This window comes from Anser cygnoides, chromosome 7 (assembly GCF_040182565.1).
Source record: "Anser cygnoides isolate HZ-2024a breed goose chromosome 7, Taihu_goose_T2T_genome, whole genome shotgun sequence".
Taxonomy (NCBI): Eukaryota; Metazoa; Chordata; class Aves; order Anseriformes; family Anatidae; genus Anser; species Anser cygnoides.
Genome location: NC_089879.1, coordinates 9,388,285 through 9,460,373, shown reverse-complemented (window position 1 = coordinate 9,460,373; position 72,089 = coordinate 9,388,285). Strand labels below are relative to the sequence as shown.

Sequence of the window (72,089 nt, the reverse complement as noted above, 5' to 3'; positions counted from 1 at the left end):
AGGTTTAAATTTCCAGGAGGAAACTGCATTTGGAATATTTAAAAAAAGAAAAAAAAAAAAGAAAAAAAGAAAAAAAGCAGCAGATAAATAGGTCAAGCCCATATGAGCACTATCCTGTGTTCAGCATCCTCAGTGCTGCTTGGCTGCCACCAAGTTGAAGACCATCTCCTTGTCATATTTTCAGCATATGTATGATGTATAGCTGGATTTGGTATCAGATATGTCTGAATGCTCAAAAACAAGGTTGTGTTTGGACAGCATCATGGGAGTAGGCACTTTAATATGCTTACTCGATTCTGTATTAAACCTCTGGAACATGACAGAAATCAGCCAATGTACCACACTCAAGAACACAGCCTATTACCAGCAAGGAGTTAAGATGTCCTACTACTGCAGGGGATTCTCTTGTAGTTAAAACACTGTAAAAGTGTCCTCAATTCCAGGCTTTACCACAACTTTCCAAGCAAAGTGAGGCAAGTTGCTTCACAACTTTGTGCTGTTTTGGTAAAATTGGGGTCTTACATCCTTATCTCTCCATTGCTTCTTGCTCTGGAGACCAGGGGAGCAGAGGCTTCTCTTATAAAAACTAGGAGAAAGGAATGATCTGTATTGAGACTGATAGTTATTGCCATAATACAAACAGTAAGTACTAAAGCCTCATGAAAAATGCTACTGTGTTCAGTTGCAATAAATTAGCACTAGTTATTGAAATGTTAGGAAGGTTTTTCTTTGCACTGCAGTGATTAAAGCAGATAAATAAGAAGCTGGACAATTTTTGTGTGTGGCTACTGTGTCTTAGGGCTGCCTCTAATAGCCCCAGTGATCTTTCCTTCGTTGTTAATGGGTATTTAATTGGGATTTATTTCCATGGAATTTTTGTACCTTCAGATCATTACAGCACGGAGGGAATTTTATAGCCATGGGGATCAACATGGTCTCTCTAGAGGTTCTGTTTGATGAATGAAGTTGGAAAGAGTTGACATATAGTTAGAGACCATTGCCATTTAGAAACACAGGAGTGAGAGGAATCCTTTTCAAAAGGATCCTCTTTGTCCTATGCTGTGTGCCAGTTGTGACTTAAAAAAAAAAAAAAAAAAAGTACAATGAATGCATCTAATCTTTTCTTCTGTTGTTAACTGATCTTTCCTCAAAATCCTATATTTCTTTATTTCAGAACACTGAAACTAAATGGAACCACCCAGCTGTGGAGGAGATAGCTATTGCATTTTGCCCCTATCTTTCCACAGCTTATATGAGAAAACACTGATCACAGAGAAGAGGAGTAGCTTGGAAATGGCAGCACTGCCATGTGATTCAGGAGATGTGAAATCAATTCTTCCCATGCCACAGACTTCCTGTATGACCTTGGCAAGTCACCTGTTTCTCAGAACAGGAGAAAAAAATCCATGCTTTTTCTATTTTACTTGGTAGAAGATCAAGTCAATATTTAAGACTCTGGATGAATGACGTGTGCTATGAAATAGCAAAGGCACGATAACTATAATTTATCTTGTCCCTTGGTTTCTGCAATAGAAATACTGAAATATACCTGAAATACTCACTGCATTTCACCAAAATTAACCTGTGTGTATGGGCTATTGCCAGCTATGCACAAGTTTGGTGTCTGTAATATTTTAAAACATTTGAAATTAATACTGCAGCCTTTATGAAAAGTCTGCATCTTGGTAGTGCAGTGTTTCCCATCTCATTTAGCCTTCAGCTGTCAATTGTTAGTAGAATTGAACCAGCTTGCCTGGGTCAACATCTTTTCTCTTGGTCCCTTCCCATCTTCAGAGGGCTTTCCACCTGGTTTCTCTAGTGGTTCCTGTCTTGTTTGTGTGTGCGTGCTTGAACATTTGCAAAGCTTACAGGAAAGACCCTCTTGTCATGAGCAACCACTTTGAAGCATCCCCCTGCTTCTCAGCACCTTGCTTGACATGTAGCTAATTTTATTTATTTATTTATTTATTTATTTATTTATTTATTTATTTATTTATTTTATGGTCCTATGGGTGAGCACTCAAGACAGATTTCATTTCTTTTAATTGCTCCCAACCTACACCACTCCCTGCAATTGGGCCTGAGGAAAGGCATTTAAGGCAGCAATCTCCAGGCCTTTAAAATTACCCATTCCTAAAGGGTAATATTTTCATATTAAACTGTGGGTTCTATGCACAGGTGTTGTGGCATTTGGAAGCCCACCACCTGGTGTGAATTTTGCTATGGCAGGATGGGGTCCCAAGGCACTGTCTGCACTTATATTTTAATTCTCAAAATGTCAATGCATTATTATGGGCCTGGAAATGAATGTGCTCACTGCAGCCTCTTTTCTTACTCTTGATATCTACAGTATTTCCTTGCTTTTCCTCAGCTTTTATGTGAGATCCCCTCAGGTCTCCTCCCCTTCAGTGCATCTTCCACTGGGACCTGCATTCCAAAAGCCTTCAAAAGCCACCGTGCCTCCCCAAGCAGATCTAACCCCCAAACCTCAACTGTACTCCAGGCCATCTTAATTCTAAACTACCATGAGGGGAATCAACCTGATTTGGCATTTCCTCCTTAGGCACAAAACATGGTCCCACATCCATCGATACAAAGTGTGCTTTAGGAACACCATAGTCTTGGCAAGGAACCGGCTCCATCTACCATGGATACCCAAGGACCAGTTTTACCTGAAAATCCTTCCTTGGGGGGCAAAACAGGACCACAGCCTGGCAAATGGTGTCCATGCCAAGGCATGGGACAGTCACCAAGAAATTTGATTCCGGGTGCCAGCTGGTAGGAAACCTGGAAACTACCTCTTTCTTTCTCAAAGATCCAAATGATAGCTATGTGCAAATTGCAATGGCGGGTACGTTATATATAGATGCCACTTCACAACCTGGTTTTGGTGCATATCCATTGCTTACAGACCGAGTATCAGCAAAACAGCCTCCCCTGCAAAACTGGATCCTCCCAGCAGCTCTGGGATAAAGAGACAAGATAAAATATGGGCTAGGTCACAGGTGGCTGAATTAGGTCTGCGTGAAGCTAAGAGCAGTCACTCAGGAAGGCTGCAGGAAGCAGAGAAACCCACGGATTCACCAGTCCCAGCCTTGTGTCTTAACCACCACCAGATTCATCTGTTCTCTTGATCTGGCTTCCCACAGTTGGGAAGATCAGCTGGAAAGGTTTGTAAGTCACCTGTTTCTTGGTTTGTGGGGTGCAATTCATGTACTGGAAGAATCATTCACAATACTTGATGCTTAGCCCAAGAAGACAAACTCTTCTCATGAGGGAAGTCTTCATTCTTACTCCTGGGGCTGAGAAGAAGATAAAAGGGAGAAGGACACTCCATCTCCCTTCCCTGGTGCAGATTGGAAAGGATGCAGAAAGCCATCTAGTCAGGTGAATGAAAAACATAAGCTGCACAGGCAGAGATACAAGGAAGAAAGGTTTAAGTGTTTCTTTGCTTAAAATTGTGTTCGTGTTTGTGGGATAAAATGGATTTTTAAAGAATCTGTTTACAATTGGATGAATTATATAAGTATCCATTATGTAATTGAATAATAGCATAATCCTCCATAATGACAGGCAGAAGCCTTCTAATGTTTGGGACAGGACTGCTATTTTCTTCTTACTTGGATATCTTTCAGATCCATTGTTATGCAGTTCTTTACATGATACTTCCTTTCTTCCCTCTTTGAAATTCATCCATGCTAACTGGCTGTATTTACTCTATTATTATGCTTCCTTGAAAATGCCTCTCCTTTATTACTTATGTCTTGATAGCATTCCAAGCATGCCATGCTGTGATGCTCTTTTTTTCTTGCTATTGCAAGTTTAAGGCTCTTGATCCAGTCTTGTCCCTCTACACCTGTTAGAGCTCAGTCCGAAAAAGGGATAAAACTTTCTCCATGCAAGGTGAAACAAAGGTCTTTAAAGGACAAAAAAGAACTTTGCTGGGGCTGGTTATAGGCTTAGAATGTACTTTTCCCTTCAGTTGTTTGAAAGGACAAGAAGGCAGCTCACATGAGTAAGCATTTTTTAGTTCAGTTCCTGAATCAAATACTCCATTGGTTTTAATATCATTTAATGCAAAACCAGTTATGTTTTTCATTTGAATGTTTCTGCTGGAAATTTTGCTGTTAGTGTGGGTTTTCTTGTTTCTTTTTGTTGTTTTTTGTTCCTTGGTAATATGGCATAATGTTCAGATAAAAAAAAAAAAATCAGTGAATTAGCAATATGTTTAGTGCTAAAGGCGTTTTTCATCTGCCTTTCAAACACCAGTATACGGAGTTCATCTGTAGAAGGGCAGTCTTGTGGATGGGCATTATGGGGGGGGGGGGGGGGATGCTTCTCTTTTCAAAATTATGAAAAAACATCTCATTTTATGAAAAAACCACAACCCCCTTGGGAAGTAGAGAGGCTTTCATTTCAAAACTGAACTGCTTCTGTCCACTTTTCTTGGAAAATCTTCAAGGAGTCTCCAGATTTTGAATGTTGATGTTTGCAATCTCCTGTAAAAGAAAATACCCCTACCCCCAATCTTTTCAAACACTGAATTATATACACATTTGAATATTCACGTTTTGGTGAATTGCTGACCACAATGACATTTCTGTGCCCTGCAAGAAATTACGAGCCTTTTCCCAACTTCTGTATCACAAAGCCACGTTAAACATTTTCTCACAGCACTCGTTAATAGCACAAGCAGGTTTATTCCATGATTGGGGATTTGTTTAGCCATAGGCTAAATTAGATTGGCCACATGTGGTGTTCAGAGTGCCACAGTGGGGTCCGTGTAACACTCCCTACAAGTAATAACACGCTGCTGAAAAACAAGCGAGGGAGAAGAGGGGAGGTTTGGCAGAGTAGATAATTTTGCAGTTTAGCTGGGTTTCTGGTGGCGGTGGTGGTGGTTGTTGTTGTTTTGAGTTGTGTGTACTACGTTTGAAGAGAAAGCTAGAACTGGTTGGAGCCTTAATAAGAAATAAAAAAAATTGGAGGTGAAAGGGCTCACTGATAAAAGAGCTGCTTTCATTTACTGCTCCAGGCATCTGCTGTAAAGGAGCCAAAGCGAATGTGCAAGCATCAGAGACAGTCACAGGAGGGAGGAGGCAACAGTCAGAGCTGTGAGTAACTGTACATAAACATAATTTAAATCAAAACAGCTGAATAACAATTTAGGACATAAAAGGAAAGAGAAAAGGTGGAATGAAGTAAAGAAAAACAAACCCCACAAATCGACCACAGTCAAACGAGTGAGGAACGCAGAGGAGCAGCAAATGGAAGACAAAAAATCAAGCAAAGCTATCAGGGTCCAGTGGTTCATTCCTGTGGTACCGTGTGGTTCCCAGCTCATTTACTCAATAAGGTCTCATGCTTTCGAGGCCAAGAGGAGCCCTGAAGTACCAAATCTCTCCTTCAGGCTTCTCGTCTTCAAACACGGGGCTCTTTGCAGCTCAGCCCCTCCGCACTCACCTCTTTATTCTGCTTTCTGTGCCACCCCCTAGCCCTTCTGCTCCCAGGAGCACAGCGCTGCCCACAGCAAAGTCCCAGCGCACTAGCACTCGTCATCTCACCATCTTATGTCACTGCTGTTGTCTCTTTCTGTGTTTGCACAGCTCTTTACAAAGGGGTTTTCATCCACAATTAAGTCTCCTAAGTCCTAACACAACAGCAGTTGATGCTCTGCAGCCACTGGGACCTTTGTGTCTTCTGCCGTTTCTCAATCCCACCCAGTGTCACTGGCTGGTGTCCTTACAAACAAGTAAGTACAAATCTGGATTTCTAATCCTATTAAGTATTTGGCCTCGGTGCTACCATGTGGCAATGAGTGCCACTGATGACTCAGTTTTAAATGTGTTTTCCTGACATTCTTATTAAATGGGGAGAGCAAGAAGAGCATTGCCAGGTCGATGTGGCTAATGGAGAATGTTGTTGATGGGCTTCACAAAGACTAATTGCCCACTCCTTCGAATACAAAAGATTTTGTTGCGATGGAACAAAGACCTATCTTTGTTCAGTGGCTGAAGAAGAATGGCAAGAGCAGAAGAAAACAGTAGGATAAAAAGTGTCTCAAGCAGAGGCTGTTACCCCATACTTCTGAGGATGTTATTAAAAGCTCCACAGTAGACTTTTTGGGAAATGCGTCCCTGACCCCAGTGCTGAAGCCTCCTTTGTGCCTAGAAGAATGAGGGTTTAAACCCTTTCCAAAATTCTTTTTTTTTTTTTTTCTTTTTGCCTCTCATTAGTGCAAACTTAGCTTTGTTTGCATGTTGGGCATGTTTCATTTCTCAGGTTCAAAATATGAGAAAATGCTAAGAAACAGAACAATCCTCCCTTCTTTAGGAAAGACACAGTTATTTCCCTCACTGCTCTGTATGTTCAATTAGTCCGTAAAAGTTCCTCTCAGCTAATTTGATGTACCATTTTTCTGGCTTTACCAGCATCTGAACCATCTGATGTGTGTGTGAGCATATAGCGGATTGAGGATGGGTGGCAGTACTTTTTCTACAGCAGAAATGTGTGTATTTCTTCATGCATACATAATTAAAAATGGTTGAAAGTGACTTTGATTAAGCTTCCTCAAGAACTCAAACCAATGTTAATCATATTTCAGGAGAGACCATACAACAATATTTTCAGCCAGAAAAGGAGGCTGCTTGTCTTGTGGCTGGAAATCGGCTTGGGACTGGAAACATTTTGCAGTCTTTGCTTCAGCTTGTACTAACAAGTGACCACTGTCAGGCAGTCACTAGGATAAATAATGCATAATAGCAAGGACGGAGAGAAATGAAGAGTCACAGAAAAGGGAGGAGAATATTGTTTCATCTCAGATTTGAAATGAAACAGAGGCCAAAACCAGCAGGGTGGGAAGTCTGTTCCAGATGGCAGGAGCTGCAGAAGCTATTGCACCAACAGTAGCCAGCTTGTAGGAAGAGGCAGAGAGAAATAAGCGTGTTTCATCCAACAAAGTATCAGGTAATGTAAGAGGGGGACTAGCCAGTGCCAGAGCTCTGACTGATGCTTCCTGAAGGGGATAGTCCTGCAATAATTGGGAGGGTCACTGTGACTCAGAAACCACGCGCTGCAGGGGAGACGGGGGTGGTAAGGGGGTTAACACTTTTTTCCTAGATGCAGCACTGAGTCATAAAGCCTTTTCCTTTTCTTTTCTTTCTTTTTTTTTTTTTTTCCTTGGCTCTTCTGTTAAGCAAAAATGATCTGGCATGTTCTTTTTCCAGAAGATTTTGAAGAGGACATTTTGGAGAGGCATTTCACAGAGCCCAGCAGACACGGCAGGCAGCTCCCCTTCTCCCAGGCTAGGCTCCCCGTGCCCCCCCTGTCCACAGAATGCCACGGTCCTGCCCCCAGACTGATGGGACCTGAATAAAACAAAGCAGAAGAGACAAGGTTGATCATCGGCATCCCTTTGTATGGAAGGGGGGCACAAAGAATGTGCAGCCTGGCATTCAGACATGGGGCTGTTCTGTCCCTCCTGTGTCCCACTGAACAGAGCTCACTCTTGGTACCCACTAGTCAAGGGGTCAAATTTTTAAAGGAAATCAGAAATTTCTTCTTAGTACTTATATAAAAATATTATTTTGAACAAAAACAACAACAACAAAATTGCTTTAGCTTGTTATATCCCCCCTTGTTTCTTCTGTTCTTGTACAGAAGATGCCAAGAGTAGTAGAGAAGCTCCCACACATCCCACTGGCTGCCAGCACAGAGGAAGTGGAGGACTTCTCGTGGTCCTTGTTGCAGATGTTTGAAATGCAACAAACTAGAGGTTTTCCAAGGTCCACACTCCCAGACGGGACCCAGCTGGCACTACTCAGGCTCTCAGCAGAGCCTGGCATTTCGTAAGGATGGTCATCAACCTGAAGCTTATGGATGAGCACTGCGCAAGTAGGGCTGATGTGGAGAGACCGTGCTCACATTTGACTTAGGGTAAGGTTTGGGCTTGGAACTCACAACTCAGGAGTTGCCATTCGATGATTTCAAATGCAAGATGTCAAAATCCTTCGTGTTCAGAAAGCTCCTCACCAATACTTTGCCATGTTTCTGTCTTAAAAACCAGCTTGAATGTTGGAACCAAACCAGTTAAGTCATTTGGGGTTTGCTGATTTGACTGACTTCACATAATTTTAAAGTAACTTGGATATAAACACTAGTTTTTAAAGATGCCAGGTCTAAACAGTTGGTTTCGAAACTGAACAATAAACACACTTATTAACTTGCCACAGAAGATACACACATTGAGTCTGCGTTAGTTATTTGGCAACATCATGAATGCTTTCTTCAGACTGATTTTGTGACTAAACACTCCCTACAATAGCAAACGATCCTTCTGAGAAAAAGTATCTTTTAGGACTTTGGGGTTCGTATTGCTCACATTCTTCCCTGAAATTCTGTTCAGCTTTTGCTCAAAATTTTTCATTGGGAAAAAAAAAAGTCTTTTTGGATGATGCTGAGGTACTACAAGGTTCTGCTAAACTCTTTCTTTTATTTTTTTTTTAATCTGAAAATCATTCTGATTTTTAATTCAGAACTCAAATCACTCGATGAAAAATCTAAGTTTTGACACATTCAAACAGCTTTAATCAGTGTGAGATGATACTTTTGGACTAATCAGTGAATTGAAAGTATCATTTTTCTTATGCCCAACAGGAAGAAATAGAACAAAAGCTCAAAATGTTCAATGACCTGAAAAAATCTATTTTGTGCCAGCTCTGTTGATCGAGCTTTAAATCCAGGGCTGGCAGTAGGAGGACCCTGAAGGAGCCTCACCCCATTGAACTGAATGGACCACTGTGTTCTTAAGGGGCCAGTAGTTTTCCAAGCAGATTTTTTGTACGTCACCCCCAATTTAGAAAGCAAGCAAACACGCAGCTGATATCAATTTTTGACCAAATTGTCTGTAGGAAAGAAGCAGAAACCTCGCTGCTCTTGATCAGATATCTTTTCAAGGCCACAGTGTATTTTTCAATAGTTGGGTTGTGTTGAGTTTAGTGCTGCCATCTCAGGGAAATCTGAGAGGAACAAGGTTATTTTTAAAAAAATTAGAAACAGCAAGCACTATATTTCAGCAAAATGTGACGATAAACAAACAGCAAAAGTCTAAAGATAAATCACAGTTGCTGAAGGGACCTCCAAGACTTTACAAGCCTTTCTACTTACTATTTACCTCCTCAGCTCTACCTTCTTTTGCCAGAAATGATATTTTGCTGATTTATTTATTTTTACTATTGTGGGCAGGAGGTCTATAAATTGATCTTTATAAGTCCTGGTAGAGTATCTATATTATATCCTGTAGGTATTTCTAGGTTTGTATATAACACCAGTGCAGTCTACCATGGCAGGCAAACCACCCTGAAACCTAACATTCATGCCACTGGGCTTCTAATCACTGAATGAGTGACAAATCTTTGAAGAGAAATAGTACTGATGACACCAGGCGACACAGTGAAATGGGCCCCTAAGCAGAGCTTTGCACGCCAGGGCTGGGTGCACTCTCTCTTTTTTGAATCATTGCTAACCTGAGAGAAATATTCATTCTTCTTGTTGCCTCAGAACGAATGAGAAACATCAAACCAGAACAGCAATTCAATTCAGGTGGGGGAAAAAAAAAAAAAAAAAAGTTCTATTTCAGCTGCTGTTGTTGTTTTTAACCCTTCAGAAATTTAATTCAGAAATTTAATTTGATTTCTAAATTAAACGCTCTTTCAGAATGAAAAATCCAAACATTAATTTCACAAAAGTCAAAGGGAAAAGCACTAAACATTCATTTCTATTTTGACCTAGGATGATCTGCTGAACCTAGCAGTGATTCATGAACACCTTTGTTTGGCTTGGAACAGAGCTGTTCCCAGCACGCTGGGCAGAGCGGCGGCGGGGATGTTGAAATGTCAGCTTGTGCTCAGCCCGATGCTCTCCGTGCCATCTCACGCTCACCAGTGAATGGTGATTGATGGCATGCATCAGGTGTCAGGGGACACAAGGCGTCATGGGTGAGTATTCAGTGACAAGCGCATGGCCGGGGTGTTTTGCTGGTGTGGCGGCCCCAGGGCATTCCTGTGCAGTCACCAACCACAGCACCTGTTGTGAGGTCCTTCCTTGGCTCGTGAGGAACCTCCTTGGCTCTCCTTCATCCCTGATGGTGCCAGTGAGCTCCTGCTGGGCTCCAGGAGCTCCAGTTCTATCATACACAGAGGAGCCATGGCAATGCAAGACTCCTCTGTCTTCTGACTCTCCTCATCCTGCAGCACCACTCTCCTCACCTGCTCAAGAGCAACTCTCTTGCAAGTGGGCTTCTGACATTTGTCACACATAAAACATGAGCAGAAACATTCAAGAGGTGCAAATTTTGCTGTGACCGACTCTTCTAGGATGAAACTCGAGACATAGAGGTGGCTCTATCTACCTGTCAGCCTCCACCCCCTGCCATGCATTTTTTACTGTTGACTCTCCTATTTTTTGTCATGCTTTCTGCTTGTTGTCTGAGATGAGATGAAAGATTTTTAATAGTGACGGCATACAGCTCTAGAGACAAAAGGGCCTATTCTTTTCTTATCTTGGATGTGTTAAAAACACTATACCTTCATCCTGCTACGTTCAAAAGGAGACAAAAAGTGAAACGAAGTGAACTATTTTTCAGCACCATTAATAAAACAACCCCAAATGATATAAAATAGCCTTGCTTTCCAGCCCCTTGTTTCACATGACAAACACTGTACCCATGAGCTTTGGCTTCTCTCATGAAGAGAGAGAAAACCTTCAGAACTTTTTCTGGGCTCTCAAACTTCCAGCGTGGTTCGTAGGGGCTGTAATTTAGCCCCAGGCATTTGAGAATCTACTTTGTGTGTTTTGGCAATGACATGAAAATGCAGAGAGAACTGTACATCTTGCAGTTGTATGCTGAGCTAGGCGATCTGAGGGGCCTGTCTATAATAGAGGAATCATCTTTTCTTCAATGAAGTGCTACTATTGTTGTGATCTTCAATAAAGGATATAATGGACGCATTCATGTGGTGGCTGTTGTTTGTGTGTCATTCTTTCAGCGTACAGCTAAGCGCACAAGAGTCTTTTAAACTCTTCTCTACTCAGATCCAGTAGTGCTAGTATTTTGTGCCAAACTAGGTTGGTTTTCCCCCTGCAAGCTTTTTTTCCTATTATTTTTGGATAAAGCCAATTGACCATGAAATACCTCTTTTTTGCAAAATGATATCTCCAAGCGCTCACTGTGGGATCACGGGTCAAAACAGCAGTGTAATGCACGTTTGTGTGGAGGTGCTATTGGTTTAAATATCCCTCTTTCTAGAAGTAGTCAGTTTGGCCCCTTGTAGGCACTATAAGAAGCTGATATTCATTTTGGGGTCAGAAGTAGTATTCAAAGCTTCGTTTGCTTCTGGGTGCCATAATCATATCAATAGCCCTTTTTTGTATAAGTCCGAACTGAAGCTTTCAAGTGAGTAAACAGCATCCCCAGGACTTAATAGGGTGACCTGAATAAAGTTATTTCCTTCTGTTTGATTACAGCATGGGGCAGGGGAGAGATTTTCAAAGACAAAAGGCAACAGTTGTGTCTGCAAAGACAGAAATTTGCATAAATCCACAGAGTAATGGCACGAGCAAAGAACATTTCAGCATGCAACTGTGTGTGTGTGCACTTAACTTACCACAGATGCAATCACAAATGTGTGGTCAGATAGCTGGCTCCGAAGTAGGGTCCAGGCTGTGAAAAAGGGTGCTGAGCAAGGGTGTAGCCAGCAGCTGGATGAGCACAGAATGAGGCTCTCATGGGCCATGAGATGATGCTAATTTTTCAACCATACAACAAGACTTTTAAAGGAGGGGTAGGGGAGGAAATGTTACCTTGAATGTACTCTAAAGAATTTAGTTGAATCAATAGGCCTACATTTAAATAAGTTTAGATGTAATTATCCGTTACAAATCTGGTTTTCTGCCTTGTTAGCCGGAGATCCTAGGCACTTTCATTTAAAATTTGTACCAATCTCAACCTCATTTAACTACACAGTGTGAACAGTTTAGGGGAAGAGAAAAAAAAAAAAAACAAGGAAAAAAAAACACAAAACCTTCCAACATCTTTTCTTTTTAGGTGAGTTGAAAAGGATGAGCACCTAGCAAGGTTTTTTCTCAAGTCACTTTTTAAAGATTGTTATTATCTTTTCATATTAAAGTTAACATTACCATATGCTGTTGAGCTTTTGTTGATGGCGATGCTTAAACTGGGATGTTGTTTCCTTTGGAGATTCTTACTGCCAGTCATTAATTTACATTTTTTTGAAATCGTACAGCGAGTGCTTTGTTGATGCCTGTTTTCATTTTGTTTCTCTCTCTTTTCAGGTCACACATGAGGAGTTTTTTCAAACAGCAAGTTAAGGAGATGGAATGAAATCAGTGACATCTGCCACTCACACTCTCTCCCACCATCCTGTTTACCCATAGCCCCCCTTTTTTCCTTTTCTTTTTCTAATGCTCACGGTTTTCATCCCATTCAATAGCCACCCCCAATTCCACTCCTGACCCCCCAGTTTCTCCAGTAATTACTCTGGGGAATGCATTTGAATCTGAATCTCTCTCCTCCATTCTTTGGTCCTTTTTGCCTGTTGATTTGGGGATGTCTTAATGTTCCCATTTGAGCTGAGTTGTCTCCCTTCATAAACTTCAGTCGTGTCCATTTTTATTTAGTCTCAGAGGAAATCAAAGATCATGTCATGAAAATGATGTGTCCAGCATTTAACATGATCCCATGCTGATTGTCACAGGCTTCTAGGAATTGTCATACTCTGTGTTTCTCCCTTCCCTATTGTGGTTGACCATCTCCATAACAATTTAAATAAATGAAATCTAATTAAAAAGAAAAAGAACAAAACTGCCTCCCCACTCCCTCTTTAAAAGCTGAATGAATAACATTGAATCCTCTCCAGTAGAAAATTTATGAGGCTGAGAGTTAGGGTCCTGATCCTGAAATCTTTACTCATGCACTAATCCTCACACACTTGATTTATCCTTTCAGCTTCAGTTCACACAATGACTCATAAAAATAAGTGATGTAGGATCGGTCAGAAACTTCAGAAACTTGAAATGACACAGTTTTCCCAGTGTTTTCTTTCATTATTATGATTTTTAACTACTGCCTATGCAGGCAGAGAAAATATATTCTGCATAGAGATCTTTCCTCAATCCTTACTCCGACAAGTAAAGAGAGTAGGAAGAGATGGATTTGATGTGACAAGCACACAGCTATACCTTTTAGATTTCTTCAGCAATAGAATTCTCTGCCTTGTATCGGATTGGGACTATTGCCAAATAGGACCATCCTATCATGCATCCCTGTGAGAGCATGGAAGTTCCCTACCACAATGCTTTAAACTATCTATTTAGGACAAGCTGCTTTAACAACAAAACAGCAACAACAACAAAAGAGGAAGAGAAAAGGAAACCTGGATGCTTATTTGCTAGTATTGCAAACTGTTTGCAATAAAGATCACTACCAAGACGGAAACAAAGGAAATTTGAGACTATAGTAAAGCCTGATCTGTTTAATATATGCCCCTAAAACTTAATGTGCACAGTTAGGATCAAGTTAAGTGAAGTGCTCAGTCGCTAAAACTTGGATCGAAGCAATCCTGCTGTAAAGCTTCTTTCCTGATGTCATTTTGAAGTGAGAAGAGGAAAGAAGAGAAACAAATTGACACGTACTGTGATAAATTCCTGTAATGGATTAGAAACAGTGCATTGCTGACACTGAAGTCAGAAGAACAGAACAGTTTGGGAAATGGTTCAGAGATGCTGGCTCTGGTTATTTCTTCCAGTGGAGTAATAAGAATGCTGGAAATTTGCCTTGTGTGTGTGTGATCTGGACTCAAGTCCCTCTGGAAATGCATTAAAAAAAAAAGGGAGGTCTCGTTGCTAAAGGGTATTGTTTGGAAAATTACACAAAACAACAACCAGCAGAAGAAATGGCTTTTGTACATGATGGGAAATATCAGGAATGGATAAAGTTATTCATACTAGGCTGAATTCTCATGTCTTTCTTCCTATCTGAAACTTAATAAGAAGTAAAGGGAACTTAGGATTTGTCCTGCTGCTGCCTCCCAGGTATTCGGCTCAGAAGGTCCCATCGGGACTTTATGAAGGCCAGCTCTGAGGACCGCTGGAGGGGTGGAAGATTGCTTGTTGACTGCTCAGAATCACATTTACCCTTTCTTCTTCCTCTACTGTTTTGGGTAGTAAATTTTGGTACACTTAGGAGGTTACCCTCCGACATCTGGGAATCATTTTCACACCAAATGATGGAAAGACAACCCTCAATTACACCACCGAATCCCTCCCCACTGTTGAAAACAGCAGGTCCACATGTGTGCACCCCACTTGCTGCACGATCAGGGGCAAACTACCAAGAGGCTCCCCTTCTTTGCTGCCAGCCCACGTGAGGGAATCTAACTTCCCTGGACTCTCTGTCCCCTGAGCAGCTCCTGTCCTGCAGGAACATGCATTTTTGTGCCCCCTTCCCTGCTTGCCGAACTTGGGAGGAGATTTGTGGAGGCTCTACCTCTCCTGCTGTCTGGTTGCTGCTTCCTTGCCCTCCCCAGAGCATCATCTCCCCTCTGCGAGGGGATCGAAAAGAGCTGTTGCCTCTGTTGGATTGAAATACAGGCATTGTGCCCCAAATGAGCAGTGTGTTTCAAAACAGGAGGAAGCAACGGGAAAGAGGAAGAGAGGGCTTTTCCAGAGATATGTCTGGCTGGTGGCTCTTAATGGAGGTGTAAAACTATACAAGTGTGAAATATTATTATTATTTATGAACTACCCTGCACCCTGTCTGACACTGCCTGAGATATCATTTTACTGGCACATGAAAAGCAGCGCAATTCTTTGGCTTCTTTCCCTGCTGCAAGTGTACCCACAGCCTCAATGGGGTGTCCAGGGACCTGATGCCAGCACAGGGATCTGACTGACCAAAATGTGCAATGAAAAGCCAGTGGTGTGTCCTGAACAGGGTGAGCATGCAAAGCAGTGTTCCTGGCGAGGGATTTTTAGGCTGGTTCATAACCAGGGAGAATTTGACGTGTGAGACACACACACAATAATGGTGGAGCAGGAGATACCATCACTGGAAAAGCAATGCATAGTTTCATGCAATAACAGACACCCCCGTAAAATAATCCTCTGGGCAATTTGAACCTTGTGCTACCACATAACTCTACATAACCACCAAAATGGGGCAGAAGGGAAGGGGAAGAATCTCAGGCAGAACATGAATCTACACTCAGAATAGGAGAATATCCAAGGAAAAGCAGGACCATGGTGAGGGGACCTTGTGGGGCAAGGGAGGAGGGGAATGAGAAAACTCTGGGCTGCTCTTGCTTTTTTATTATCTGCATGCATGTATTCAGCACGCTGAGGTTGAACTATGGGAAACTGGAGGACTTGGACAACCTGTGAGTTAGTCACAGGGGGTTTCCAACAGGCAGCAGAAATTTCAGACCTAGAAGGTGTTATTTAGGGGCCAGAGGCACAGGCTCTCTGGCAGAGACAGCCGAGGGGCTGACCAGCAGCCCCCTCCCACCCGTGGCTTCTGTGTATGGGAAGGGGTCGCCAGCTCCCCGCTGACCTGGGAACAGTTTGCCTTAGATCTGGTGTCTCCAGCAGCAGTGACTTAAGAAGTGACTTTTAGTGGAGAAACAGCTCTAATGATCCTTGCTCTCCCCACTTTGGCAGTATAGAGGAGCTGTCATCAGGATTCATCGAACCTACTATTGTCCTCCCCCTCCCGCTTCAAAATGCTAAGATTTCCTGCTGCTTTCCTGTGAGCTAAATACCAGGGATTTAGGATGAGCAGAGCAGCAAATCATCTGCTGGCTCTTGCTTCCTTTCTCTCCCTGTAAGCAGCGTTTCCTCCACCAGTGATTTATGTTTGGTTCCGCAGGAAAAGGAGCTGCCAGGGGAGGGTTCAGCCTTTGACACTGCAGTCACCAGAGGCCTGCAGCTGAGCTCGTGCCTTGCAAGAGCAGTTGCATGGATGCCCAAAGCAACCAAGCCTACCTCCCTGCCCTCACTCCCAGCCCATTTCTCAAGGACTTCGTTGTTTTGTGCCCACTGGTTGTCCTGATGGATGTGATGGAAAGCCCTGAATGTCTCTCATCTTTGCGTCCCTCTCCCCAAGCCTGTTCCTGACCATAATGTCTGTGAGTGTCCAAGGCACTGCCACCACATCATGGTGCCAACAGAGGTTCAAAGTTCCTAAAACCAAACCCTTTGCCTTTGGCTGCAGTGGCTGAGTGCAGAACCTGGGAGCTCTGAGATTTCTTGCAGACTCTGCCATTGCTTCCAACCCTCACCATGCTGAAGTACTTCTTATGCTGAGCTTCCTAACTGTCTGAAAAATCCTTTGAGATCTTCAAACAGAATACCATGTTGCTCTTAAGTGAATGTGGCCTCCCAAAGGGAACGCAGTGAGCTCGGGCTGTATCCCGTGGTTTCAAGGGGAGCCCCTAGAATTTGGGAGTGGTAGTTGGATTTTCCATTAGTGATGGCTAATGACCTTGCTACCAAATAAGCAGTTCTGATTTGCCCATCCAAGCAGATAACCACATCATTACATATGTTGATCATGATCTTTTATTTTGATGAGGTGATGCAAATATTCACATATGCCCAGCCAGCAGGCAGTTTGCTACTGTATCGGCCCAAGTGTTGGGTGGAGCAGGTAGATGATCAGCAGGGGTGGACCACCTGCAGCTCTAGATTTTCATGCAGGACTTTTGTGTCCCACCCTGAGGCTTTGCAGGTGACCTGCAAGGGACTGTGCTTGCCCAGATTTTTGTTGAGGGATGAGGGCTTTGAGATGATGCAAAGCAGCTGCTGCCAGCCTCACTTGCTCTACAGCATTCTCTGCGAGCACCAGCTCCTGCCTTTGGGGCCATCTACCCCCAAGAAGCACCATCTCCCTTTGGTTCCCCCCAGGCTGTAGGATGTACCCCACTGCCTTGGCTGTATAGTGTAGGATTGCTGAGTAAGCAACTCAAACTGGCTTTTGTTCGTTTTTGTAATGTCTCTCCCCCACATGCCACAGTGGTCAGGAAAAGACCCCATTGACTAGCTCAGCTTTCCTTGGACTTGAATGTTTTCAGCCAAGTATTTCACCTAACATAGCTCTGTGTAGGGTACGCAGATACTTCTGCTTGTCTGCTCCGACAGGTGGTCTTGAAAAAAAAATATGTTTCCTAGCTGAACTTTTATTCTGACTTGGGAAAAAAAAAAAAGAAAGAAAAAGAAAAAAAAAAAAAAAAAAAGTCTTAACTTGACTCTCCTAGGGTCTGTTTTATTTCAATAGGGAAACAACTTACTAATTAGGGTAAGACTCTTTAAGAAAATATGTTTTCTATTCCACTGATAGTCAGTTACAAGCGATAACACTGTTAAATGTAGTGCCTAATAAATCTAGAAAAACTACCCAATAAATGTAAGTAATAACAATGATTAACAATAAATTAAATGCAGAGAACTAGGAATGTACCACATTATTTTTAACTAGTCTGGTCCATCGGGTTCTTATTATTCAGTTTGTCCTCCACACCTGGAGTTTATTAGAGTGTAATACAAACTAAACAGTCCCTCAGAGAGGCCATTGGAAGGGCTTAGTATAAAACAATATACAAGTTTAATAGTGGTAACTGACCTTTTTTTCTTTTGCAAAAACGTATCTTGGTAACTTGATGCATAAGGAAATGTAGTGCTTTTTTACATAATCCTAATGGGTAATTTTATTTTTTGTTTAATTCAGATTATTTTTATTCACAAGACAGCAAGACCTATGACCAGCAGTCAGTGATCTCCAGTTCTTCTAGATATAAAATAGTTGCTCAAGAGTGTTTTTCTTTCTTCACCGTTTAAAGATCAAGCAAGAAAAAGGGTTAATGCTGTATGCTCTTCAAATGGTGATAGCATATAGTTAGAAATGGCTAAACTACACCACATTCATGCCTGGCAAAAGGTTTCAAGCAGCTTAAAGTTCAGGGTTGTTCAGACTCAAGTGGCTTTTGTTTGGCACAGTGCAGAGATAAGGTTCATTTGCTGCAATATGAGTCCGGGCCTGACCTTTAAACACCTCTGAAGTTGGACTAGGGGCTTTGGCTCAAATCAGTGTAAGTTTTCTTTTTAAATATATACATATGAGTAACAACCTAATATTCACAGTGATGCATATTGTTTGGAGCTGGGATTTTTAGTTAGTTTTTCAGGTTTTCAGTCCAAAATGTCGGAAAATTATCATAGTCTTTTTCTTTCTCTCTTCTTCCTCTTCCTTCCCATTTCTCTTTTGAAACCACAAGCTATGGGCAATAGTAAATCTGCAAGACAAAAGATTCTTTTCTAATTTATTTCCCTGGATTTCCATTGTTACACTTATGCCATCTAATGGACTACAGTGATTTCCTGTCCTGTTCCTACTTTTTCAGATAAAATACAGTTTAATCTTTCTGAGGATTTTAACTGTTTTAAAACTTAAAAATTGCTATAGATGATACATTTTCCCTACACAATGACCTGAAATATTCTGTGCTCCGTGTATTTAGTATTGCACTATCACTGCACACATACCCGTGCGTTGTTTCAGACTAAAAATCCCTTTGTTTGGATGCCTTTATATTATGCTCTGAAACAGAATGGCTTGCAGACATTGACACTGCAAATTAGCCTATTTAAAAAAAAAAAACAAAAAACACCTCTGAGACAATTAAGGAAAATGTTAAATTTGGCGCTGTTCGGAGGTGCAAATAAGTCAACTAACATATGGAATTTGGAGCAGGGACAGAAATATTTCTTTATAGTCTACATTATCTTCAGACCTACTCATCTTGGAGGATTGGCTCCAATTCTTACTCACTCAAACAGTGATGCCAAAAACCACATACAGTTTGCTCACTGTAAGCCTTCATTTTATAATCAAAACCATTTTTATTTTGATTCACTCCCCCTTCAATTCAAGGGATGAGAAACTATTCCTTGGTTCTGCAAAGCTCATTTTTGCTTCAAACACAGACTTGTTTCATTGCTTGATCAAATGACCAGGAAAACACTACAAAAAATAACTAATATTTTTGGTACAAATAAAAGACAGGCACAATGGACTATGATTTTTCAGGTGGGGTTTTGTTTTGTTTTTCCTAAGTATCTCTGGCAGGAAAAAAGCCCTCAGAAGGAATAATTTTTCTGGATCCTTTTGCAAATGCAGCCAGGAAAAATGGAATTTGCTGTTGCACCAAGAGGATTTAACTTAATGGATTATAAATCCATTGGCCAATAAAGTTGGATCCATGACTCCAGTTCTCTGTATGCAATCTGCTCCATATTCCTAAAAAGTTACAATGTGATGCGAGGCATTGGCTTTGCGGAGGGTTTTGGGTTGTCCCAGCTGCGGGGTGGGCAGGGGCTCCCAGCCGTGGACACGGCCACCGCTGCTTTTGGCCAGCCGGCACAAGGGTCCCCCGGGGGCCAGGTGGCAGCACGTAGCCACCTCTTGCAGCAATGTCCAGCCCATCGGTGTCCTCGGGACTGCTGCTTCCACCAGGACGCCTGCTGTGGGCCTTGCTGGTGTTAATGAAAAATTCACCAAAACCAGGAGAAACTTGAAGGTTCCTCGTTGCTTTTGTTGTCACTTCACCTACCAGTAGGGAAAACGTGCTGGTTTTGTAGTACATGGATCTGCTCTCATTTACACTGATGTACCTTTATTCAAAAAGGAAATCCTGGGTTACTCCGACTTAAGGTTTGCCCCTGGGAGCCATCCCGAGTTGTTTTAACAAAGCTGTGCTCTCCAGGCTATCATTTACATAACCGGATGTCTGTCCTGCTTGATCTGTGCCCTCATCAATATGTTTAGTGCGAGAGCTATTTGATTTGAGTTAGTCTGCTTTCTTTGGAATCATGGATTGATCCCGCATAAAAATTTCTGGGGAAATCAGGCAGTTCTTGTGTAGTGCTTGATTTCCACTGCACTGCAGCCCCCTAAAAACTGCAGTCTGAAGAGGAAAGGTACAGAGGCTGAGAATCAAAGAAGGCTTCCACAATAAGCTGAGACTCGAATAAAAATGCATAGACATAGGTAATGATGGCTTGGAGAGGAACTGTTCTTTTGCAATTGAATGTATTGAGCATCCAAACAAACAGTAGATTGTTTTTGGATTTCTGATTTTTTTTTTTTCCACATAACATATCTTTTGGGAGTCAAAGCCCTATACATAATTAAGGAAGTTTCTTTTTTAACCAGATGCATTGTGATGTGTGCTCTCTAAACAAAATAAATAACCATTACAATATGAGAACCGCAGGAGCATTTTATCCCTCCCCCTCTCCCTCCGCTTTGAATTTTCTCTGTGGAAAATCAGACGCCATACCCACTGCCTCCTAAGAGCAGACTGTGATCTTGCAGTCTCCTGCATCCCGGGAGCCGGGGTGCTGGCAGGCAGGCAGCAGAGAAGCCCAGCTCTGGGAGGAACAAAGAGCGCACGGAGGCAGGAGGGTGGGCTGGGGACTGGGAAGCCCGAGCATCCCCGGGTGCCCTCCTCCCCGGTCCGTGTGTTGGCACGGGAATGATTTCTCCTTATTGATTCCTGCCCTCTCTCACGTGCATGTCTCGTGGGGATGTTTTTGCTCTGCTCGTGTTTATGCTTTTCTTTGGGGATCTCTTGGAGAAAAGTGAGAGCCAGGAGGGATATGTAGTTATTGTGTGACTGGGTTGGCATTTAGGAGGCATAAGCATGAGAGAATCTGTCTCACAGGCACAGCCCTGCCCAGGTCGAGGACCTCTGGTGCCCTAAGTACTCTTTGAAATCACTGGCTCTCAAAAAGTGATTTAATGGTGCAAGCAACAGGCTGTGATAAAGACGCAGGGTGGCAGGTCCCACACTAGTAAGGAGAAACAGAAGTGCTACTATGACACTGGCTGTGCAGGACTGATTCTAGCCATGCTTATGGGAAAAGGGGCTAGCTGTGCAGTTCTGTTGCTGTGCTCCGGCACAATCTGTGGGTCTGAGGAATAAATATGACATTTTAGAGAGAGATGAAAAGCCTGGAAACAAATTGCTGCTGATACAAATGAACAAAAAACCTACACAGGTTGAACGGGGACTGCCTAGAGGCAAAGCATTTCTGAAAATCAAGCTATTTGCTCAGGCGTTTTGGAAAATCCTGCTGTCCTTCATGTGTCAGAGGTTGGGAGAAGGCGGGTGGCTAAGGAATGCAGGGCCCCCGGGATTCCCTTCTCCGTGTAGGCAATGTCGAATTGTATTTTTTTTTTCCTGAGGTATTTACATGGAGAGTTCCTACCCCATGTTTAAGGAAGAAAAATCCACAAAAAGTTTAAATTCACCCTGGGGCAAAGACTCTGCTCTTGGACTTGCCAGACGTCTGGCTCCCATCCAGGCAGTCTGACTAGCAGGCCAGGCTTTTAGGGAAGAAAGCAACCCTTGGGAGCGAGCAGGTAGGCGGGCTGCTCACAGCCTCTCCTGTGGGGCATGGGGTGGCAGGGACAGACGGATATTTGCGGCTGCACCAGGAAGGCACTTCTGCCAGAGCCTCAGCACGGGTGCAGTGCTCTGGTAGCTGGGGTGGCTGGTGGCCACCAGGGAGCAGTCCATGGGATGGAGAGAGGAAGGTCCATTTCCTTCCATGGCATTCATTTATCAAGATTAATTTTTCATGTCAGGAGTTCTCCGCCCTCACCGAGCGGGATGTCTGCATCCTACCACGCTGACCCAACGCCTTCATCCTTCTCTTTGGCTGCGAACAGTGAGATGCCCAGCTGCAGCTAGACAAGATGTGCAGAGACATTTCACATTCACAAGACCTGGGGAGATGCGGTGTCAGGAAAGAGTGGCAGTGTCAGGCCTTCGGTGTTTCCCATCCCCAGTCTGGTCCCTTGGTTTTCTGGTGGTCTCAGCTGGACCAGAGAGCTCCAGAGCCCCCTCAGCTATAGCAGACTTGCTGGTGATGCCCCTTATCCTTTTTCTGAATGACATTATTTCAGCATCTGGGCTACAGACCCTCTCTGGAAGCTGTGTCCAAGGCCAGTGCTGTGGGGCTGGCATGATCTGCTAGGAAATACTTGGAACCTTCCAGCTTTGAAGCAATGAGGAGGTGAAGGCACATCTCTTCCAACCTTTTTTCCCCACACTTTTTCATAAAAGTGTCAGGGTGACATCAGGGCCAGCGTGAGCCAATCTGCTCATTTGTGCCAAGCCAGGAGACTCTCAACTCTACCACCTTTGAGGCTTTTTGAGGGACAGAGAGATCCTCAGATGAAATCCTATAGTTCAAGATGATTATTGTTATAGCTAATGGGAAAGCAGTTTATATGAAACACTCTGTTCTCTCTTTGTCCCGCACTTCTACGGGACATGCTGGATAACTGGTACCATAAAAGTGTGCTTTTGGCAGGATTCAGACAGCAATAAAGTTATGCACTTTAGATTGCAGCTAGAAGAGAGAAGGGGAGAAAGAAAATTCCTTTGAAAATTATAATTTCAACATGATAAAGTTGGCTGAAGAAGTGCAGCAACAGATAAAAATCAGCTTTGGTAAAAGGCTGTGACCATTCAATAAAACAATGAAACACTGAAATGTGCAGAAAGTGTTTTACCATGAATTAAAAGTGCAGAGAGTCCATCAGTGAGCAGCAGTTAGCTAATGAGAAAAGCAGATGCATGCATTTAGGAAATGTAAAGAAAATGTAAACCTTGTAAATTTTTATGTATTGCCCCTTGCACCAAAATATGAAAACCAGTTTAAAAAAAAAAAAAAAAAAAAAGTAACCTAAAACAACAAAAAAAACCCACCACGTATGTTCATAAAAGAACTAGGAGAGCTAGCAAAAAGATAAACAAAAAATCTTTAAAAAAAAAAAAAGAAGAAGAAGAAGAAGAAGAAAAAGAAACTATTGATATATTGAGAAGAGAAATAGTGAGACATAGAAAAATACTCATTTTTGATTCTCCTGAACATATTTTTTTATTCCCCAGTTATAAAACAGATTTTTTCCAGCTCCTTTTGGCAAGCTCAATCTGCTGGAAATATTGAATAATGGATATGTTCTATAGGTACATCCTCAGAAGGACACCTAGACATGATGAAGACAGTTTTATCAACTGTCTATTGAAGTCTACAGGTAAATGTTTGCCCTAGAGCCACCCAAAAATCCAGAGTGGCCTCTGGAAGAGTAAAAATCTAGGGTCCTAGATTTTCATAGCTTGTTCATCATTTTAAGAAAATTCCCTTGGAAGGTACAATGCTAGAAAATCCAATCTACAAATATGCCTTCAGGATAGACAAGAGAGTGCTTTTAAATCTAAGTCAGCAGTTGGCTAGACCGATTTAAAAGAAAAATACGTGCGCTGTGTGGAAGCAATATTAATACAATCCAGCTTATGAACGTCTTGGTCTGTGAGGTAATTTTGCAGGATATTAACTTTTTGAAAAATCCATCAAATTCTTTCCTTCTTAGTGGTGATTATTAGCACCACTGCTACCCATTTTTGGGAAACCAAACTTCTCTCTCCTTGGCGCAGGTGAGAACCTCCTTGAGGTGGGCACACCGATGTGCTCAGCAGAGCATGAACACCATCTGAGCTCAGGCACTGGCTCGAGCACTGGTGCGCAATGTGCTTGAATGTTTGACTGGGTGAAACGGTTTGAAACATGCCTGGCCAAACTCAGCGTCAGCCCCTTTCTGTCAGGATCTCCCTGACACTAAAGCACATTCATCTCTGAGGTGCCGTCAGGAGGGATCCCATGGAGGTTGGCTCGAAGGAACTGCAGGACTGGCCGATGGACCCCCAGTTTTGCCAGCTGTGCAGAGTGCCTTCAAACAGCCCCTTCGCCATAAAATAGCTATCACCCCCAGCTCATGCAGACATGCTCGGCCCTGCCAGGTTCCCCGCAGGGGCCTTAAGACATGCAGAGCTCTCAGCCCCTCCTGACCAACCTCCAGGTCTTCCCGGGGTGCTGGGGGCTGCTGGCTGGGCAGCTCTCCGGGAGAGGATTGGGTTCTCTGGTTGTCTTGCAGGAACCACTTAATAGTCCCAGGATTGCAGAGATCTCAACTGAAAAAGCAGGGGGCTAGCGTGATCGAGACCACTTTTAATTTGAAGCAGGCATCTGTAAATCACATAACTCTGTGGATGTCAAATCTGGCCTAGAGGACATACATCTACCTCCCTTTCTATATAATATACAGTAGCAGTTAACTGTAATGAGTGGTAATATAACTCAAGTGCCAAAGGGATTAGACATAGAGGGTTCTGCATAAAACACGATACTCAGGGTTTCTCCCTTCTTTTTCTTTTTCTTCTTCTTCTTCTTCTTCTTTCTCTTTTTTTTTTTTAATTTATTATTTTTTTATTTTAATGTGGAGGGCTGGGGCGTTTACATTTAATCCTGTTGTTGTATATAAATTGCATTATTTTCAGTCTATAAAATTTATATTCCTCTTCAATTAGATTACAGCTGGACCAAAAAGAGGGGATTCTGCTCTGCGAATGCCATTCCAGTTCCGACACAACACAGGCAATTGTCACCTCCTTCTTTCCTTCCCCCCCTGCCCCCTGTGTCTTTCCTTAACTTGGCTGTGCTGTAGCACTTGATCAATTGCAACAGCACTAAAAAAAAAAAAAAAGTTAGTCATACATGATCAGCAAAATGGCCCAAATGATGTCATCCATCAAGATGGACATCGCAATTTGCCAACTATTTTCTCATAAATCAAATCATAGTCCCTCAAGGAAGAAGAGCAGCTCATGAAGAGCCAACATGGCAGCAGTTATCGGCAGACTGAGAGAAATGCTCCCTCAAGTATACAGTAATTATTTTTACTCGATGGGAAATAAAGAGGGGAGAGATGGTAGTGTAGAACTGGAGAGTGTCTGCCTCACTTCATTACTATTCCCTAGGCAAGGGGCGCAACATATGCTTTTCATTGTGAAGCCAATAATTTTGAATCTTGGGACAGGTGAAAACTTAAATGACATTTGCAAACCTTGATTTATTTCCCTGCTTAACTCTGGAACATGCTTTAGATTTAGCTCTATAAGTTTCCATAGATTAGTGGCCAGTGTCACTGTATTTGCAGTGACCTTTAGCAAGTCTTTCCCTTTCTGTATCAGTTAATTAAATATTTTGTGTACTAATAATGCCTTACTGAAACCATCCCTGCTTTCTTTTTGTGTACATGTATGAAACAACAGGGGATAGCATGAACATTTTAATTTTTTATTGAGATTCTCTCTTGCATGTTTTTTCCTCTCTTCCCTTCTCTCTCCCTGCTTTTCCCCTCCCATGTGCGATTTTACTTGCTGGAAATCTCATTAAAAGTTATTTATGAGCTGCTAGTGATCCCGTAAGGATTACACCTAATTCAGCCTGTAAAGCTTTTGAGTTACATTGCTTCCCAGGAATAGTCCCTACAGCAAGAAGGACCACCTTTCCCATTGTTTGACTTTTGTTATCATTAGTATAAATACTTCATGAGAGGTTCCTTGCAATTGCAGAATGGATCACTGACAGGACTTAGGCATGAAGTGCCATTTGGTGTGTTAAGATTTTGCTTCCTAATTCTTTGGTTCATCCCATTTTACAGGTGGGGAAACTAATGATTCATAAAGGTGACATCATTTGTGCAAGACTCACAGAAAGTGTCAAGAAAAGACTGTGTTTCCTTGAAAACAGCCAGAGGTTAATAATATTAGGGTCTAGAGTTGTATTTGCTAATCAAATTAAATCTGCTAGTGAAACATCAGAGGAGCCACAGATCCAAGAAAAACATTCTTCATCTCTCTAAAAGTGAAGACTTTCCTCCTTTCTTAGCCTCTAATTTTACTGGCAGGCTGTATTTTTTTTGAATTATTTCAGAGTGACAGTGAAAATGTGACTAATATGTTCAGAATATCACATACAGCATCAGATATCTTTTTTTTTTTTTTTTTTTTCCCCCTGAAGACTTGGGACTTGATGCTTCTTTGTCTTAGTTCATTTTACCACTTGGGTTACTATCATTATAAGAATAAAAAGAAAATGAATATTGGCTTCTTATTTTCCTCCAGTAGGTGGATAAGATAAGGAAAAAGAAGAAGTTAAATGACCTGCCCAGTGTCAAAATTATCAGCATTAGTAAAATAAATGAGAATGAATATTGTTTCCCACAAGACCACACAGCCACCTCATTGTGCTGAGATGCTGGAAAGGGAACATGCAGCAATGAGAGCAGAAGAGCTTTCCTAGGGATTAGGGTCTGGCCACAGAGGCATCAGAGCATTTGGGCATCTGATTCACTTCATTGTGAATAAGCATCTGCTAAACTTCAGCATTTACAGCTCTCCAGCCAAACTGGGCTGGTTTATAGTTCTAGAGACTGCAAGCACAGTAAGAGATGGTCTCTGCTCCAATGAGAGAGGAAGCAGGAGCAAAAGGGGAGTGTTATCCTCTTCCTTTACAGATTTCAAGTGAAGAGGCTATAAATACCCTAACTAAGGTAAGTGAAGTTGTCTGCCATGGAGCTGAGAACTGAACCTCTGTCTCAAATCCAAGTCCTGACCTGTAGCCACATAAAGCCTGTCCTTCCTCCTACCTCTGCTAATTGGTTTACCCTGACCACCTGGTGAACATCAAAACCCTCCCCAGGTCAGCTGTTCAATAAAGGGAGAAATTTCAAGGCGGGGGAAATAGCTCACTTGGGATGTAGCAGGTTTTGTTTCATCAGCTGTCAGGCAGAACTGCTGCTTTTGTTTGAAGGAGGGGTGAAGAAAGGAAGTAAGCGAGATGAAATCCATGTTATTTCCCAACTGGTCAGGGCAAAGTAGGAGGCAGACAAAGACTGAGATGACCTGGTCCATTCACCTTGCTTTTGAGGGTGGTCCTCTGCTCATCACCACTGTGCAGTCCTGGGGCTCCTCTCCTTGTTCTTACCCAGCTGATGTCCAGGAATTACTGCAAGACACAGAGAACGGTGTGTAACACCTTAAACAAACAAACAACAGTGACGATGAACACCAAAAAACACAGAAAACCTTTGTTTTGCTCAAGGCAGTAAGGAAGACGAGGAGGGGAGAAGACAGAAAGTAGACCCTTAATTGGCGATTCGCAATCCAGTTGGTAGAAGCCATGAAACAATGCTATAAAAAGTCTCTCTAGGGAATTGCTAATAAAAGAATAAATATTTTAAAACATGTCTTGTGCTTAATTAATTGTATAACTCAAGAACAAAGACTACATTTCTTCAAAGTTCTCAGTTTTCCCTCTCATGTAGTACAAAATCAGCACTGAGACTCGTAGTTCACTCTTACTGGAGTACCACTTGGCGCCATTCCACTTGTAATTGGATTTCCAACTTTTCAAAATAATTTACCTTAAAAAAAAATAATGTTTATTTTCCTCTAGGCTACCAGGAGCTAATAAAAAGAGAATATTTCCCCCGTTCTCTCCAAATTGCTGCGAAATCACATACATTTGATTAAGCAAACAAGCAAAATGATTAACTGCATCTTTGCAAAAGCCACTGAGCAGTGCATGTGACTGGCTTTACGATCCAGGTTTGAGGGCAGCAAAATGTTGTTTGTTCTCACCAGGGGAGAGGCTGCCTTGTCTAGTGGTTGAGGCAGGACACTGGGAACTCCTCCCCCCAGGTTCTCTGCAGCTCTTGTCTTTGATTTGCCACAGGAAGCTCACTTTGGCATCGACTTTGCAAGCCTTTAAGCAGCTAGGGAGAAGGGGCTGTCAGGTGAGACCTGGAATGACTAAATGGTGATGGTCTCAGGCTGAGGAAGGAGACATGGGAGATGCCGGGGTGAGCTTTGGTGTCTCCCTACCAGGAATTACATAATGGGACACATTAGATCGATGCTGATAGCTATGGTGGTCCCCACTGCCATGGTAGCTAAGGTCTTAAGTTTTTGATTATAGGGAAATCTGCATGGCAAGCTGCCTCTTTCCATAAACATAGCAGGCTGTGTAACTGCAGCTCTGCTCTACCTCTCCGAGTAACAAATAGCGACTGGCAGAAAATAACAGTCTTTATTTCTGGAAAGTGACTGATTTTTACCTATTCCTCCATTGCTTCCTTGAGCAGGCACCGGAGACTGCAGCTGAAGCACATGAAAGCCACCTCACTCTGTCTCTGAGCATCACATTTCGCCTGCCGTGCCGGATACACAGCGAACAGCTTCACCTGCCTCGGGACCAGCCACCAGCAAACTGACATAGCCACCAGCACTGCTAGGAAGTCATAATGCTCAGACAAGGGAAACGGTTTGTAAGGCTAAAGAGGAATTGTCACCTGTGCAAGCCGCCTACCAAGGGCAGCGTCAAGCAGAAACAAATAAAAATCCGCCACTGCTGCAGAAACAGTGCTATTAAAACAGGGATGACATTTTGTTTGGGTTAATGCATTTTCTCCTTGTGGTTTCGAGGACCTGTCAAACAAACATATCACTTTGGGTTATCTGGTGTGACATAAACATTTCACCTCAAGGGAACGTTATTACCAGTTGTACCAACAACACATTTTTGAGGCCATAGTGGAGACGTGGTTGGCTCCACAGCAGACTAGATGTCCTTCTTGGTTCTGGGCATATCTACAGGAGAGTGAGAGTAAATGCTCCTGCTGCAAAAGCTCGGCCTAGAGCCTGCCACTTACCCCAGGAGCCGCTGCTCCAGCTGGGTCTGTGGGCTCCCAGCAGTCAGGCAGAAGCCCAAAGTCCTTGAATTACGTCCAGATACAATTACCAGCTGGAAAAAAAGTGAGCGTGCCAAGAATATACAGAGGTGTGGAAGCTACTAAAAAAAGGGGGAAAAGGATCAAAAAGGGAAAAAGTTCTCTTTCTGAAAAAAGAGAAAAAAAAAAAAAAAAGCAGCTAAGAGGTTTTCATGTGAATAACACCCGCTAGTTCTGCGTGCTACAGACGTCTCTCCCAGCTTCCTGAGAGTCCTGCATGGCCTGCAGCACATTTCCTGGTTCTGGTCCAGTCAAGTTCCAAGCGAGTCAGGCTGAAATCTGCTTAAAATTTCCCTTTTCTCATTTCCTATGGCTCCACAAGAGTCTGCTCTCCACAAGATATCTTCAGTAATTCCAGTCCCTCCTGCCTACCCCACGCATGCTCTGCTCAAATTAATGCAAGCACTGGGGGAGGCAGTAAGAGGAGAAAATTTCCTTCAGTATCCGTAATTCATCTCCTTTTTAGCCAAGTGAAACACAAATGATAATCCCCTACATTTCGTTTATAAAATGGGTTTCCACAGCTATGGAAAGCTGAAGTTGCTATTGTTGTTGCTTTTCATCTCATTTCCACCAGGTCTTCAGTCTCTCCTGCCGACTTGACACCCTAAAACGAATGTGTAATTTGATTGCAGTCAGGCTAGTCATGGATAAGAACTTCCTCCCGGTGCTATGATTTCTTTGCATTTATGTTCCTAACGTTTATTTGCCAATTTTTTTATTCAGTGCCATGTTCTACTCCAACTACTCTTAGTTTTCTGCCTATTATCACTCCTAAACTTCTTTTATCTCTCTTGGCTTCTTCTTTCCATTAAATATTACTAGCACTGGAATATTTTTCTTTCAGATCTTGCATTTCTTCTACTTGAATCTAATTGTGCTGTGGTTTTAATATTTGGCTTGACAGGAACACAATTTCCTCAGTTCGCAGGATGAAATTGGTTTTGTTTTATTGATAACTCAGTTCTTTTCTACTATCAAATAATTGTTGTGCTTTCTTGTTTGGTACAACTGCTCAACCACTTTGCATTGGCAATAATTAACAGTGAGAAAGTACTCGTAAATGAAGTGGAAAAATAGTGGTTAAAAAGTCACCTTGCCAATCAATTCTCAAGAAAAAAAATAAATAAATGTAAGTTTGTACCTATATTCACATTAATTAAGGTGTGTTAAAGACAAAAGTCAAATAAGCAATGGTTTAGTTTCTTTAGCTTTCAAAAATGCATTTATTTATTTATTTATTAATATAGATGGTTCTAGCCTTAAACAATCCTTTTGGTCAAACTTCAAATTTTCAGGGGGCAGAAGAAAAAACTCAGGGTTATAAACACAGTTTCTGTACACAAGTGTACACCTATCCACATACACACGTATATTTACTCTGGGCATAGTTTTCTGAGCATCTGTTGCAGTGCAACAGGGCCAATTACGCTCTGGTTCTGCCTGGGCGGACAGGGGCTGCGCACAGTATGTTTTTCCAGCAGCCGTGCCAGTTAGCACGCAGGATTCCTCTGCTTTTCTCCTACCTCTGTTTGTTTTTTATCAAGCTGAACAACAATTGTATTCAGCTGCTGTTTTGCATGTAAAATAATCTTTGCACGGATGACTGCAGGTCAGTCTTTTCCTTTTGCCATAATTTTAATGTTACGTGGTAAGCGTGCATTTCATCACCCCAGCATGTTCTGCTCTCTGAAATATTTTCCACTCACCAAGGGTGGAGGACGCAAGCCTTGCTGTCACTGTGTGCCATGTTTAGGATGTCACTAATGCTCCCCTCTCTTTGCAAAGAGGCTTTTTTGGGGGCGGGTGGGTTCAGCTCAATCCTGGGGGACCTGCTGTGGCCATCAGGTTGTGAAGAGGTGCCCTCGTGTTCAGGCATTAGATGTTCGCGTGTTGGGATGCAGCAGCTACAGGCATCACCCCAGGCCTCATCCCAGAGGATCTGAGCTTTGTGCATTCTCACAAGTGATGGCAAGGCAGTCACAGATCTGGGTATTTTGGGTGGAAGGACACAACACTGTAATACTCACATGTGTGTGTCCGCATCTCTGAAGGGACAGCAAGCAAAGAGCAGGTGGGCGATGTGGCAAAGGAAAATGGGAATTTTCAGGTGGGAAACCATTCCTCAGGGGCTTCTGTGCCCACACCAGCTCCAGCGCTGGCTGAGGGACACTTGGAGACAGCCATTGCCACCTCTGCTTACTGCAGAGGGTCGCTGAGTTTGAGTCCAGGCCAAGGTTACCGCACCCCTCACGCCTCCTTCACAGGCAGAGGAAGAGACTCACGTGTGGAAAGAACAGCAGAGTTCTGAAAAAAAAATATGTCTAGGGCAGTGGAAACCTCTTAATTCATTTATTTGCATGACTAATCAGCTGTGCTTTCCACTCGCTCCCCACGCAGCTAAGCTTATACTATTTATTTTCCACATCGCCGCGTTTAAATTCGAGTGTGGGAGAGGAGAATGTGGGCCCTTTCATTTGTTCAGCACATTTATAAAAGGCACAGGAATGAACATGTGGCATCCGAGGAACACCTGGCAGTGCAAGCAGGGAGAGCCAGCTGTTGCCTGTGCGATCGGAATTACAAATTCACACCGCCCAGCCTCTTCCTACCATGCCCGCGCCGCTCAGGGAAGCGGGGAAGTTAGCTCTGGGTGCATGGGCTGGAGAAGAATCAGCCAAAGACGATGCTGGTGCTATCTGCTAAAAAAAGAAATCTCCTTGACTTTTCCTGTAAGAAGCGGTGGTTTTTAGACCAGCTGTGCCTGCAGCTCCCGGTTGCTACAGAATTCTGTCTGCGCCAGACGAGTCTTTCCTGCAGGGCATGCGACTTTCAACAACTTTGCGCTTCCAAGTTGAACCCTCTTCGTTCCTGCCTTCCCTCCAGCTGATCCACGTGGAATCCTTCTTGCTTGAGTTCATAGGTCTCTCTTCTTCTCCTCTGGCTTGTTTAGCTGCTGAGTTATTGAAGACCATGGGTAATAAAAGATGCCTGTGTTACCTTCCCCTTGCACAACCGGTACTTGAAGGCATCGGTCAGGAATCCTGTGCATTAAAAAAAAATAGGGAAGCTGCAGACCAAAGGCAGCTTGAACATACAGATTGTACCTAAATGAAAATAGAGTCAGAGCCACCACTTGAGAATGTGCAAGTCAATAAAGTTTTATAAAAGAAGCCCATAAAGCTGCCGTGGAAGTTTAACCATTGCGGAGAGCTGAGTGAGTGCAACTCACTGGAGCTGGAAGAGGACCTTGAGCAGTGTTCCTTTTATCTCCCACGCCAGGATCCTTTATTTAAAACACATGGAGGAAGCTAAGGTTTGTGCTGAGGGACTGTGGTTAAAAAAAAAAAAGCAAAAAAAAAAAAAGCTCACATGCACACACATACACACACACGTATGAACCCAAACAGATGTGAAGAAATTAAGACAGACTGACAGACAGGGTTGCACTCGTGGCAAATCACACTTCAAGAAGCGAAGGACAGAGGGGCCTGGCTCCCTGGTGGCGGCTGATGGACACGAGCACTTGAGCAGTTCACAGCTGGTCGGCTGTCCCCGTCGTGAGACTTGCAGGGCGCTCTCAGCCAGCCACCAGGCTCACCGGTCAGGGGTCGTGACCCGGTGATTTACCAAAGCGTGATCAACTCACACGAATTATCGGCGTAAGAGAGCCCTGACAGCTTCAATATGATGAGCAATGAGAGCAATCGTCTGCGACGTGTGAGGCCGGGGACAGCATCGCTCCGTGCTGCAGCAGTGGTGGCGGTGGCAGTGTCCCCACAGCCAGTGCCACCTTCCTCTCCCTGTGGCCGGGGACAAACCAGGCCCAGGGTAACGTGGGGCAGAGCATCTTCTCAGGGCAGGTGCAACCAAGCAGGTTAAAAAGTGTTTGAAGGGATGGATATATTTTTTTTTTCCTCTCTGCTGTTGCACTCAGGGCTTGTGTGAAGAGATGTTGATGAATGGGGGCTTTAAATGAGATGGGATGCACTGGGGAATTCAGAGCTAGGAAAATCCTGGAGCTGGTGGTGTTTGTGTGGTTTAATCAAACGGACGAACCAGCCTCTTCGAGTCATCTTTGGGGGCCGTTGTCAAAATGTGTGGTTTTTTTTCCCCCCCCCCTTTTTTTTTTTTCCTAGCTTCATTCACATAGGAAAAAATTTGCCTGGGGTGAGATGGGAAAATTATAGCTGCTGGGCATTTTGCCTTGATCCATCAATTCCCCTTAATGGTCCGTGCGATTCAGATGGGGACAGAGGCAGCCGAAAGGATGCATCCCTTCAGCGGGGTCTGCTGAGGGGCCAGGGAAGGTGAGTGTGAGTGTGTGTGAGTGTGTGTATGGGCGTGTGTGTGTGAGCGTGTGCATGGGCAGGGGGCGGAGGGGAGCCCCTCGGATGCTGACCCTCCGTGTGAGTGCTGTCCTGGCTGTGGCACAGCCACGGAGCCACCCAGGCTGCAACAAATGCACAGACCAGGAGCATCGCCACCACTTCACTGGGTGTTTTATTCACAGTGGGCACAGTCTGGCACAGTCTGCCAGCCTGCTGCTGTGTTTATTTGAGTCCGTTTGTTCTGCTTTTGGGAAAGAGAGGCTCAAAATAAGTGTAATGCCAACTAGTTTTAATTTCTTACTAAAAAAACTTCAGAACATTTATTTCACAGCCACCACATTGACCACGATGTATGAGCTAGCAGAGATGAAAAGTCATTTTTTTTCATCTGTCTTTACTATAATAACCTTTTTAATATATCTTCTATATATATGAAAAGGGCAGAAAAAGACGATGTTCTAAAATATATATGTCTAACCTTGGGTTTAAACCAAACAAAATAGTATTTAAAGAAACATTGAATAAATTATTTATTACCCTGGTCAATGGTTGCAGAAATGCAGTTTATATAAACACATTACAATCCCAGCCATTCTAAGTACTGGGTTTAGAAAAAACACAAACCTCTTAATGCAATTTTAATAAACCTTAAAAAAAATAAAAAATAATAAAAAAAAATCATGCTCTTGTTTCAAGCTGAATAGTTTGCTGTTTCTGAATAATAATCATTCAAGACTTAAATCTAACCACAAGAGTTTAGTGCACAGATGAAATATACTTGCTGGAAAACCCTTAAGAAATAGATGTTTGATTCAGGATCTGAGTCAGTAAAACAAGATGTGATGGTTTAGTGGGACTGGTGCTAAATAATAGAAAATGAGGACAACCAATCTAGAGAGAAGAGGTGTGACTTTTAGGAGGATTAATTAATAAATTAATAGCTGTGTGCACGGATGGAGTGCAAACAAGTCAACAGCAGATCATTATTCCCTTACATGAATATGATGAGCAGAGCCCTCCAAATGGAAGCTGAGCTGTTTGTGCTGTCATAACGGCAGCGTGTGAGTGGATGGATGGACGGATGGACAGACGGATGGACAGACGGATGGATGGATGGATGGATGGATGGATGGATGGATGGATGGATGGATGGGGAGAGAAAGATACGTGTGCAGGGTGAGCAGGCAAACACACATGCATGCAGGCACACACACATTTATATAAAGCGGATTCTTCAAATGTATCTTTTATTGCTCTCCAAGGGTCAGACTGTAATACTCCAGCATTTAATCGTATTTTTGCCTCACATAAAATCTTATTGTGTTTTAGTGAGTGAGTCATGGTATATGAAATCGTACTAGATTCAGCTATGCTACATCAGGAATAGTTAAAGATCACTCCTCTTCCACACAGCATTTTTATTGCTGGAGGTAGTCATGGCTTGTTCTAAAATAAATTAAACAACCCTTTTGTCAAAAACTGCTGATTTCTTGCCATCAAGGCTTTCTACGGAAAATGTTTATGGTTTTGCATTTTTAATTAAATAGTTTTTTTAATTGTTGGAACATAAGTTTCAAAACAAAAAAAATCCAGCTTTTCAGTTCAAAACAAGATTGTTTGAAATGTACGTTAATTAGCATACAAAAATAACAATCTGAATACCAAAATGAAATGTCTTGGAATGATCAAAACATAAACAGGTTTCCACAGCCCTGAAGTGATATAATTTTTTTTTTTTTTTTTGCTTTACAGAAGTTTTCAGGCTTTTCATTATTTGTCAAAAAGTGCAAAAAAAAATATTTTTAAATACACAGGAGATTAGGGGAACAATATTTTGCCCAATTTGAGAGTACTGCTCATAATAAGTAAGAGTATCAGAGTCTGACCAGAATAAATGAATAAATGCATTAAAAATAATACATCAAAGCAATCTGGTTGTGAGCAAGAAAGCAGTTCCAATTTAAGGGTCAGCAATTTTGACACAGATATACAAATATTCATGTGTGTATTAAAATAAAATGGCAGGATATATAAATCTATACACACATGCACATCCACTCCCTCTAATCACTTTATTTGATTTTCTATTTGACATTATCTTTTCCATGCTAACGTGCTGCAGAATTTTCACGTCAAAACTTCATAGATAAAACAATCACCACGAAAACCTGGATTAATGATTAACTCTGAATCAAGAGTTATAAGCACTCATCAAGGTAATAGATGATACAACTTAGCCATTTCCTTTCTCTTTTCAGTTTTTCAAAAGGGGCAAGGGAGCATGAAGAATAAAGCCAGGCATCCTTATTTGGTTGAAATAATAGCCAGTATACCAGAACTTCAGACAAATCCTTCTTGCTTTCTTTCAGTGGCCTTAACCATTTTGATCTCATTTCATCATTGAATGGACCCCTTAACAGAGAGTGACCCCATATTTTAGGACTGAAAACATACACCTTGTTAGTGTGAGTTTATTTTTTTGTTGTTTGAAAAGTGGGCAAATGTAGTCAAAGCTCTCACAAAACATCACAAGAGGCCCTTTCTTCTTTCATGGCACATTGAACATGTAAAGTAATCATTGTTTACAATACAGAGGCAGATAGCAAAGACGTGTTTGTTGTCTCATGCTGTATCTAATTATGCATTAGATTTTGATTTCGGTTGCTTTGCCTTCCCATGTTATTTTAATTTTGAATGATGATCACTGAAGGAAAAAAAAAAAAAAAAAGGAAAAAGAAGAGAGGGGGATGTGTCAGTGAGGCAGCATCACCCCGTGCAGAGCAGGCGCAGGCTGGACCCGATCACTGCACTTGGCAAATTGGAGGAGTCAGGGACAGCTGTGAGCACGATGAAGGGCTGCTAGGGCTGGCCTGGGGAGAAAGATTAAAAGGCTAAAATATGGATGGAGTGGGCAAATGAGGAAGCAACCCCCTCCCCATGCACCCAAAGGAGGGGAGTCCTTTACTACAAGCCCCAGGGACTGCATGATGGAGGATCCTGAGCAGAAAGGAGGCACCAGGCGCAAGTGTGATCTCGGGAGCTTCTGGGTTTAGCTGTGAGACACTGCACATGGAATGGCCTCCCCCAGGATATTGAAACGGGGCTGGGCTGAGCTCTGGGAGCAATCCTGGAAATGCCCAGGGCACAGGGGCACACCATTTCCACTCCTGCCATTTGTTTTTCTCTCCCTCCTTGTCAGTTCATTGCTTATTTACTCAAAATGTTGAAGCTTCCTAATGTTATAATCCTAATGCCTTTCATCTGCTCTGAAGGGCTTTCACACCCGGCCAGGGAGCTCCCAGCCTCCCAGCCCCACCAGTTCTGCTCTCCATGCCAAGGCAAGGATCACAGCCACTTGAGATAACTGGGGGGAAATTCGGTGTTGGGTGGTGCGAGCAGTGCTAACCCACCCCCTGCCTTCCCTCTTGTCCAGGAAAGATCTAGCCCAAGCAGTGATGAAGTTTAAAGGTGGGTCCCCATGCCCAGCTCCCACACTGACTTTTGTCTGACCGATAGACAAGAGCGTGCCATGGGTTTTCCTGGAAATGGAGCACTCGCAGTCCTGCCAAGGATGCTGCTAGGCACAGCCAGCAGTGACGGTGATATGTTTAAATATGCGGTGACGTGGGTAGTCTTAGGATACAGACAGACACTAGAACTGGGTTCAGCTGGGCAGGACAAGGGTAAAAATGGATCCTTTTTGTGTTAAAAAAAAAAAGGCCTGAAAAAGTTGGAACGTTACAGATTTTTTTTCTCTAAAAACTTCCAACTTTCTTCAACCATCTCTTGTGAGCATATTAAATGAAGAGGATTAGCATAAGAAATCCTGCTCAATGCAAAACTTGTTAATATTGAACAAAAACTGACAATTAGCCAGGAATGAAAAGGCAAAATATAACTACAGAGAAAAAAAGCAGTTAAAAATTAATTGAAATTACCCCCAAAATAAGGACATTCACTGATGTAAAACCCAAATATTTTGAGATAGTGGAGAGATCAGACATCTGTGCACAGATGCCAATAAACAGATAGAAAAATAAATGAGAGTTGTGTGTGAGTGAGCCAAGGGCCTTGATTCGAAAAATGTCAGAGGAAAGACTCATACAGATGTCAGCAGACGGTGGATCAGGCCCCAAGCCCTACGTGGACGTAACGGAATATTACAAATCACTCCTGGGATCACGTTTCATCCATGTCATCTAATTACAGATAAAACTACAGAGCATTTAATATCTTGTTAATTTAAGTACCTGGGGCCATATCATGACATCAATTTTTAAGTAGATGTCCCCATTGATATCAAAGACGAGTTCACACAATACAGCCCACACAGCTGAACGTGAAGGGACGACGAAGACAAAGAGAGGGAGAGAAGATGTGACAAAATATTGCTTTTTATTACACTCCCTTTCTCAAGCTCCTTCCTTTTTCAATTATCGGCTTGGTTGTCTGCACATTTTGTTAGCTGGTCCCCCAGTGTGATTTCTGTGCTACCAGGGACGATGCTGAACCGTGCTCACACAAGGAGGATCCTCAAGTTCAGTTATATGTCCCCTTACCAGAAAGGAGGTTTTCAGTTGCAGAAGGGTTATCACGTTTCTCTTTCAAGCTGTCAGAGGCTGTCAGAAAGATTACAGATTTTAACATTTGTTCTGTTTTGTCTGGTTTTGTTTCTAATCCTGACTAGAAAAATGAGAGGAAATGCAGATACTGACATTAGATGTGTCAGGGAATATTTTACAGTTTTCTTGACAAAAAGAAGGTACATTATGAAAACAATTTTTTAAAATCAGTTTTTAAATATTTTAAAAATATCTTTCCCAATTTTTTCAGAATGATCTGAAATTATATGTAACAAAAATAATGTTTTTTGTTTATTTTTAGAGTCAGAACATTTCAAACAACTAGGATTTTAATTTTTGTCACTTCTGCTTTCTTTTCTTTGTGGCTCCCCAGCAGTACAGACTTATACTGTGATGATAATGGTTACAGTTTTCCCCTCATCTTCCATTTGTACTAGTTTCAATTGTGCACCCAGAAAAATAAATTTCTTTTAAAAAGTTGTAAAAATGTCAAGATAAGGAAAACAAAATATGACAAAGTGTCGCTTTTGGAAAGTTTACATTTCTCTTCATAATCAAGTTTTAAGAAAATGGGAAGAAAGAGATTATGGAGGGATTAAATTATTTTTTGCATGTTTTTTGCAATTTTTCTCCAACTTCTGCTAGTAACATTGTGATAATGACAGGACAGGTGCTCAGATCATGTAAATGTGTTACCTTGGATTTCAGTGGAGCTTTTCACACTCCTACCAATGGAAGACCTGTTTGTACACTATTTATTGTAATACTGATACTGCCCACTGCACCTGAGACACTCTTTCAAGATTTTTTGAGATGGTTACCCTTATCTTTGCCCTTAAAAAATGCTCATGAATACACATTAGATTGTGACCGTGAGTTCCCCCGCTGAGTTCAGTGACCGCAGACATGAAATTAAACCCAGGTTGACATACCTTGCTAATAAACCTTAAAATCAATACAAACACATATATTTGATTCAACTTCCATTTTACCTGGAATCAGACACTGAAATACGTTGTATAAGGCTGAGAATGTTATAAGAGATGGAACTTGGTTTTTGTCAAAAAACACAAAAAACTTTTTTGTTGTTAAGCTCTTTACTTCAGAAGGACAAAATGAAGAAAGTTCAGTTAGGTGTACCACGCGTCCTATTCTTGAAGAATCTCTACCTAAGGACTTGCGGAGGTTACGGTACTGTGTGCTGAAACACCCTTTCTCTCCAAATTGGAATTTATTCCAGGGCCTTCATTAAAGTTTGAGGATTCAGTTCTTATCACATAATAATACAGGTGTCACTAACAAAGTATTCAACGGAGAAGATGGTGGCAGAAAGGCCACACTGCAAGAAGATGACATTTCTTTCGACTCCCTAGACTTCTGCTTTGCAAGTAAAATTTCCGCAGTAACTCAGATGCCACACTTTTTTTCTTTTTTTCATATTAAGAATGTTTCACCATTATTATGATAAAGCTCACTGCCTCTACCAGGTAGTTAGCGGGAATAAGCTTCCTCTGGCTATTTTAGGAGAGCTTCATGTTCTCAAGCTTCTGTGTTTCATCAATTTTGGACTTTTGCTTTCTGCAGAGACCAAAATGACAGACCTGAAGCAAAGCCACTGCAAGGGTGAATCAGAATTGCTGGGCTGCAGTGGGGTGTAAAGTGACTTTTTCACCCGACTCTGAAGTGTTTCTGAACTTCTCAAATGTTTCTGAAGCTAGTTTTGAAATTTTAATCATGAGAATATTTTTCACTTTCATAACACCACCACTAATATTGAACTAAAGAACAAAATGCATTGGTGTAAAGATTCAAAAACATATAATGATTTGGTGCTTTTAGTTTAGAGCATCAAGATATTCAGCACACATTAGGAGTTTCAATAAGTGCTCAGCACCTGCAGAAAACATACCCTTTTGGAAGTCACTAGGGTTACTTCTAAATTTGTTAGGGAAAGTAAATGAATGATGCCATTACATTGGGAAGAGAAAATACCCAAGGGCAGAAGCCTCTTTCAGGAAAATTCAGGAAACCAGTCTGTCCTCCAGGACCCAAACACTCACATCCAAAGTGAAATTCTTGTTTAATAATACCATCCTATTCTTGGTTCAGATTTTTATTTTGTTCTTAAAATAATCTTCCCCCCCTCATTTTTCCTTTACATAATTCTACAAGGTTCTGAGAACTGAGACCCAAATATTTTGCAATGTGAAAATCACAGTTTAGAAATAGCAATCATGTGCATGTGCACAAGAAAATATCAGAAAGTTGCGTAAATCAGACCAAATCTTTGGAAGCTGATGGAGTCTTTCCATTGACTTCATCGGCTTTGGACCGGGACCTATGTAGGAGGTTTTTATTTTTATGGGACATTTAAGGCTTATTTTGGAACATGTCACTAAGAGGTAGGATGGAATTAATTTGAACAGAAAGAAAACCAACCTACCACCAGAAACAACTCCGCAGAGAAAAGTGTTTAAAGAAATGGGCAGAAGGGTGAAGCCAGGCTTTCTGTTCAGTAGGGCCAGAGACCATGAGAGAGGAAGAGGTTGCTGAAGTAAACACTTGGACAACAGGGAAAAAAATCTTAAGTGATGATACAAATAATGCAAGATCCACAGAGAAGAAAAAAAGTGCAGAGAGAACATTAAGTGAAAAAACTCAGGAAATGGAACAAAGGAAGAAAGACAGACATTCAAAGGTCACCTAGGAAAGTTTCTGAGTTGTCTGTATACAAATGTGAGAAGTGTAACAAAGGAACCAGGGGAAACAGAGAGACCAAGAGGTAACTCAGATAGGATGTGATTGATCACTCCTTCCAGGAACTTTTCTAGGCATTTTTGGTATGACACTTAAGCGCATGAGTAGCTGCAGACAAGTAAAATAGTATTAGGTGTTCTAAAATTATACATGGGTTTACATCATCTGCTGAATATCCCTTCACTGCAGCCTGCAGCAACAGTGGCAGTGGAAAAGGATGCTGAGTACCTGCATTTGGGAAGACCTGCAGAACCTTATCATTAAGGTGGGAGATGTGCTGAGGGTCAATTTCTACTGTGGTGAGCTCCTTCTGGGATGCTCAGCACTCCAGATAGCCCAGCATTTTCTATGGAAACACTTTATTTCCTATCCCCTCTCCTCTACAAGAACTAGCTTTGAAGTAGACATAGTCCCAGGCTTTCTTAGTTGTGAGTGGAGAAACCAAAGTCAAAGCACTAGGAACTTTCTTTCCTAATCCTCATTACTCCTTCCTCCCTGGCTGTCAGTCATTATTTATAAAAATGAGGTAATTAGGCACAACTGGGCTGGGTGGTGGTAGTGGTGTCTGTGGCTCCGGTATATAAAGGGAGGCAGTCCCCACTTGGGGGCTCTTATGCTGGAAAATTTGCAGTCTGTTTGGGGGGGAAGTCATCTCTCAACTCTACTTGAATGCAACAGCAGCTAATGATGAACCTCGAGAGACAGGCACTGGAGTGCCACATACCAGAGTGCCCTTTGCAGGGGCAGCTATATAGCTTCCCTGAGCAGAAACAGGGTTCCTATCAAAGAGAATACATGTGACTGCTTCTATGGAGCAACAAACTGTGTGAGCCCAGGTATTGTTCTGAATTTTTGTACTTCTTTAGGTATAAGTGCTACATTAGTTTTAGCTTACAGAAAAACAGAGAAGTGGATTTGATTATTTCCCTTTGAGATGGGCCTTATATCACAAAAGGGGACTCTTAGGCTGGTGAGGAGCCAAGGAATTTCTGTCCTCAGATTATATTGTTTAGTGATGTATGTCTAAAAGCTGATGAGCTCCCTCCTTCCCGTCAGTAAGAGGGGATCCCAGCTGTTCTCAAAGCTTTGCATATAAATTTTTCTTCAAAAATTTTACCTACCTGTGTCTGGGGCATTCACTGAAAAAATACTAAATGAATCAATGTGGTGCATGGCATGTCCCTAAAATATCAGGGCTTTCTTAGATGTACTGCTGCTCTGCTGTCCCTTTCTTTGCCAGAAGGGGTTGGTGCAAATTTCTATGTAATTAAATACTAGTAATGCATAAAGAGTGCACTATATACCTAACTGCAATCCTATTTCTTGAATCATGGAGTTCTAGAGGGAAAAGACAGGATAAGCAGATAGGCCAGGCAGCCTATTAACCTGAAATGGTAACCTGGAATTTTTGTCCACAAAACTTCAGGTATAGACAAGTCTGATTCTCAGCTGTCTCACTGTGAAGACAGGATTTTATAAAGGTAATTTCAGTAGGAATAAGGTTTGGGCTGGGAGACTTCATCTTACAGAATATTTGTCACTGAAGGAGCCATTCAGGAGCTGTACTTGCCCTTTTTCTCCATCTTGCCTAACCAGGTTATATCTACTTGAGGAATAACATTATGAATATGGTTGTCCCATCCTCTCATCCTCCTTGTGCATCTTGCTTGAAGTCTCATCACCTTGAATTGCTTGTTCTTAGCAGCACAGCCCAGTGCAGGAGTCTGACAAAATACTGCCATCAGGCTTCAGTAAGCGCAAGCATTAATTCAGGGGTGGTATATTCCCTTTGCTTCAATACTGCATGACTGTCTTTGCTTAAAGGTGGAGGAATTCATGCTGGAGGCATCCTTTGATTGACATTCAACCAAAATCTGATTGTTTCACCTGGGAGTTTTAGAAGTGCTTACCACTGACTTCTTTTGTTACCTTTCCCATTAACGTGAGCACGTGTAGGTTAATACACAGGACTTTGAAAATGTTTTGAGGAGGAAAAAAAAAAACACCCACCACTTGAAATATGTAAGATGTTTGTGCCACTTCCAGCAAAATTGAAGATGCAGTGACCAAAGTCCCACTTGGGGTATTATGCTTTGCTTATGTAAATTCTTCCCATGTTTCCAATAAATATGGTGAATGCTGCACTTACTGGAAAGTGGTAGACCATTAAGATACTGCTAAGTTTCATCCTAAAATGATGCAATCCAGGCAGATAATAAATAGGAGGAAAAAAAAAACTCACTAAAACAATGGAGATATGAGGCTCTACTTGGCCCTGAGGTTCTTGCCATGACTTACTGTTTTACTACAATTAATAAGAAGGCAAGGGGGAATAGCTGCTGTAGCTGCAGAAGCACCATGACAGCTTTGCTTTCCAGCATGGTGCTGTCAATGGCTTCTTGTGCTGCTGTTTCTTGAATGTGCTGTCATTAGATGTACTCACCTGACTCTACTGGTAGATCTCAGGGCTGCCTGTGGGTGTGATGGAAAACAATGTTAAAAGTGCTCACCTTTCCCACTTAGGGTATACTATGGATACAAACCTTCCCAGCATAACCCCTCTACTGGAAATTCAGCCCATGCTTTTGCTTTTACATTAAAGACCTGTAACCTTGGTCCCTAAACCTCAGTATGCTGAAAACAGCCTCTAGTTCCTGAAGCACTGGGAGCTCTTAGGATTGTTAATTTGAATCCCAGATTCCTTCACTCCATCTAGGAACCAATAAAGTAAAGGAAATATTTCAGCTCTTCCCAAGCTGCTTTGGCTTTTTAAATCTGAGAAAGACAAAAGACCCAGTTTGTATCTGATAACTGTGCATCCGTTTCTTGGCTGGATATAAAATACTTAGAGTAAAGTTTTGCTCTTTTGTTTTCCTGATGAGATGGCAGACACCTTAACTTAGTGATTGTTAATTTTGGAGCAAAATTTGTTGCTGACCTCATTTTGAGTAAAGTAGCCACCTTTAATTTGAAAAAGCCTCCTCTGCAGCTAGTGCCTTTGATCCTGACTATCTGTAGTTCTTGAAAAGTAATTGGGGAACAAGCAACTGTCTATTTTTGTTTTGGTCTTGAACCCTGCTGAACCTTTTTGTAAATGGACTGTACTTTTAACATTTCCAGAGCATCTAGAAAGTGTCTAGAAAAGCATCTAGAAAATGTAGAAAGTTTTTTTTTTAGAACTGTATAATGAATCTGAATATGCAAATATAGGTTTAGATTCCTTCTTCACTCCTAAATACAATAGTTTCTAGATCAGAGGAAGTGAGAGATGTTGCTGACATGGGTATGAGTGCGTGAGCTCTCTCCACTAACATAATTAAGAGTTCTTAGTAAACGTGCTGCACGCAGTAGTTCAGTTTTCAAAAAATATATTCAAATGAACATGTATTCTTTCTGTACAATATCTTTTTGAGAGTAACAATGAATGTATTTGGGGATAGAAGTTTGGCAGTAGTCCACATTGATCTGTGGAATATCATGCCTTGATTTTTTTTCTAACACTTCCTGGAAGCAAGGAAGTAAAATCTTTTGAATGGGTCAAATACAAGAGAAGGAAGACTCACCCAGCAGCCCACCCCAAGAAAACAAAGACAAAAAACATCAGAATAACTGAGATGAGGTGATTCTGATCTCTTGATGTTGGGATATTAACTGTAGACAGACTGCACTAGCGCATATGTTACTTGAAACAACATCAAGGCTGTTAAAATTTATGATGACTCAGACATCAATGAAATCTGATTATATTCACCAACTGCAGAAACCCACCAGCCATCACCTGACAAGGACCCTAATGTGTCCCAAGGCTTGCCTGCAAGAAGCTGTATCACAAAGCAAGGAAACTGATAATATTTTAATGAGTCTGGCTGATCTCACGTTACACTTGAATGAGGGATGCAAGCTGGAACAATCCTGTTAATTCAGGTGCTCTTCAGAAATGCCGTTTGGTGTAAGGGGCATCTTCCTAGGAGAGGAATGAGAAAGCAAAGGTTTTGGGTAGACTTGAGGGTGTGTGCAGGTGGAGGGAGAAGGGGACCCTGCAACCCATATGGGAGATTGTGTGGCCTTCTCCATGCCCAACACTGGAGAAGGTGCTTCTGTGTGCTTTAACCACAGGAAAATGCCACCAACCTCTTGCTTCCTGTAGGACAGTGTCCTGCAACTTAAACCAGTTGTAAGCACTTCAACTCTGCTTCTTCTAAAGCTGTTTGCCCTGACTGCATTGGAATGAATATTGTTTCTATCCTTGACATGTTTGGCAGAAAAAGCTCTGGAGAAAGCTGTTTTGTTGTCTTAATGCTGCAACTCCTTTTGTCTGCTGGTAATTGCCATTCTCACCACTGTAAACTCAAGTTCATGTAAAAAGGATTGCACCCAGAGGAAAAGACAGGTTCCCCAGTGAGGAAGATGAGCTGAGCTGGGAGATGGTGCAGCGCATCCATCCCAACCACCAAAGCAAGTGTGGCAGAGACAGGAAAGGGCTGTTTTGGAGATGTTAATATTCTAAACTGCAGCATATTGCCTTGAACCAACTTGTTGCACTTTCCTCGAGTTTCCATAGTACTTTTATCCCAGTGACACCTGAGCATGCCACAGGCCTCTTGAAACAGCAGGGAAACTTAGAGTTTGCTGAACCATCGAAAAGAGCTCCGCAGTAAGTTTTCCTGTCCTCACCTATAGTAAAAGAAAACCGTAATTCAGAAAAAATTAAGGATAACACAAGGAATTGCAGGAAGCCCATGACTGTGACGACAGGTTTTACAGCTATTTCTGACAACCATCTTTCCTCATGTCAAACCAGAAATCCCACTAGTTGCTCGGTGGAAATGACTGCACTTCCCAGCTACATGGCTTGGCCTGGAGGTGCTCCACTGCCAGCTGAGCAAATGTGTGCCTGTGTGCTGCCATCAGGGATCAATGTGGCTCCTTTTCATCCTACACAAGAGCAGGAATATTTCTCACCTTCCTTTGTATAAAATCTCTTATCCTGGAACTTGGTCTTTTCATCCATGTACCAGAGTTTGATAGGGCACTAAATTTCTGTGAAAGTTCATTTGCTTTTGTTTTTTGCTGTTGTGTTTGTTTCAAAAATCTTTGTCATCATTTTCACATTCTGTTTCCATTCAAACAAAGAGCAGCTTTACATGGGGAAAGAAAAGGTCAGAGGTTATTTAGAGCATGCCAAAGAAAATAAAAGGGTAGCACATATACAAATGTTTTCATCATTCTGGCCTGATTTTGCAATCTGGGACTGTGCTCAGCTTTCACTAACATCACATCTTAGGGCGTGCATCCCACTTGCAATTGCTTTCAATAGAAGAGAAGGGCGGTAAGTTCCTTGAGATACTGGATCCTTTACAGATGCTTTGTAGGGCCATGGTAACCAGAAAAAGTCCATATCCAAACTCCACGCTAAGTTTTGTCACAGATTAGAGAAGACTTTTTACTGACTTCAACAGGAACTGTGCAAATGATCCAAGGGAGCATGTAATTTTTCATAGAATGTCAATGTGTTGCTGTGAAGCCCCCCATGGGGGCAGAACCCCACTCCACACCCCAGAACAGAGATCTGCTGACATACCTCATCCCGATGAACTGGCAACATTTCCCAGACATTCAGCACTGGGTACCAGTATGAATTGTGCTGCCACAGCTCAACTCAAGAACTCTGCTTTCAAGGACCAATGACTTTCACATGCAATAAAGCTGAATGTTTTATTAAACAACACCTACATACAAGGTCATATACGTTCAATATCCCCTTTGGCAGTGACTGAATGGCATATGTCTGTGCTTAGGGACTGAAAAAGGCCTTTGGAAAGATTTGGATAGGTTCCTTTATTTTCCAAAAAAAAAAGGCAAAATCTGGCCTCCATAAACATGGCATTTTGAGACCTCTTATCTCTGCATGCTGAGGTTTTATTTTGTTTCATTTCTCAGGGTGTGACTGCCTGTAGAGGTGGAGGATCACGGCAGGATGCTGGGAAACAGTATTTCCCACAGACCCTGAGAAATTCCAGGTTCACAAGTTGACCCAGCAAGATTCTGTTTAGGAAGCTGTCAAATTAGTGCGCCCGAACCCCATGGCTCAGTACACTCATTTAAAATGCTTCTTACTTGACACTGCAGTATTAAATGCAAGATCCAGATCAAAGACCTCTTACATTTGGCCTGAGAAATGATATTCTTGAAAGCTGTGCAAAGTCCTAGATCTGTATTAAATTCCTCCGAAGGCTTAAAATCCGGTCCTCATCAAATCCAATCTAAAAAAGTTCATATGCCCTGTGAGTGTCTACCATAAATAGTCACTCATGACAAATTACTCACCGTGCAAATACATGTAAATGAATTCCCGCCAGTTAATCCAGGGCCACAGATACAGCTGAAAGTGTGCCTTGCTGAGCAAGGAGTAGAAAGGAGCAGTGGCTATCTTGCTTAGATTAACTGTACATGCCAGGCACAGTTTGTTTGTTGGATTAATATCGTTTTGCGACACAAAATGAGTGGGTCGTGGAGCATCCCTGATCCCTATTTTATTTATTTATTTTTCAAGGTCCCATAGTTTCTGCTTCTTTCATTTGCTGGTATTTTTAGTGTGCTCAGGAATTATTTGGTAAGATATTCAAGATTTCTAGTGGGATTTCTTGATAATGGACAGATTCTTTCTCTTCATAATGATAGCTGAGCTTCTTGAGAGCAAAGAGACACTTTGTTCTTTGTTCTCAAGGAGACAAACTGTTATTTCTTTCCCTGAAGAAGCTTCTAATATGATGGGTGAAATATCAGGAATAATTAGACCAAATGGTGATGTAAATCCCACTAGAAATAATGCATCCGTTATTTCATTTTATGTCTATCGCTCTAGTTTCTGCCTGATTTAAGTCCATGTGAAGAAAGCTGTGGGTATTCCCTTTATAAGAACTACAATAAATTTCTTCATTGAATATTTACTAGTCCTGAGTTGCTCCTTTTTTGTTGGACCATCATTACACAATTAAAAAATATGAAGGTAGTTTAGCTGTTCCAAGGGCTGGTATTGCTTAATTTCAGGGGAGAGGGGCTGACAGTTGAAAGGTTAATGTATTTCACTGGTTGGGCCCCTGGGGTTCATTTTCTGGAGAGAGAGAGGAAAAAAAAAAAGAAAAAGCTCTTTCAGTTTTTATTAAGAAACCCATGTAATGAAAAGGGGAAAAGCATCTTTTACTTGGCACAGGCAAGGCAGCGGCTGCAGGATCCCACACTTCTCTCCCCGTCTCAGTGCACAGCTGCCCCATGTGCCTTGCTGCCCTGCACTGGGGACAATGAGGATGCCACCTAGGTCCAGCGTGGGCATTGTGGTGTCATGTCCCATCAGCATGATGTCCTAGTGGAGGGACAAAATCCTGTTGGGTTTTCTCATCACTGTTCCTGGGGTGAGAGGAGCAAGGAGACCTGAGCAATGTTGAGTTAAGTGAAGTTGTGTGCCGTAAGGGTGACCTGGGTACCCAGCGGTGACCATCTGCACAAAACCAGCTCTTTCAGCCCAGGGGGAGCAGCCCCAAAGGCAGCATCCCATAGCCTCAAGGTCTGCACCACCTGTTATGAGGGCCCTGTTTGTCCATGTGGGGAACCACTTGGCCAGGTCAGTCATGTTTCGGTTGGCCAACCCCATGTCAATGACCAGGAGGAAGCCTTCTGCCCACCAGCAGCTTCAAGGCTTGTCTGGCCTCGGGCCTGCAATGTAACAAGCAGTGCTCTTTGGGGAACAAGAAATTAAACCACGAGAAAATATTGCCAGCATTTTTCCTAAAATTGTGCCATTGAACCAACCCTAGATCCCTTCCCAGTGATAGTCCCCTTTTGTGCTCCTGCTTGCTGCTTGTTTCCTACTATGATCGTGACTGACAATTGACAAGCAGAGGGCTGTTTTGCTAAGGTTTAGAGAAATGCTGGGAAATACCCTCTTCACGCAATTAAATGCATTCGTGCCAAGACAGCCTTATGATTCACACATCCACGGAAAAAGCCGATAACCTCTGCAGCATATTAGGAGACAGCAGCACTTCATACCAGGTTGGCATACACGTGCTAACTATTAGTAGGGAGACAAGATATTGGTAATACGAATTAGTTGGTGTGGGTTATTTCTCACTGCAGTTTAGCAAAGTGAAATTTCTTGAGCTGAAATATTATTAGTGACAATGCGCTAAGTCTTTCCCATTAGGTAAGTTAGCATGCAAGTAGTATTACTTGACATAATTTAACTTGCTTGATTTTAATGTCTGCATCAGAAGATTTTAATCCATCATTAGAAGAATTCTGTAAAACTTCCATGGTGCTGATGTCTCTGGTTGATATTTGTATTATTATGAAATCCCTGAAATTCAACATTTATAGGCACGACAAGGCAGTAAAAATATAAAATAGAAATAAAATTGTTTTCTTGGGCTGGAAAATCCTGAACATTGGAGAAAAGGCTAACAAAACAAAAATGTCTCAGTCTTCAATTCATCTAGAAGAATTGTAAGAATGTCCCTTTATTTTCTTTTTTCGCCCCCTATAAAAAGCGTTTCCCTCTAAGCCTTTAATGAGATGTTTTTAGCAGTGGTTGTCTATCCCAAATTGCCATCTGAGATGAGCGTCAGGAGCAATGTGGTTTTGGTTTGGGGAGCTGTGCTCAGGATGAAGCCTCTGTGCTCGCTGCAGAGTGCCGCGGGGCCGGGAGCACCGCATCCTGCTGCAGGGACCGTCTGTCTGCGGGCTCCTGCGCTGCTCCTCGGTATGCTCCGGGGCTGGAATGGCTCGAGAAAAGGGGGAAAAAGTTCTGTCTCCCTCTGCAATAAAGAATTCGTGCTCCTTTATTTTAACGAAATTAAGCTGCTTAGAAATGAACGAGAGAAATGATCTTTTATGGGAGAGAGGAAAAATGATGAGTTAAACATAATACTAAGCAAGAAAATAGGAGAATGGACATTTCTAGACATCCGGTTGAAAATCAATTTCAGAATTCAGGCAAGTATTCTGAAGTAAAATACCTTTCTGAGTCCTGGTTTGGCTGCACTAGATTCATGGAAATAAAATGCCTTTGTTTTCTGTAGCCCGAGCTTCAGAAAAGGATTGCAGCTACAAGGAGAAATTCCCTATCCTGCTTATCTCTCTTCCCTTAGATGTGATGGCCTGCTAAAAATAAATATGCAAAATTCAACATATCCATAATCCTGGAAAAATTGGTTGTAACTAACAGATAATGATGGCTTGGTTAATTAATGGAATAAACAGAGAAGAACCAAGATAAAGCTGTGGTAGATTTTGGTAATGAGCTACAGTCAAAGAAACCAGATGCCTATATGCACAGTGTAATAGAAGGGAGTGTTTTTTTTTACAGTTGTTGGTGTTAATTTTAGAAACTGTTAAACACACTGAATTGGATGACTGAAAAAATGCTCGCTTCCAGCAGTTAACAGTCATTCCCTGCTCTCATCTCCATACCCAGAGATCAGAACATAGGACGAAACTCGGTTTTAAAATCAAGCTGAAGATATTCCCCCTTCTTCTGCAGATATCCACTTACGGTCTCAGTATACTAATTTTCTTGCACATCTGTAGAAAAGCTTGTTTTTCAAGGTATTGTAAAACCATTTTCCTTAGAAATAATTTGCTTTCTTTTTTGTAAAAAAAATAAAAATGAAAGAAACGCTGGCTTCAGGGTTTTGAAATGAACGTACAGCAAAAATATAGCTTTCATTCATATTTTTAGATACAGCCTAAGTAATGTCTGAAGAAATAGTTACTTCAACTTTAAATATTGGTTGCCAAATGGTAATTATATTGTTTAATTTTAAATCATACAATAGTCATACCATCTGACACTGTAAGCATGATGCACAAATACTTTTTGTTATCACGAGGGAAGGATATTTTAAAATGCACAAAAACATCTTTAAAAGCAAAGTAAAAATCTATTTTTATTACGAATGTGAACTTTTCCTATCTCCTTTTCCGAAAGTTACAGCGCTCTGGACAGCGTTGCCAACTCGTTGTGGTGAATAGCCCCTAAATTTAGCCCTATGTTGTAAAATACGCTTATATAAACATTTTGCTCTGACACAAACCTATATATGTTTTTAATGTATTATACTTAAAATCAACTATTGCTTCTCTTCTGGGGAACTTCTGGTAGGAGCGGAGCTTCACAAGGAATAATCTTCTTGCAAACCTGCAAAGCCAGCAATTAGTTAAGACTGCAGCGTTATTTAAGAATGGTAAACGTTTGCTTAAAATAAAACGAAAATCCCCAATAATCTAAAAGGCTGGCATGCTAATAGTGCTTGAAATAGCTGATAATCTGAAATGTAGATATTCATTATTCTGCCCTTCCCTCCTGGTTACGGAGCCGTTGTTTATGGAGTGCCAAGGGCATTTCTGTCTCATTATCAAATACATAAATAGAAGAATATGCATTTAGTGTGGGATCTATTTTATTGTCAGGCCTCCCCCCCACCCCCCATGCACACTCGTGATATTTCTTGATGTTTTCTCCTCCCTTCTGCAGCCTGGATATTTCCAAGAAACTGTGTAAAAAAGCCTAAAACAAATAACAGCTTCAGCCAAGAGGTGCAATTTCTAAAGCAAAAGCGACTTACTTTAAGCTTTGGAGAAACATCCACACTTAAGACCTTTCTCTCTTTTTTTCTTTTTTCCCCCCCCTATGTGAAGCGTTTTTATGTAAGCTTATAATTTACCCTAAAAGCTATGCTTAATACTTCCCCTTTTCATTTGGATACGTTCTGTATATCCTCATGCTAAGGGTACCTTCATGCTAAGCCGTGCTGGCTGCTTTTTTAGGGACTCGGCTCCAGCTCCCGTTTGCTCAGTGCTGAGGTTCCTGTGGTGGCCAGTGAAGCTGAGAGTCCACTCCCTTTTCTTTGCCCCAGGTGCCACCGATGTCACCCTGGTGTCCCTGGGGTGCTTTGAACCAGGCTGGTGGGGCCCAGTCGGCCCCAGCACCTCTCGTGCCTGGGGGCCTCCGGCTCTGCCCCCAACTCCTCCACCACCGAAATCCGCACCCTGGTAAATGCCCGAGGGTCAGGGGAAAATATGTTGGGGAACAGCTTTTCTCTGAGGAAAGGCTAACGGGATCAGGCCCTAAATTATTGTCCTCGTGATATCTCAGATAAAATAATAGTGAACTATAATATAGTGGAAATACAATTATACGCTCTCTATATGTTTTTAAGTTTGGAAAGTTAATGTCCCCTGTTCTTTTTTTAAAGCAGCTTTTATGATTATTGAATGTTGTAAACTGAATACGAAGTAGAAATCTGATTTTTTTTTTTGAAGGATAAGATTTATTATTATTATTATTATCACTGGAGTTGTTTTGGGAAGTTGAAAACTAACGAAAAATCATTCTCTTTCTGGTGGGTCATGTATTTAATTGGATCACTGTAGGAAGCAAACGGAGTCAAGAATGTTTTCCTTCCTTACTCGGAATGTGTACTGTCCGTTATTTGTGAAAGAAAATATACGGATGCTGTAACAGTACTTGGGGGGGGGGGGGGGGCGATGGACACAACAAAAAAAAAGGCACCAAAAGGGCTTTGTAAATAACAAAAATGTGGAAGGAATGCATCAGTGTGAAAGTAGCCTATGGAAGTTTTTATTCATACATTTAAAATATTTTTTTGAATATTTCAGAAAAAATATTTTGCATGTATAGGTATGAGAATCAATACAACAATGTGTGAGAATTCTTGCATTTTCAGCTGATGTCGATGGAAGGTTTCCTTCTTCTTTAGGTTTTGTGTGCCTGCATAAAACCGACCACATCTATATTTGTATTCCTCATTGCTGTTTTCTTAAATGATTTCCCTGCTTTTCCCTTAATTTCAGCTTGCTCTATGCAATAAAAGAAAAAAAAAAAAAAGGAAAAAAAAAAAAGAAAAAGCATTTTTATACGGTTAAACTTGTTAGCCCAGACCTCAGGAATTACAAACAAACGCTGAGTGCGGTGCTTTATCTAGGCAGAGCCGCCCGGCGTGGCGGCTCAGCGTTGTGCAGCACTGCCACCTTCCGTCGCGCGGCCCCCGCCGCCGCGCTCCGCGCCCACCCGCGCAGCCCCCGCGCCCACCCGCGCAGCGCCGCGGCCGTGCTGAAAGGAGCTCGCCGGGTTATTGCTGCCCGCGGCGAGTTTTGGTCCTCGCCGGCTGTCGGCTCGCTTGTCCGAAAAAACCAATCCTGCCGTCGTTACAAGGGGAAAATGAGGAGCGGAGGGAAAAAGCTGGGCATGGGTGGGAGATGTCGGCCACCCAGACCCCCCCCAAACTGCCCCGTGGGCTGTGCGAGCATCAGGGGCGAGCTGGCAGTGCCAGGGTATGGACCCGTAGGTCTTTGCTGGCCATCAGTCTGTAATTCTGCATCTGTACTGGCAGCCCCTATTTATAAATCGTTCCTTACCAGAGTCTCTGCATTAGATGTATCCCGTTAGAATGTGGTTTTTTTTTTCCTTACTGTAATTTTTATTTGTGAGGTTTCTAAAACATTTGGCCTGAAGCTATTTATTCCCCTTAGACAGCGATGCCGAAAGTTTGATCGCTGCTATTTATATTCTAAAAGAAAGAATTGATGTCGGGTTGTTCCCTTTCCCTAAATCCAAGCCCTGGGCTGAAGGAGAAGCATCGGGCATGATGGAAATTGCCACCACGAGGTCTGCAACTTCAGCTGGTGAGCGAAGGCTTCCCTTTGACGCGTGGGCCGCGGGTGGGAGGTGGTTTGGAATCGGACAGAGGCACGCTGCCAAACCCACGACAGGCAAGGCCAGAGCAACCTTTGCACGGTGTATTTTTTGAGTGGCGACCCCTCAAACACGCTCCTCCCTACAAGCCATGGGGGTGACGCTTGTGGGGGCTCCCCAGGCCATGGGGAGGAGACGTGCAGGATGAGGGGGGCTCCATCAGCTGGTGTCCCAGCTCCCCGCTGCCCTTGAGCCACCGTCCCCTCGCCGAAGCCGTCGCCGCTGCCTTGCTGACTCCCCCCACCTCAGCTCGCTGCTTTCAGGAGGCCGAGAGGAAGGAGAGGAGGGCTGGGGAGGGATGGAAGCTCTTCTGCACAGGAGGTGGACCATGTTTCTTTCATCCTTACCAAAGGGGAAGGAAAAAGCCTCAGGAGGGTATTCCCAAGGAGGAAGTAATTCCCTTTTCTTCCACCCAGCGGGAGGGCGCATCCTGCCTTCAGCACACTGCTCTCCAGCTCCCAGGCTGGCAGGGCCACAGCAAGACACAGTGCCCACACCTGCCTGCTTTAAAGGTCCTCAAAACCCCTTCGGGGCTTGGCAAGGTTCATCTTTGTCTGCAGGCTCTTGTAGTATGGGCTGGGGACACTCACGTGTGGGTCCCAGCATGGCCAGGCATACTTGCTTTTGGTGCTTGGACCCTTCCTAGTGCTTTCACCTTTGTTTTCTGGGCAGGACAAGGAAGCACTGATGCCCTCATGCCCAAAAGTGATAGAGCCTGGTGTGCCACCAGTGGCCTGCTGCCCTTTGTCCCCCTTTTTGCCAAAAAACATGTTGTTCCTTGCACCTCCAGCATCACAGGCATGGAGGATGGAGGGGAGGACGGAGGGGATGCTGGAAGGGACAACGCAGGAGGAGGCCGGGGGCAAGCCACCCCTCCTCGCCAGCAGTAGCAAGTGTCAAGTGGGGCTAGGAGTTCTCTGCTGCTTAGAGAAACATTATTGTTAAGTACTGACTTCACATGAAAGGGCTCTTGCTTGGGCAGGCATTTCTCCCAGCACCAGACAAAAATTAAAGAGAAAACCAACAACTCGGAGATGGCTCCCTTGCCTGTTAGATGTCTACAACCTTGCTTTGGCTACTACTGTTGGGAACCCAGGATTTTTTTAACACCCAATTAAATTAGTGTAATTGGGATAGAGTTGCAATTTCTTTGCCTCCAGCTGTGAGTCATAATCTGTTTAGCACCTGAGTGTTATTTCACTTTATTTTTAGTGCCTAGCCCATAGTTTGGAAGGGAGAAAGCGAACCCACCAGTCAGTCAGGATTTTTTGGAGGTGTAGATTACTTATCGTTAATTTAAACGTGGCATTTAAATGACTGTTCACAGGTGGTTTTAATGCTGTTATTAACTTCTTTTTTGGATGGTGTAAAGGATACATTTGAAAAAAAAAATAATGCCAATGACCTTGAACTACAGGCCATGCCAATAATACATTACCATGACTATGTCATGGGGAAAACTAAAACAAGAGTTTCTGGTGAGGGGAAAAGAGAGCTTTATTATATATTTTAAAAAAAAAATAACAAAAAAGGAGGAAAAAATGATCAAAACCTAGTCCTGTTTGGGCTACCAGTTCAGCCTAAAGTACATTTTGAAATGATGAATCAGCTGGAGAGAAAAACATATTCCAGATGTTTTCTGTGTTTGTCTCCAGTATTTACTTCATCATGTTTTATCCAGAGGGGTTATTCCATGGAAATAAATGATATATCAAGTGTGATCGGTGAGGAAAAAATATTGATTGTAGCAAGTTTAAAAGAGAAGCTAGCACTGGGCATATAGCTCAGAATAAAACACAGACCAAAACTTTGTCTGCAGTTCAGACCCTAGGTTATAATTCAAGCCAACCCATCCACCAGCCTCAGAAAAATCCTTCCGAGTTGTGGCTGATGAAAACTGTGGACACAAATATGTGTGATGGATGCGCAAAGCAAGACCCCAGCAGTGCTGGGCTTTGGTAGAGACAGGCCAGGCTGAACCCCATGGGCACTGGTTTGTCCCACTGGTAAAATCAGGCAAGTGATGCTGGTGCGTCTTAGTAATGCACTTTGGGATGCTCAGACGAAAGTGGCCACAGAAACGTAGGTGTTCATCAGCTGGGCGTTTGTTTCCTTTCTGGGTTTCTTTGGGGCACATAGGAAAGCACTGCTGGCTGCCTGCCTGCTGGCTGTCCCTCCTCCTCTCCCACGTCTCCCTTTTGAGTTCAGCCTTCTCCTGTCCCTGCCCCACCATCGTGATCGGAGAGCTTTGTGCCAAATCCTCTGTTTCAACCCTAGCCTCAAGGGGATCGCTTGGAATGGTAAAAGATGTGTGGCCATCAAAGATGGAGTGAATCACTAAGGTTACCAACAACTAGAAGGACAGGTCTGATAGCGCCCCCATAGCCCATGCCCTTCCTGTCGGTCCTAAATGAATAACAAAATTCACTTCTCTCCAGGCAGAATAAATATCTCTAACGGGATATTTATTTTGCAAACCAAGACTGAATGTCTTAAAAAAGAAACCCATCTCATCTTATCCATCTATCTGTACTCACTGTGTTAGGCTTTCTTTAAAAACAAAATAGCCAGCAGCTAATTGCAAGTAAGTTTAGACCTGAGATATTTTTGTGACGCTTAGAAGGTGGGGAACAAAAACCCCATCACTAAAATGATGTCTCCAAAATATCTGCCAAAACAGCTCTTTAAAAAGATATTTGCACCTTTATTTAGTTCCCTCTTGTGAAGGATGTTTACTGCCGTCCGTAGATGTGGTTATGTCATGTTTCCACTGTGTTTTCATTCAGTGCTGCTCTGTATTTGTGGTTTTCTCATTTGTGACAGTCTAGTAACTGGAGCCATTTGTACCTGAGCAAATAATATCAAATCTGAATACTTTATAAATATTTACAATATTTGGTGTGTCTCCCACTCACATCAAATGCAAAGTATAAAAAGCAAAAACAAACAGAAACAAACAGAACCTGTGTTACGTTATAATAAATATTTACTGTATGTACTATTGACTAAAGAGTCCCATACAGCTATTTAGGAGGCATTGTTTCTGTCAGGCTGTTCTATATTAAAACAAGCTAAATGAAGTTGTTTGAGAATAAAAATGTGCATGTTACGGAGTGATTGATGCCTATGACTTATTTAATTTTTCTGGCAACAGGAAGTTGTTTTTTTTCTGCACATGTGGGTAGTGAATTAGGCAGGGGCCTGGGACTTTCTGGCACAGCTGCAGAAGTCATTGCAGCGAGGTCCCGGTGCAACGTGGAGGCGAGGTGGCCTTCGGACCCTCTGGCTTTTAAGCACGGATCCTGGTTGCAGTCATCTGCCCCTTGGCAGGGCAGCAGCTCGTGCCTGGTGCGCCAAAGCCAACTTAAAGTAGGGAGGAAAAGCTGCGAGATTCCAAGGGGCAGAGGGGCTTGCAGAGCAGGGAGAAGGAAGCCCTTCAAGCCGTTGGCTTTGTCTGGTTTCGAGGAGCAGCCTCACCCAGCCCTGGACACCCTGGACACGGGTTTCCCCAGCAGACCCTCGGGTTCTCCTCGCGGCGCCTCCAGGTCCTGCTGTGGCAAGAGCCCCGAGTTGCACCTGCAGCCGAGGTGCCACAAGGCACCTCCCAAGCTCTTTGACTCACTCAGTGGAGGCCCACTTGTATTCTTGTTTATTCTTACAAGCCTGCTATATCCCCTTTTTACCCAAACTGATGTATTGCAGATCACCTGAAGCCTGTGATGTCCATTCCTTTTCTATCACATAGGAGCTGTGCTGTATTCTCAGCCACCCATCTGCGAAGGCTTACTGGCTTGCTTGACTTTAAAGAGCCTTACTGAACTCAGTGGCAGTAAGTTTCAACCCATATTTTGCCCCAGTTCAGCTCCAAGGCCAGGTGTTTTCTCACTGGTAGGGGCCTGATTCTGCACAGAGGCTCTAAGCAGACGGTGCTCTGCAGTGTTTGAGCCTCTCCTGAGTTGTCCTAATCAGGAATACTCCGGGGGGCTTTCCCCTGCCCCAGCTGGGTCCCCTGATGGGCCATGAAGTGAGGCACAAGGGCATGTTTGCTGCCTTTAGCGTGACAGATCTTGCAGAAGTGACCTTACAAGTTGTGCTCTTTGCTCAAATTGTGTTGCGCTTAACCGCAGATGCAGCTAAACATTTTTCTAGGGCAGGGTTTTCCAGGTCTGTTCCTTTGCTCACCACCTCAACCCTTTCACACTGAATGAAATCCCAATTCTTCCAGCACAGGCTGTAACCAGGTACCCTGTGTGGCATTGCGCTGAAATCTGTGTTTTGAGCAAAAGAGAAGTACTTTAGAAAAATAAATAGATTTGGTCTGAGCAAAACCTTGTAAAAACATCAAGATTTGACTTGGTCTATTTGTAAAATATACGGCAGATCCCCTGCCTGAGAACAACTTAAATCATCAATATAGAAGTTAAAAAGCTCATTTCAATTGGAAATTCCAGCTAAATTGTTCCCAGTTAGCACCAGAAAGGAATGCTTTAGACTAAGACAAAACAGATGCAGTCTGTTAGGTTCCCATTGTATTAGCAGACTTCCCTTGCAGGGAGGTAGGTAGCTTTGCACAAAAGCCCCCCTCGACTTGTAAACAGAGATAGAGCCGACTGCCTGCACACCAACACTGCAGTTTCTTCCTGGGATTCTTCCAAAACAGCCAGGGCAGGGAAGGAAAAAAAACAACCTCCCAAGCACCACCATCCAGGAGCAGATGAACCCAGCATGCTTCAGACGCTGGAAAAAAAAACCGTCCCCGTAACAACGGGCTTGTTCCTTAGCCAGGCACAGGCTTCGGTGGCCATTTCGAGCAATATGCCGCCAGCCACCACCCGGCTGGAAAATCAGAGGCAGCTCTCGGTTATGCTGGGGCCCTCCCTGCAGCACTTCTGGCAGCGGAAGGCGGCCGGCAGCTGAGCAGAAAGCAGCCCCTGAGCATGCCTCTTGCGAGGGCTGCCCCACAACCTCGCTAGGCATGGCTGTGTTTTTCTGCAGGACCTCCACTTTATCCCTTCTCCTCAGCCCCAGATAGCCAGGCGATGCAATTACAGTGTCTTTTGCAGAGCGCATTGGGTACTGGAGGAAACAGCTGCTGCTCAAACTCCCCTTCACTCATGTTGGAGGCTGGATAGAGCTGCAGCAGAATACAGGGAATAGGGGAAAAGAGAATTAAAGATACTTCACAGCCTTCCCCCCAACCCAGTATTTGTCACATTCCCAGGAAGGGGAGTTGCCTACCCATGGCATCATTCCAGATTAACTACTGATGAATTAATTCCTTGTGTGCATGCTCATATATGCCAGAATAAGAGCACGTTATTCCAGATCTCTCAGCCCTAGATCATGCAGTGTTGGAGTGAGGAGTTTTAAAGTCAGCAGTAAGAGCAATAGTAGTAATTGTGGCATGTGGCAAAATGTGTTTAATCCGGATTAAGCCACTAGGCATAATGTAGTCTGCCTCACACCAGCTCCCTGTATGGAGGCTGTTATTCCCAGGTGAGGTATAGCCAAGAGAAGCCCCAGGTGGACACAATCTGTTTTACTCTGCTTTATTCCCCCCACCTCCTTCAGATAATTTCCCACCTCAAGTGGAAATATTTGTTGAGCTTCAGATGTTAACAAGGGCTTTGTTTGGTTATCAGCCCTTCCATGCTGTGCCCATCCGGAGCAGAAGGCTGTCCGCCACCCTGCTGCCCTCACCTCAGGCCAGGTAAATGTCCTGGTTTATACAGGAGTAACCAAGAATGGAACAAAAATGAGCAGAAGTATGTTCATTAATAGTTGATTTTGTTCTGTGCTTTCTGTTTGTTCGACTGAATATTAACCAACCATGTTGGGATGGTTCACAGAGGTCTAAAGGCTTTTGGAGGTATTCCTCCAAAGTTGGGTCACCCTGATGCCGAGGAAAATAATTGCTTCTATTATTACAATATCAAATGATTCTTAAGTCAACACAGTTGTCTGCATGATTACATTAGCCAAACCTCTGCAAAGGAACTGCATCAGGGCTGTGGATGTGACGAGGTCCTGGTGATGTTGTTTGGGGTTCTCCTGGTGGGAAATTGAATCTGTACCTGATGCATTCATGTTGCACCAGTAAAGACCACTGCAAACAACATAAACAAATAGAAAACATAAATTCTAAATAGCATGAAATATATTTAAACATATTTTGGAATATGTAATGTTGGTAGAGTTGGGGTCCTATAAAGTCCTAAAGCCCCACTGAAAGAAAAGGTCCATTGTTTGCAAAATGTCTTAGGGCTACCCCCTCCTGCTCCTTCACCCTATTGTTTTTGCAACGGAAGTGATTCCAGAAGCTATAAAAATGTGTTGCTTTTGTTAAATGGATTACTTCCCATCTTGTGGCACCAAAACTGGCTGACCCCACCAACAAGCAGAACACATTTACAGTAGCAGTGAGTGACTGAGACCAAAAGCTAGTCAGCGAGCCTGGATTAGGTCACAGCTGGTGCAGCAAGGAGTGCTGGCCTGACCCACAGGCAGGTGGGAGTCCTGTTTGCTAGGTCAGACCAAAATTCTCAGGAAAGAAACAAATATTTAGAATAGTTTGGGCCCCCCTAGCCTGGGCATGCACCCTGGGCCTGCTGTGCTTCTAAGCTCCTACTTCCAAAGACCCTCGTCGTCCTCCTCGACAGGCTGTGGTCACCATGCACTTTCATTCTGTTGCTTTGAAATGTGCTAGGTAGAAAAAGTCAGTTTTAATGAGCATTGTGGAGTTATTTGAGCTGCAGAAAGGACAAGTAATAAAGCATTCATTTGCTTTACAAGCAGGAAATTAATCGTGCATGTGCGTGTGTGGGGGTAAATTCTTTTAGTGCTGTCTTTGTCTAGCGCTGTTGCAAAGTTTGCATGTAAAGCATTTACGAGTTTTATACTACTGTTACAGCAGAGAAATGCCAGGAAAATCCTGTACCTGGGAAACTCGCTTGGTAAACCCTTGCATAGCGGATACTCAATAGCACATATGAACTTATTCTTTTGAAGGTATATATTTTTAAAGACATGTTTAAATGAGTAATAAAACTGCTAAATATCTTTTAATGTGTTTGAAATGATACATAGTTTTCGAAGATTTGGGGCTTCATAAAACCCAAAGCCTTATTGAAATAGAGTTAGTTGTTTAAAAAAAAAAACTTGGATCACCCTCTCCTTCCTTTCCCCATTCTTCAGCCCTATTGTTTTCTGCAAGGAAGTTATTCCAGGAGACATCAAAATGCAGAGGATACCAAGTAATACACAAAAGGCTAGTGGGCAGCACCAGGGCATGAGCATCGCCCTTTGCTATTGCTGTTGAGAGAAATGGGAATTTCCCTCCAGCCAGGGTGCAGTCTCAGTGGGGAAAGCAGGTTTCAGAGATTCTGCAGATATTTTCCCTTCTTTGAAGATGTTTGTTTTCTCAGAACACATCTACAGGACTGTTTGTTGATTACATCCTTAACTAAATAATCATTTATCTGTCAAAATTCACATGCTTTGGTTGTGTTATGGAGCTCTGACACCAAAATACACATTGTCCTGTGTCTGTCTGGCTGGGAGATGGAGAACGTCTCCTTCCAGCGATAAGCTGCAGTGGCCCACCATTTCGTGAGTGGCCTTGTTGTAGGGTCCCTCCTCAGGAGCCGTGCCCTGGTTTTCACCTCTCTGCATCCCTCCTGGCCCAGTTTGTCACGTTAGGCTAAAAGGCATGGAAAACTAAATCAGGGACATTGTCCTGTGGGCAGCATCCTTCTCAGTTCACTCTTCTCAAGAGAATCAGGCTGCTGAAAACATTTGCTCATTCATTTCCATTGCCAGATCAGAGCAGAGAGTAACCCAAATGAACAGCTATGCTGCAGATGTCTCTCTTCCTGCTTAACAGCTCTTTTCTCTCTCTTAGCCTTTTCTGCAGAACTGTATTTCCCAGCCCTTTTTCCCTTGAGACGCCCAGCTGAGCTCCCCCTATAAGTGCTTAAATCCCCTGCTGTCAGCTTGAGCCCTGCTGATTATGTGGGTCGGAGAGAGCCTGCAAAAACTCAGTGCTCTGAGACTCTTATTCCCTTTGCACCTTCCCTTCCCATCCCTCCTTCCCATTTCCCACTGCATCTTGACCCCTTTGTCTCCATTGAAACCAAATCTGGCTCACGAGGGGAAGTGACATTGCACTCCAGGGTGTGCAGGGGAAGATTTGTTGCACTGACTGGCTGCAGAGCATCATCCCTTCAGCAAAAAATCATCAGGTTTCACCTTGCCTTCCCCCCGCCTCCTGTCTCCCATCCTCTCCTCTTCTCTCTCATCTCTTTTCTCTCTTTTCTTCCATCCTTAGGTGGCTCCTGCCCAGTGGAGCCGTGCGTGCGTGTGGAGCCCTGCGCACAGCTGTGTCCCTGACATACTTTCGCACAGCATCTGACAGCATGCGAGAGGTTAACTTACAGTGGCACGTACAGTATGTGGCCCAGATGTTCCTGCCATCCCATGAACTTTCTCATGCAATTCGTTCCATTGCTGGTAAAGGTTATGGACTTGAGATAGGGGGGGAAGCGAAGTAATGGATTGGAGGTGAAACAAAGGCTAGCCCTGACCCTCCTGAGCTCATCTTACACTGCTGCGTGTTCCTGCTTGAGAAGTGGGGATGGGTGAGGGGTTGGTGTTGGAGGGGATGGGATGTGAGCATCTCTGCTGTCGGTGCTGCGGGTGGGTTTTGCAGCAGGACAGGGAAGTGCTGTGTGACCAGCCCCAGGCCGACGGGGCACCTGGAGGTGCAGGCTTCGACAGTCACAAAGACAATAACAGAGACAAATTGCCCATGGGCCACCCTGCTGGTGGTGACCGCTAACATGGTCAGTCCCACCAGGGGCAGCCCTGTCAGTGAGAGCCAGGTGGGACTGGAAGGTAGGAAGATCCCTCCTTGGTGCTAGAATTGCAGGGCATGCTGTGCTGATGACATCTCCATCCCTTCAGCCTCATGGGTCCAGAGGACATGGCTCAACACCACGGCTCACTAGCAAGGCAATCAGAGACCTCCAAGCAGCTGTGGACAGCATGGCTAAAGCTCTGTCCTCAGGAAGTGGAAGTCCTCTATCCCAAAAAGAGAGCAGAGCACGAGTTCTCTGAAAGCCACAGTTTCTTCCCAAATCTCTCTAGCACTCCTCTGGGCACTGACCTTGCTTGGGCAGCAGAAAGGAGAACTTTGCATTTCCCAGAACATCTCTGCTGATGTATTTATAGGGAAATTCCTGCCCAACCCCTGAGACGTCCTTTGCCAAACTCTAGCATGTCTGCAGAGATTGTTCTTTTTTAACAAGCTCACGATTTGGCCCAAGTGCAAGGGGAAGGAAGAGAGGGTTAACAACAATATTGAAAAAGGTATATCTCTAGAACAGAAACATCCCTACAAATACCAAAGCAATGAGGTAGAAAAGAGTTTTTCAATAAAATCCTCATAAGATTTAACAGGGGCAAAAATAATGTATTTTCCTGTAAACCCACTCTAAAAAAAAATAAAAAATAAAAATCTGTCTTGGCAGAAATTTCCAATATATATTCTTCCTGAAGCAACTAATCTGCATGGAAAAACAAAACAAAACAAACAAAAAAAATTGCCCAAACTGTTAAAGCCTGATCAAATATGTTATAAGCAACTGAACTAGGTCTTGTTTGGGAAAGCATCATGCAAGCTTAGCAATAGGTGTTGTTAACAGTGCCAGCTATAATACACACACACAGCATTCAGCATGTATCTCCAGGAAGGTTTTATGACTTATCAAACATACTTTCCTCGAGAAGTTCCCTTCCAAGTCATGTGCTATCGCTGTGCAAGGCATAGAAATCTTGTCGTGCCTCGCTGTATTCAGCAAGTCAGGGCTAACAATGGGAGCCGTGTTCACCCCGAGGAGGCCACGGCGTTCGCAGGGAAGCTGAGCTCGCTGTACAATGTCAGACACATTTTATGGGCTACATTTTTCAAAACACCGCAGGCGGAAAGAGGGAGCATTATCTGCTCAATATTCCAGGGAGGGCATTTATGGATTTCTCAAGGGGGTTCAGAACCACTGGTCTGAAAAGATGCTAGCATTTCATTGCGCGCTTTGCTGTGCCTGCTTTGCATGGCTAAAGGAGGGTGTAAGAAAATGGACTCTGTGTCGGAACCTGAGGCAACAGACAATGGTAAGAAACAGCATGAAGTTTGCTGGGAAAAAAAAAAATTATTCCCTTAGTTATATCTTTGTCGAGATAGAGTTTGGTCTGTGGGCTATAGGATCGTGTCTGAGGGTCAAGCCAAGAGATTTTCATCTCTGTTCTTCTGGGCAGTACCAGGGTATCCAGGACACATTGCACGGAGTAGAACAGCTCGCATCAAACTCGGTGGATTTCTGGCATGTGTAAAGGTTCTGCCAAACCTTCCCAGTATGTTATTCTCCTAATTCTCCTGCAAATGGCATGTTAGTAGCTTCATTTAGATTATCTAAAGCTAAGCAAAGTTCGTGTTTCTTAGCTTGGGTGTTGGATGCTACGGTGTGTCTGTTCAGGGAAGCCAACACAAGCTGCTCTGCATGCCAGAAACAGAGTACACAGAGCGTGTAAAGAAGGATGTTCCTTATATAACTCGGCATCCTGATTTACAGGGGTCTATGGAGGGTAAGCACGCTTCTTCTCCAGGCCTCCTTGGTCAGTGGCTTGCAGAGTGCAGAGAGACCTTAGGAAGGTCTCTTAGGGCATGTCTACTGCTGTGCACTACCAGTTGGTAGCCAGCATTGGATCCTTTGGATATGACATGGATTTCCTCCTCCCAAGAGCCTGCTCCCACTATTTAGTTACTTGTAAAGCCGTGCTTGGTTTTGTTTGACCTAAACCTGAGCAAACACATACAGAAGTTCTGGAAAGACAAAAATTTTCCCTGACGAAAAATTAGTGAAGATTTTCTGCAGATGACAAGCTTCCATGTTAAGCAGATAGCAAAAGAGATGCCAGTGGTAGAAAATGTATGGACAAAAGAACTGAACAGAAATCAGGACGGGGACAGGAAAGGTGGATCTCTCCTTCTTAAGTGTCTTAACAGTTCTATTTCCTTGCATACAAAAAGGAAAATAATGATTTAACCTTTTTTAATGGAGTGCTTTGAGACCATGAAGAAAATGCAGTGGTAGGTGCCAGTAGAGGGGAGGTTGTAAACATTAGCAGTAGGTTTTGCAAAGGAATCTGAGGATAATTAGGCACACAGACTTCAATAGGATTCGGACACCTGTCATGTTTCCCATACTCAAGGGAAAAAATGTTTTCCTTAGAAGAGGGAAAAAATGAAACAGCTCTCAATTTGTACCCCCAAAAATAAAATAAATTAAAAAATCAGTCAAGGCAGGCGCAATAATAAACTCCCTTTTATAAAAGCAGAAACTATAAGCTTCTGAAAAGTCCAAGAAGGAATATAATATATTAAAAAGACACAAATGAGTTGTATTACTTCAGTGATCTTAATTTTTCAGTATATTTTTGATCATTATTAATTGCTTAATTGGAAGTCAGACTCGAACCATGGATTGGATTGGAGGACCGCTGGCAAAGAACATTGTTTTAGTGACCAACTTTTATGGCACTGTTGGGTGAGCATCGCACGGGGTCTAACCATTAACTTGGGTGCTGTGAATCGTACTCAACAGCACGTGTGCACAAACACGCACGTGCACATGCACACAGCTTTACTCACTCTTTGAATGAACCTGAATCTTCTTTTCCCTAAAATGTTTTTGTAGGTTTACCAAACCAGATATTTAGTTCTCTGGAAACTTCAGGTGGGGTGGAAACGGTCCTGGTAACACTCTGCAATCTGGATCTGGCCTGAGCATTGATCCCATGGATCCCATCAACTGTTCCTCAGTGGGGATGGCAACAGGTGAGGCGTTTGGTACCAGAGGGGCTGCTGCTGGCTCAAGAGCCTCCCCATGGAGCTGGAATGATGTGTGCAACCCCACGCCTGGGGCTAGAGCTGGAGGTCTGCTTTGCTGGGTCAACACGATCAAGAGGAGTACCCAAAGTGAAAACCAGCCACTGTGAGTGTGCAGGTTGGGCAAAGCTGTGGAACCACTCCTAGCTTCAGGATAAGCAGTTTGGAGTTTTGTAAGAGCATCCAAACTTCATGTGGCTTTCCTGCACTGAGCCTAGACACCAATCTTTGTGAGGTTTGCACTTTGCTGATTTAAATCTGCCCACCTGCTGATGCTCTGAACCTCCTTCTGTAAAGAGGAATGAAAGGTACCATTTCACTTAAGTCTGCTTCCATGAAGGCAAAATAGGAATTGTTTCATCTTCAGCATTTCATTAAGTCTCATAAGAATTACATAAAACTCCCTCTTGCTGACTTTCCAAGGAGAAATCCTTTGCCTTTGTGTATTTATACTTGCAATGGATGCAGCCCTAAAAATGAGCTTGGATTTATTATTCATTATGTTTATAATGGCATAGATGTGTGCAGAACTGAGCAATGGGGAGCAGCAAATCAGCCAAAACTCTTCTTATTCCTGCTCTTTCTCTCTCTATAACATTTTCTGCCTCATTGGGGAATTTAAGCTGTTACAGAGTCTCTGCCCAAGAACTGGCAGACCAGAGAAACAAGAAGCAAAGTTAGGTTCTGAGATGACTGCTTGGTCATTATCTTCTTTGGAAGAAATGCTGGAATAAAAGATTTCAGAATTTAATTTACATTAGGCTATCATATAACCAGTAGATTATACCAGAACCTTAACCTTACTTTGGCCTCCAGACTTCTTTAGCCAAAATATTTAAGTAAATATCTCATTTTTCCCCAGAATACAAAGACATCAACTTTTTTGTTTCAATTTTATGATACAACATTCTACGTTTCCAGCATGCTTATTAATAATTTGCTTAGATTTTTTGCTCTCCCAATAGTAAGAGAGCACTACACTGAGACCAATACCTCATTTTTAAATACAAAACCCAGATACGTTTAAACCTTTCATCCATCCTGGGAGCCAAGAACATGCCTTGACTGTGGAGCAGGAGATATTTTATTTCAGCAATTCTTAAATGGAGAAACACCCAATTGATTCAGTAGCAGAAGTGTGAAATCATTTACACAGAGAACAGCCAACTGAGGCCATAATGCCGCTGCTCCTGGAGTGTCCATGCCTGAAAACAAGCCCAGCTTGTCATTTATAATCATTTTCTGCCCTCTCAATAGGCAAACAACGCATTTGTCAAAATCTTATGCTGATGTTTTCAGATTTAGTTCATTAGCTCTCATTGTGTCGGTGGGGAGGGATCACTTCGAACAAACACCAAACAGCCTCCTTAGTTTATATTAATTGTGTGTCAGCATTAGCAGGGAAAGTGTGGCTTTTCCTCTCATTTCATGATGTGGTTTCAAGGCATATTGACAATTCCAGGGACCAGAGGTAAATCCTCTCTGCCAACACCACTTACGGGTTTATACTGGAATCCAGTGGGTTTGTTTGGTTTAAAAACAATTCCTGGTTTCATTTCTAAATATTTCCTTCAGCTTATTGCTAGAAAAGCTAGGTATCCGAACTTCAGGGGGTACTTTACCCTAGACACAACCAATGTACTCACTCCAGGTGAGAAGTGTCCCGAATTGCTTGCCCACTCTCTTCCCCTCACAATTTTCTGTTGACTCAGAACTTGTGAACATTCTGGAATTTAACGCTGAGTTTAGCTGCAAAACTCCCGTGTAGGCACAATTTCACCAGTCCCACCGTGTTCCCAGGAACACACTATTAGCTCTGAAAACTGTGAGGACAGATCCCTTACCAGTCTGTGCTGTGCTGATACAAATAGAGCTGTGCTTCAGCCTCAGGAGTGTTGCACATCCTTTTAAAAGAGCGTTAGAACACGCTGAAAAAGGAGTCTTTAAATCAAGATGTGAGTTGGGAAGGAGGTGGTGGCATTTACCAACAAAAAGGAAAGCAGGCTGCATTTTCCTGTCTTTTAATTTCTCCAGCTCCTCAAAAATTCCTAGCTCTTTCTGAATCATGCTCATCCTTTTTTCAAGGTCCTTCCCTCGGTTTAGTTCAGAGCTGCCCTAATTAAGCTGACACATTGTGTCCTTAGGCCCCTATCCCATCACGGCTGCAGTTACTGGTGGAGGGATGTTTGTGAGTTTCCACTGTCATATAGAAGAGGGCTGTGGACAGGACATCCTCCCAAAGGGCCTGGTATTATTGAAAATAAATTTGTAGGGTAAATCTGCAGAAAAAAAAACTACTTCATCTTGCTAAGCCTTAAAAAAAAAAAAAAAAAAGAGAGAGAGAGAAAAAAAAAGGCTCACGCTAGTGATAGATAGCTTGAGGTCTCTGAAGCTAACATGTTTAACAAGGTCTATTAAAAAAATCACTTAGCATATCAGCTACCATATTTCTAATGCATGCACCGCTAAAGGCAATATTAGCTTTTGTGACATGTTGTTGTAAGACGGTGCTGTTCAAGGATGTATCATCTCCTCTGCACACTCGGTAGGGAGGATGCGTATTTGTCAGACAGAGATCTACCTGGCAGGCTTAGATCTGACTGAGGGAAGCCTCCGGTCAGCACAGGCAGCAACCCTCCCTCTCTGTACACAAATGGGGAAGGCTTACAAACATGTTGGAGTCAAGGCATTTTGCCTTGTTTATGACTTTTTAGGGTGGATGTGACGGTCTTGGGTACTTACCAAGGGCACAGGTGCTGCTATTTTTTCTGTTGTGTTCCTCCTCTTGTGGGAGGAGGATGCTTCAGAGTTTATAAGAGACAGATAAAAGTATTTTAGAAGGGTATTCTCTGATTTAAAAAGCTATATGGGTGCCAGTACAGCAAGCCTGAAACACTTAAATTGTCCTCTTGAAGGCACTTCATTACTTGTTTAAATATTAGGGATTTGTGGCCTGTATTTGTAAGAAGTATATTTCCTTCTCTCTGTTACAGAGTGAGCAGAAGCCTCCACTTAGCTTTGCGCAGTGATGCCCTGGTCATTTTCCAAAGTGGTCGCAGTTCATTTAGAAACCGGCGATGTACGTGAGGAGACAGAGTGACCGCCGTCCAGCGGGCCTGGCCCTGCATTGGTCGGAAAAGAAACTCTAGATGACTTAATAAATATCTTCCATGTCCAAATTTTGTCATGTCCTTGGAGTAATGGAAACTCTGACTAGATGAGGAAATAATTTATATTATTGTTGGATGGGTCACACCTCATTGTAGCTGCAGAGTGCAACTGCCACCACTCCTCTCACATAGCTGCAACAAGTCAGATGTAAAAGAATTAGCTGAAACAACCAGAATTCGGACTAAACACAGGCCTTTTGGTGCTGCACAGGTACTAGAATTAGGTGGTGAAAACTTCCCTGCCAAGTGCTCAGTGGATGGGAGCATACCCGTGTAAGAGAATGAGAGAGAGAGAGGGAAACCCAGCACACTCATTGCTTTGTCTACTGACGCTGCTGATAGCAAGAACTTTCAGGTGAGATGCTGACAAAAAAAAGACTTGGTCTTTGAGCAAAAGAGCTACCCTCTGTTCCTTAAATACCCTTCTACTTAGGGGACTGGGATTTCAGATGTTCCTTAAAATGTTGTCAATCCTTCCTCCTCTCAAAGCAAGCATCACTGGGAATTTTCCCTGGCCTTTCAGATCAAACGCAACAAAAAGGACGTGCTGATGGTGAGAACTACACACGTTTCTACAAATAGCATCTGCAAGGCATTTTCCTCCAGGATGGCCATTCCTGTATCTGATGCTGCAGTTCCCGTGTAAGCCAAGATACAACTGGCTTTCATTGATCTTCTTGCTAAGATTTTTGGCTTCAGTAGGAATTTTGCTTGGGAAAAGACATCACTGTCAGTCCTTGAAAGTAAGAGGAAATCCCATGGATCCTGTTTTATAGTTTGTGTTTAATGTTGTCACATTAAATGTGAGAAAAATCTCTCCAATAGCCTAGTCCATATATATATAGGATCTTCTCACTACAGTCCTGGAAGATTTATGATTAGACAAAAGAGACATTTCTTAGTGGAAATGAGCTAAGGCAATAAACAAATATAAAAGCTTTTATTAGAGAAGGATACATCTAGCAGGAAGTCTGGGAAATACTGATTTAATCTACTGTTCTGGGCAGCTCTTGCCAAATCTTGGTTGGAGTGAAATTCATGCTGTTTTAATTCACTGTTAAAAAATGCACATGCAGTAGCAGGAGCAGAGCAATTATTCCATCTAGCCGAGAGCCAGACTGACTTGAAAGTACCCTTCAGAGGTCTTGGTTTGTCCAGCAAATGGCCAAAATATCATAAGCTTATCAGGAAGTGTAGATGAGGGCACACACACCTTTTAAAACTGCATTTTTGGGGGGCTTGAAATCTCACAAAAATAGGCTTTTCTTGTGAGATTTGTTCTCCTTCCTACTTATGACTAAATAAGCAAGATGATAGGCAATTGGTTTTTGGGGGCTGTAGCAGTGTTCCTGATCTCCACAGAGATGCTCAAAGTATTTTGCCCAATATGACAAGTGTCCAAAACTTTTGTGTGCTGAGCATCCTTTAGCGGTTTTATGATAGGATGGCATGGTTTATCCCAAATGGGGGGAAAAAGGCTGTTGAGGAAACAGAATGTGATTGATGTGTTCAGGTGCTGAGAACCACAGACACCAGGCCCTGGGACAGCATCATTCATTTACCATCTTGCTACGTTTACTTCTAGAGTCTGGAATCTTCACATCTCCAAAACAGATAAATAAATGGATAAAATATATATATATATAAATAAAAATAAAAATAAATAAAAAATCATTAATTCCTCAGAATAAAGCTCCTTTAGAAGAGATGAGAGAAGTCACTACTTCTGACCTTATTGATCAAAAATTATTAGTGGCAAAATGAAGGAGCAACTTTGCTGAGTTTTCCTAATGCTCACTTTTCAAAATTTACACCTGGTTTTAATCTGAATTCGTCTAACTGAGTGTTATTTTCCCCTGCAGTACATCCCCTGGCCTACTAGTCTCAAGCTCACCTGCAGGAGCAGTGAGGAATGGGAGTTCTTAAAATGAGTTTGTCACAGGCTTTAGAAGCTCACAATAAACTGAGATCAGCCTGGGCATGAGGTGGCTTTTTTTTCTTTTTAAAACCAATCTCCACATTCTACAGTTATCCAAACAACAGCCCATTATACAGTGAGCACTCAATGGTCCTTATGAGAGCTAGACAAAAGGCTGATCTTTTCTAAGGCTTGTAAGAATTTATCATCACTGTCATCCTTAAATTTACTCTTCTATTGGAATTTCCTCCTTGTTTGACAACTGCTTTTTCCTTCCATCTATCACAATTTAGGGTGACTAATCAGGTTAGTCACAAACCCTTCAGAAATATACCCTCCAGGGCACTTTTTATTTTAGCTTGGGGAGGAAAGCATTTCAATTTATAACATTTAACAGAAGCCTCCATGCTGTAGCCATGAGAGTTTCTCTTTAGTTCAGATTTGCATATGCAAATTACCCAGCCATCAGTTCAGTTCTCCCTTTTCACAGATGGATGAAATTTAAGGAAAGGAGAATGATCTGGAGATTGGAGGAGGAGAAGGCAATGCAGGAGATCTCTCTGCTCTGCCACAGCATCATTCCATGACCTGCAAGGACTATAATGTGGCTGTAATAGACTAGACATTAATAGACACTAATTAATTGGTCTGTAAGGCAGATGATTTTTTTATGAAGTCTATTAAAAAGTACAATTTCAGAGCTACTGTTCAGTAAAAGGAAGCAATGAAACTGGAAAAAAAAATAAAAAATAAATCAATGTTCATTTCACTACAGAGACACCATAAATTCAGAGGACACAGCTGTAATATCTGAGAATTTGGGGATCACAAAATTGTAGAAAATAGACAGGCAGAACCCCTTGACCCAGTTCCTGACAAATGTTGTCTAACCTATGGATTTCCAAAGTGCAGCCGACAGACTTCAGCGTTTCTGTGGAGCATGTCTGGGGATGTCTCAGGCAGTTATAACAACAGCAATCCCATTAGCACTGGGCTAAACCACATGTATGAGCAGCCCTGCTAGGAGCAATGCTAGGATCTCACACACCAGAAAATGCTGAAAATTAACTGTGTAACCTGTGCTTAAAGACAGCCAACCATATAAAATTTTACAAACTGCCAAGATAATGCATTCCTGTTCTTCGCCGCTCTAACAGCTAAAATACTTCTCCTCGTGCCTAACCTCCTCTTGAAGCTCATTATTTCTTGTCCTGCCCTTGGTGGCTGTGAGGAATAGCATGTTCCTTTTCTCTTTGCAGATCTCTTTTACATATACGAAGAGTGAGCACCAAGAATTTGTTCTACAAATACATTTATCAGAAGATGAAAAGAGGAAGGTAGCACCAGATGGTACCAAGGGGGTGAAGTGTTTAAAGCCTTTTTTTTTGTACCAGTGTTCATTTAAAAAATCAGTTGAGAGCAGGAGGCTAACAGGATTAGAAATTGAATTGAAAAAAGGATAGGAGTTCAGCATAGAATAAGGGAAGTAGTCAGAAAATTAGATAAGCTTAATGTTTTATAATTGGCTGAACCTGATGAACTTCATCCTAGAATATTTTGAAAGTGGACTGAAATGATCTTAGATACCTGCGGTTATCTTTGAGAAGCCAGAAAAGGCTAGGAAAGATACCAGAAAGCTGGAAAAGGGCAAATGTGGTACCACTCCTCATACAGAAGAGGGGAAAACAGAGGAGCATGGGAATTACATGCTCCAGCTCGTCTATATTTTCTGCTCCAGGAAATATCAAGCAATTTAGTTGTTTGGAAGCACCTTTGTAAAGAAAAGAAATAACAGAAGTTGTAGGTTTGTCAAGAAAAAAAATCACGTCTTCTTATTTCCTTTAAC

The 72,089-nt window shown here is 42.7% G+C and overlaps 2 long non-coding RNA genes across 3 annotated transcripts; one reads left to right on the top strand and one right to left on the bottom strand.

The window, feature by feature from the left end:
* Nucleotides 1–50,226: 50,226 nt before the first annotated feature.
* LOC136791259 (uncharacterized) lies at nucleotides 50,227–51,366 on the bottom strand. The gene is made up of 2 exons (XR_010832878.1): nucleotides 51,234–51,366; nucleotides 50,227–50,637 (listed from the first exon to the last, which is right to left on the bottom strand). It is a non-coding gene; the product is annotated as an uncharacterized lncRNA (long non-coding RNA).
* Nucleotides 51,367–51,406: 40 nt separating this feature from the next.
* On the top strand, nucleotides 51,407–70,625 carry LOC125182418 (uncharacterized). 2 transcript variants are annotated; one of them, XR_010832877.1, is made up of 4 exons: nucleotides 51,407–51,491; nucleotides 61,541–61,660; nucleotides 64,965–65,261; nucleotides 68,149–70,625. It is a non-coding gene; the product is annotated as an uncharacterized lncRNA (long non-coding RNA). The 2 variants fall into 2 exon arrangements; XR_010832876.1 differs by lacking the exon at nucleotides 51,407–51,491 and adding an exon at nucleotides 58,297–58,924.
* The last annotated feature ends 1,464 nt before the right edge of the window (nucleotides 70,626–72,089 follow it).